Raw genomic sequence first — 72,089 nt, 5'->3', positions numbered from 1 at the left:
TCATTCAATAATTTTGAGTACAAATTTTTTGTTTTTAAAAGGGGACATATATAAAAAGGAGAAACAAATTACATACATACCATCAGGGAATTGTTAATGTTTGTGGCAGTGAGTTTGTGGATAAACAATGGTCCCAACCCGAGTGCCTCTCCTATTAACAATTGCTCTCCACTTAGCCAAAAGATTCATAGTCCAATCAAGTGGCCTTGTCATGACAACAACACTGTGTCTATCATACACTGATAAGAAAAAGAAAAACAAAAATGAAAAGAAAAGTATGAATAAGCTAATAATGTTTAAGGTGTATGCATTTTGCATCATAGCTAAGAACATATGAATAAAGTAAAAAATCATACAACCTTGATCTGGTTCTCCATCACTTGATTCACTTTGATCTGGTCCTCCCTCAAATGATTCAATATAAGAATCACTCGAAGTATCAGCTTGGACCTTACTGATCTGAGACATTGTTGCTGACTTGCAAGCTCCTACTTTAATTGGTGTTTCAAGGTTATTGGTCATTTGAAACATAATGAAATCACCAGGCTGGGAATTGGACATGTTTAGAAAATCCTTCCACCCCCAACCATAAAAACTTGTTACCGACTCATTCATCGCTACATTGAAAGTGTAATTGATTCCAAAATTATCAGAGACAGTGATGTCAGTTCCGCAAGACATATCATGTTTATCCGGTTTCTAACATAGCATGGAACATTCTCGCCAAAAAAATAAAGTATGGTGAAAACATGCAAAAACAAAAAATATGTAAAAAAAATGCATTACTGTAGTGATAAAAAGATATTATACCAGCCACTTATCAGAGTTAACCAATAGCTCTGATATGAAAAAAGAACAGTCCCTTGTTTTGGCCCTGCATGGTCCATCTGGATTACCACAAACATTGCAGACCATCTTGAAAAAGCAAAACACCTACAAAAATGAAAAAAAGGACATCTGTAAGTAAAAATAAAAGAAAAATAGAGGACGAGCTCGCATAGATTGGATAAAAAAACCAGATCTAGAAAACTATTACTCGTAGATCTGATCTATTAGGGTTAAATATTCAGAATCTGATTTCATATTTAAAAAGTTGTTGTCCATTGTACTTACTAGATTTAACAAAAAAGGCAAATCGACAGAGGGGACAGAAAAAGGAATGAAATGAGTTCGTACTGCAAAAACACATGGGGGATCCAGATTCAGAAACAGAAACCCTTACCGTCCTGATACAACTTTGGAGAAGATCCACCAAAAAAAAGATAGACAAAAAGAAAAAGAAGGATTTCTTTCGTCTGGTGTAAGGGAGTAGTAGCACTGACAGAAAGAAGCTCGATCTGGAAGTAGACCTAGAAAGAGGGAGAAACGGAAGAGCCAAGAGTGAGAAGAGCTGCAGAAGTAACAACGGGTATCTATTTATTGAGACTGAGCCGTCTCACCTTCCTCCTACCTGTAGCATTAAAATATTCGCAGCGAACAAAAGAATGTGACGGGTGCTTTCAGTAGAGCTGAAAAAAACTCCGGTAAGAAGCAACCACTATAAAAAAAGGTAGTGTACTATGCATAATTAACAAAGAAAAACAAAAAAGATATATATAAAAGAGTATACAGCAAAAAAATATATAAAAAAACCAATGAGATGTAAAAAGAAAAAGAAATATAACAAAGAAAAAATGCCATGGTAGTTTCGGTAAAACAAACATAAACGGCAAAAAGCATAACAATTAAATGGCATGAAATGTCAAAAAAAAAATATCTAAAAATGGAGAGATAGCACGACAAACACTTATGTACCTATTTGATGAATAGTGAAAGGGTGGGTTGATAAGTAGGAAAAGGTGCTGGTAAAACATTGAGGTACCTGTTGATGAATAGTGAATGTGTGGGTTGATAAGTAGGAAAAGGTGTTTGTAAACCATTGATTTACCTGTTGATGAATAGTGAACGGGTGGGTCGATAAGTAGGACAAACCATTGGTAAAAACATTGAGTTACCAGTTGACGAATAGTGAATGAGGGTTGATAAGTATGGAAAAGATGTTGGAAAAACATTGGGTTACTCGTTGATAAAATAGTGAAAGGGCAAGTCAATACGTAGGAAAAGGTGTTGGTAAAATATTTAGTTACTTGTTGATGAATAGTGAATCGGTGGGTTGATAAGTATGAAAAGGTGCTGGTATAAAATTTGAATTACCTGTTGATGAATATTGAATGGGTGGGTTCATAAGTAGGAAAAGGTGTTGGTAAAAACATTGAGGTACTTGATGATGAATAGCAAATGGGTGGGTATATAAGTAGAAAAATGTGTTGGTGAAACATCCAGTTACCTGTTGATGAAAAAAGTGAAAGGGTGGGTTGATAAGTAGGAAAAGGTGTTGGTAAAACATTGAGGTACCTGTTGATGAATAGTGAATGTGTGGGTTGAAAAGTATGGAAAAGGTGTTGGAAAAACATTGAGTTACCCGTTGATGAATAGTGAACGGGTGGGTCGATAAGTAAGACAAACCATTGGTAAAAAAAATTAGTTACCAGTTGACGAATAGTGAATGGGAGGGTTGATAAGTATGGAAAAGGTGTTGGAAAAAAATTGAGTTACCTGTTGATAAAAAAGTGAAAGGGCAGGTCGATAAATAGGAAAAGGTGTTGGTAAAAACATTGAGGTACTTGATGATGAATAGCAAATGGGTGGGTAGATAAGTAGAAAAATGTGTTGGTGAAACATTCAGTTACCTGTTGATGAAAAAAGTGAAAGGGTGGGTTGATAAGTAGGAAAAGGTGTTGGTAAAACATTGAGGTACCTGTTGATGAATAGTGAATGTGTGGGTTGAAAAGTATGGAAAAGGTGTTGGAAAAACATTGAGTTACCTGTTGATGAATAGTGAACGGGTGGGTCGATAAGTAAGACAAACCATTGGTAAAAAAACATTGAGTTACCAGTTGACGAATAGATGGGAGGGTTGATAAGTATGGAAAAGGTGTTGGAAAAACATTGAATTACCTGTTGATAAAAAAGTGAAAACGCAGGTCGATACATAGTAAAAGGTGTTGGTAAAATATTAAGTTACTTGTTGATGAATAATGAGTCGATGGCTTGATAAGTAATAAAAGGTGCTGGTAAAAAATTGAATTACATGTTGATGAAATAGTGAATGGGTGGGTTGATAAGTAGGAAAAGGTGTTGGTAAAAACATTGAGGTACTTGATGATGAATAGCAAAATGGGTGGGTCGATAAGTAGGAAAATGTGTTGATGAAACATTCAGTTACCTGTTGATGAAAAAAGTGAAAGGGTGGGTTGATAAGTAGGAAAAGGTGTTGGTAAAACATTGAGGTACCTGTTGATGAATAGTGGATGTGTGGGTTGAAAAGTATGGAAAAGGTGTTGGAAAACATTGAGTTACCTGTTGATGAATAGTGAACGGGTGGGTCGATAAGTAAGACAAACCATTGGTAAAAACATTAAGTTACCAGTTGACGAATAATGAATGGGATGGTTGATAAGTATGGAAAAGGTGTTGGAAAAACATTGAGTTACCTGTTGATAAAAAAGTGAAAGGGCATGTCGATACATAGGAAAAGGTGTTGGTAAAATATGAAGTTACTTGTTGATGAATAATGAGTCGATGGCTTGATAAGTAAGAAAGGGTGCTGGTAAAAAAATTGAATTACATGTTGATGAATAGTAAATGGGTGGGTTGATAAGTAGGAAAAGGTGTTGGTAACATATTTAGTTAGTCTGTTGATGAATAGTGAATGTGTGGGTTGATAAGTAGGAAAAGCTGTTGTAAAAAACATTGACGTACCTGTTGATGGATAGTGAATGTGTGGGTTGATAAGTCGAAAAAGGTGTTGGTAAACCATTGAGTTACAAGTTGATAGATAGTGAACAGCTGGCTCGATAAGTAGGAAAAACCATTGGTAAAACATTGAATTACCTTTTAAATGAATAATAAATGTGTGGGTCGATAAGTAGAAAAAGGTGTTGTTAAAAAAGTGAATAGTTACAAGGGAATTGGAAAAAACTTTGATAACTACAATATATTGACAAGTATATAAATTTTCGTTTACATAACACAATGGATAAATGATACAGATGGTTAGCATGTTTGTCAAATTTATACAAATCTTCAATGTTATCGGTCGCACAAATCTCGATAAAAAAAATACAAGACAAAAAAAACAGATTGACTAAACTACATCTTATCGGTCGCATCTTCTCTCTTCTTCATGAAAATCGGACACTCCAAAAATTCTGCAAAAAAACGATTAAACACACAAGAAAAGAAGGAGACATAAAATGAACAAGTGTATTTACAAAAAAAAAATTGAATAACTTTAAAAAGTCCATCATACCAAACAAAAAAGAACATGAACAAAAGATAAAAAAATACCTTCCATTCCATAGAACGAAATAGATCAAAAGATAAGCATTTCTTCAAGCGAATCAGTATCATCTGCATTAAAACAAAAAAATGAATTTAATAAAAGAGAAGCAACTAATAGGGTGAACAAAAAAATAGATTAAATGTTCAAAACGACTATGTGACATTCACCGTTGACAGGCTTGTTTTGCTCATGCATCCAGGGGTAGTAGCCTGGTGTCTGGGAAATAAACGAAATAGAATACAATTCATAAAAAAGATATAATAAAAAACCAAAAAACAAAAAATAATGTGGAAAAAGAAGACCATATAAAATAGATTTAAGAAGTACAAACCTGATAGTCAAATGGAACTCCCTGTGTCATAAAATTCATGCCAAAAAACAAAAAAGAAAGACAACTAATCATTATATGGAACAAAAAAGATTTACATATTCAGAAAAACAAAAAAAGGAAACAAAATGTGTAAAACGTACATGCTTCTTAAGGATTTCTTTTGTTTCAGGAGGAATCTTCTCATTAAAAGGATGGGCAACCATATAGTACGTCAGGCTCTCTCGCAGTGGTTTTGCATGGTTCTATAACAGAAAAAAAAAAGACGATATATATTAACTATACATTTTAAAAAGATATTTCATTCATCAGTAACAAAAACAAAAAAAGGAAGGAAATGAAAAACACATAACGTAACATAATTAATAAAAAAGATACATACTGGTTCGAAACAGAGTTTGTTTCCTCCCTTCTGATTCCTTATAAGTTCCATGACAAACACACCACTATCAGAACTGGGAAAAAACATAACAAAAAGGATAAAGTTACAATAGGAAAAAAGAAATTGAGTTTGTTTGGCATTAGTATATATAGGAAAAAGAAACAAAAGCCATGTTAACTACGTAAACATACTCTTTGTCTGAAGAACATACACTCCTGTAAATTGTTTGCATATCATCAACTTTGACCAACGAGTGCTTGTATGATAACTTGAATGCCATTTTGAAGTTCTTTATTGCAACTTCAGCATGATCAGACACAAACCTGAATTTTGTGTTAGGGTATAACACTTCAAACAGCTTTAACCGAAAGTTGACAAGAAAAAGGTAGTAGAATCCAGATGTATGCAATGGCATATGCACCTACAAAAATAAAAAGCATAACAAAAAATGTGGGATAAAAATGTGCGAGAACACAAAGACAACATCTGATAGAAACGTTTCAAGGCTAGTGAAAAAGCATAATACAAGAATAGAAAAATAAAAGAGGGTTAGAAAACCAATGATTCAAACATATAACTTTAAAAAAAACATACCAGATCCATTGAATCAATCTTAAACCCAATCATGTTATGGGATATAATTCTCGACAGAGTTCCAGGATTCTCATAAGGCTTTGCAAACAAAGCCTACATAGTAATAAAGAAACATTAATGCAGGTTTATCGAAAACACTTGAACCTATATGTATCAGCAGCATATAGAAAAAAAGAAATAGACAAGGTTGAAAAAAGAAAAGAAGCTTACAGCTTCATCACATTCGATAAAATATCTTTTCCAATGGCCTTCGGGCAAAAGATTAAGGTTTCTCTTCTCTGTGTCCTCAACAATGACAGCTTTGCCCAGCATATTGATGACATATTTGTTGACATTACCATATACTTGCATGCTAAGCGCAAAAACACGGTGCTCAGCCCAAGTACTGCCCATCCGCACAATATTGACACTGCCAAAAAACAACATCAATAAAAAAACAGGAAAAAAGAATTAAAACAGTGAACACAAACACAAAAAAAAAAAGTGTGTCATATGTCAAAAAGGTTCCCTTGTTGCTAAGACAAGTGTATTTATAAACCCCCTGACCATTTATGCATTTATCAACCCCCCTGAACTAAAATAAGGAATCAGAATTAAACAGTGAACACTTCCATCTTTTATAATTATCAAAAACCCAGTTGTGTATTTGAAAACAAGTGTATTTATCAACCATATAACCAGTTATGTATCAACAAACCGACCAGTTATGTATCAAGTGCAAACAACGTGAAGTTATCAACCCAGTCGTGTATGTAAAAACAAGGGTATTTATCAACCACATAACCAGTTATGTATCAACAAACCGACCAGTTATTTATCAAGTGCAACAACGTGAAGTTATGAACCCAGTCGTGTATGTAAAAACAAGTGTATTTATCAACCACATAACCAGTTATGTATCAAACAAACCGACCAGTTATTTATCAAGTGTAACAACGTGAATTTATCAACCCAGTCGCCTATCATAGCTGTAAGAAAACGTAAAACTTATCAACACCCTCCCAAAAAAAAACATCCCAAAAATAATACCACTGACCAGATCGAATTCTTGAAAAGTTATCAACCGCTATCCCAAAACATGTTTATCAGACTCTGTGCACATTTGTTTATCAGCCTTTTCATAATTTCACGAACAACAAAAATGTACTGCCGAGAAAATGAAAAAAAAATAGAGCAATGGCAGATCAACTTACGTCTTTGATTTTGCAGTTTTGGGGACCCTGTGCACAATATCCTTGAAAACATCTTGTTCAACCAGTGTAGAAGTGAATACTGAGATGACATTGTCAGGGCTTATCTCTGTTACATTAAATGCTTGGTTTCCATGAGTTGCAAACTGAGTCGATCGTTGCTTCGATTCATGCTCAGCCTCAGCTAGAAGCGTTGTCCTCAGTAACTCCCTGTCAAATTCAATTTCATCCCATGAATATGAGGTCTCAGAAGCTTCAGCATGAATGTGCGCCATGGTACTGTTGCTGGGAGACATAAAGGATGTATCTCCATCGTTAAAAGGAGTTTCCTTTGTATTATCTATACCATCAGCATCCAAGATCTGAACTGTAGGTTCTTTGTTAAGTTCAAACATCCTTGGCCTCTTTATCAAGCAAGAAGATTCGAAACAAAATCCTTGCTTGAAATGATTGCGGACCTTTTGTTGGAGGATAATATTTGCTTGCGAGGGGAACCTGAGGAATTGAATGTACTGAAACTGGTGACACTGTCCAGCTCAAGAGAGAAGTCAACTTTTTCAAACTGCCCAGGTGACTGAATTTCTCTTGCCGCCATAGCTTTCCTCTCTTCAGCAGCTTGATCTAAAATATACTGAAGCATATCGACGCCTGATGATATACACTCAGGCTTGTCCGGGGCCATCAGCTCCAATAAATCAATATTACAAGGAGGCAGACCTAGACTACTTGGACTATGAAGAGATTCCATAGCACAAATAATTGAGTTGATATCAGGAACCTGTCCATCTTTTATGACTTCTTCAGTCCATTTGTCAAGGATATCATCGCTAGGAACTGGTAACAGGCAACCATCATTGCAGACATGTTCATCCATTTCACAGTCAACATCAGGCATAGTAGGAACATCAGAAATCTTAACAGGTTGAGTTTGGCAAAAACTAGAACCATGAGAAGGTACTTTGAAAACAACAGATGCAGCCTGATCTTTAGACTTCTCATCAGTATACAACATGGATGAAGAACCTGAAGTCATACTAAGTAAACTAATCACATTTTGGACAAGAACAGGTTGTATGGAGTCCATTATGTCTTTCTGCATTTTGCTAATAATCAAAGGGATTTGTGCCTTAACCTTCATGAACAAAAAACAAAAATAAAAACAGACTTAGTAATCTATGGTGCTATAACAGATTTTTAAAATTTACATGTACAAAAAAAGGAGTCAGAACAATTTGTAATCATCTTAAAAAATACATACCACTTCATGCGACTCCAAGGGTGTTATTGACAAGACAAACTGAAGAAGGTCTTCATTTGAATTACGCTCAATGGTTTGACAATGATTAATTAAGTTTCCAAAAGGGGTCCTTGCAATTTCTTTCGTCTACATGAATAAGAGAAGAAAAACAACAATGGGTTAAAGGATGAGTGTGTGACATATATTGAATTGATATAAAACAAACTAAGTGTGAAGAAAAAAAGAAAACATACTGGCAAGCTGCCGAAGATTGCTCTGTCTTTGCAAACACAATCCAACATTTCGATTTCAGAAACCAAGGTTGAGGACCATATGGAAATTCTAGGTACATTGCACTTCAAATATGATGGAATCAGGTCAGTGTCAATGAACTCAAAGTACACAACCTATGACAAAAAAAGAAAACAAAGATCTTAATACAAAAAAAAACCGAATTCCAACACATGAAAAGTTAACATGGCATTGCAAACATACAATTAGCAAAAAAGAAAAGGCAACAAAGTTATCAAAAAAAAAAGGATGTGACGTACCATCAAGCAAAACAGGTTGCCCCCTAACACACTAGTTGTACCTGCATTAAACGCTTCAATGGAAGAAACTAGCTTGAGCGATGCTTGCAAGTAGAGAAGTCAAATGATCCTATCCGACAAGGATTCTCCACGATATGTAAGTAGTCGGGACAGACTGCGTCATGGCTTGTAGGACGAGAAAAAGCGGTCATCGCATACAAAGTGAACACTATCTTGAAATTGTCTCCATCCAAATCCCTTGTCAAGATTTTATCCAGCTCGGATATAGTAGGGTAATGGCCTTTACAGTGGGTCAAATCACCAATAGCCGCCCTTAAACGAGGATGGACTTTTTTACCAATCACCAAACCTCCAATAGGAGTACCTAGCACTTTGTTGATGCAATGGGCATTGAGATTGAGAGGGGGGCCATTAGGTAGACACAGCGACCTAGTCTGCGAATCGAAGTTAGCTACCAGGAAAGCAATCAGACTCCTAGGGAGATATTCACAATTCACGTAGAGCAGTTGCTCAAAACCAATATCAGCGACAAGCTTCTTCTGACTATCCGTCAAACGTTTAGTCACTGCAACAAACTTAGGAAGCGACGACTTTGTCCTAAAACCCCGATAATTCCAAGTAAAATGATTAAATAACAAATCGAATATTCGATACAGGTTGATGAACAGCAAGTATGTAGTGTTAACATACAAAAAAATAGTTCACAGAGCTATTAACGATGTAATCTGAACATATGGTATTCAAATGAGATGTGCTTACTTTTTTCTAGAAAAACGTAAATGAATAAACGAAATTCAGACATGAAAAGCATATACCCAGTGAGTAGTGAACAATCCCTATCAAGTAATCTTCCATACAAACCAAGAAATTGTGCATACAAAAAAAGCATATACGGTGAGAGAAGAGACAGTACAGTTAAATGTCGACACCTTCTCCCCCACATATAAACGCCGTATAATGAACACAGCAGTGAATCAATGACGACATTGACGCTACATTGTGCACATGCCATAGAATAGTCGATACAGGTTGATGAACATCAAGTATGTATTCTTAAAACATACAAAAATAGTTGACATAGCTATTAACGATGTGATCTGAAAAATATGGTATTCAATGACATGTGATTTCTTCTGTTGAAAAGGTAAAAGGAACAAAACAAAATTCAGACATGAAGGCATATACCCAAATGAGTAGTAAACAATTCCTATCAAGTAAACTTCCAATCGAACCATGAACCGTGCAGACAAAATTTAAAATATGATCAACCTAGAAAAAACATATATAAATTGGGACAGACACAAACAGATACACACAAACAAAAAGAGACTACACACAAATAATGTTATACCTTTGCTGCATCGTACCCATCCATTGCTGGCAGAGGGAAGAAAAATATGAAAAGGATTGCTAGGTTGAAACAAAAAAATCCATACCCCTGCAGAAAAATAAAGTTGATATACCTTGATTAACACAAGAGATATTTCAGTCATTTGAAAAAGGAACTACTGAGAGAAGAAGAGCAATATGGATAGAAAAAACCAAACAATTCCTCGAGGAAAACGAAATATCATCCAGGAAACGGACAGGGGGAGTATAGACGAATCATCATCAAAAAGGGGGGCAAAAAAACATTGGATCTGTAAGAGAAGAAAACCAAAGAAAAGAGGTACGAAAACATAGGGCAGCAGAAAAACAGATCTGAAAAAAGAAGACCTAGATGGATCTGTCCATGGTTTCTCCTCCGTACCCGCCTACAGCCTTCTTGGAGGAAATAGAGGAGATTGATGGAGAAGGATCGGGAGAAGAAAAGAAAACGAAAAAGGAAAAGGGAGCAGCTCCAACTCCACCCAAAACGAAACCGTCGCGTTAGGTAGGATCTACTTATTAACATAAAACCCCTCGAGATAAGTATAAACAAATAAAGACGGAACAGGTACACACACAGGGATAGAAATGAAAAATAGGGAAGAGGAACAAGGTCACATACAGAAAAATGAAAAACTGATCGGTAAAAACAGAAAAAATAAGGAGATAAAATCCTTCTTCCCCGAGGATGTGATCGGGGAAAGATCCATCTCCTCCGCCCCACCCATCGCCACCATCTCTCTTCCTCCAGAACAGAAAAGCTTCCGCCTGGTGCACATCAAATCAATGGAGCAAATGGACCAGACGGATGAAATCTAAAAATCCTCCTTTCCTTCAACCCAGCCACGAAGAACTTCTGCCCCCCACGATCGAAAAGTCGAAATTACAGGCAGAGGGAACTAGAGAGAGAGATATAGCGTGGTCAGCTTATAGACAAATCATCCGAGCTTGATCTGAGAGAGGGAATTCACCGACCAGTCTATCGTATAAAAGTAAAAGGTTAGTACTTACTTTAACGCACACATACATTTTCATCTAGAAACCACAAGAAAATCATCTTTTCATTCCCTTCGTTTACCATAATAGAAGATAAAAAAAGGTTCAACATAGTAGAAAAATATTACATGAAAAAAAAAATATGTGCATCACAAAAAGAAAATTACAGAAACATTCATCGCTTTGCACAGCTCTAAAAAAGAAAATACAAATAGAGACCGAAAAAAAGAAAAGCTCTGTTATCATCCTCCTGTGTACTAAATTTACACATAATACGAAGAATAAAATGGTGACACTGTGTATCATCTGTCCATAATTCTTTGTACATAGCTCCACATACTCCTATTGACTTCCACACACAAAATTTAATCCTCCATTATCTGAAAAAAGTAGATATGAAAAAAGAAACATTCGTTAAACCTCATATACATAAACATGTGACTGTGAAAAAAATGTAAAACAGAAAGAATAACTCTGATCTAACAAATAATTTTTCTTGCAGATGGATACAACAAATCCGAATGATTCAGGAAAAACACAACAGGAGGATGGAACAACTGCTGCAGAAAGTATATTTGGATCAATGACAGGGAAGACACCAATGCAGTGCCGAAGGATGGTAGATAAATTTGCACAGGTAATGAATCTCTACAAAACTATGGAGATGGGATTTGTTGATATACTGTTATCACCAAGATTTGACCGAGTCAGAGGTGGGCCGCAGTCAAGATGGGCTTAAGGAAATATACGTGGAGAATTATATGAATCGGCCTGTTGGGCTTAATTGCCCGTGTATCTGTAACATATTAGATCTATTTTAGTTTAGAGATAGAATATTAGTCGTGCACGGTTTAGTGCATGCCCACATTAGAAAGTCCCCTGGACTATAAATATGTATCTAGGGTTTATGGAATAAACAACAACTCACGTTCAACCCCAAAAACAAACCAATCTCGGCGCATCGCCAACTCCTTCGTCTCGAGGGTTTCTATCAGGTAAGCGACATGCTGCCTAGATCGCATCTTGCGATCTAGGCAGCACAAGCCCCACGTTGTTCATGCGTTGCTCGTATCGAAGCGTTTTTGATGGCGAGCAACGTAGTTATCATTAGATGTGTTAGGGTTAGCATTGTTCTTCGTTTAAGCATGCTTACGTAGTGCAACCCTTGCATATCTAGCCGCCCTCACGCCTATCTCAGGCGTGGGGGCGGCACCCCGCTGGATCATTATTTAGTAGATCTGATCCGTTACGATTGCTCCTTGTTCTACAAGGATTAGTTTAATATCTGCAATAGTTTGGCCTTACAATGGGGGGGAGGATCCAGTGGCACGTAGGGGTGGCGTTCGCAAGTCCTAAACGGGATGTTCCTAGGATCAACTTCATGTTGGTTTTTTGGCCTTGTTTAGGATCGGCTTACGAGCACCGTGCGTGGCCGCAAGGCCCAACCTGGAGTAGGATGATCCGGTTATGCGGTGAAAACCCTAAATCGTCGTAGATCTCATTAGCTTCATCTTGATCAAGCAGGACCACCAAGTATTCGTGCATCCCGTACGGATCATGGGTGGATCGGCTCTTCGAGCCGATTCACAGGGTAACCTGAGAGCCGATCGAGGCTCGTATTTAACGTTTACATGTATGCCCTCGCGGAAACTAAGCGAGGCAACCTCATCACCTTCCCGACCGGGTATAGGTCAGGTGGCACGCCCTTGCACTTCGCAACGCCGCGTGTGACCAGAAGAGCATTGCGGGCCGTCGCTCGGAGGGGTCTCGGCCAGCCGCAGCTCTAGGCTCCCCCGGCTCTACGGTGTTGACAAGGCCGCTGCCCGCCGGTGGGTTTTGGCAGTCCAACACATTCCGGCACGCCCGGTGGGACAATCGTCTACATCAACCACATCGCCATCTACATCCGAGATGGCGGACGGCACGCCGGTCACCTACGAGGATCCGCCCGACGACCTCAAGAAGCAATACAACGAGATCAAGGCTACCCTCGAAGCCGACCTCATCGGCTCTTTCGGAGAACCCGTTCCGGTGGCATCGGATGGAAGGGGTTCTCACCGGAAGGTGCACTCGATGGGATAGACCTCTCTACCTCGTCGGAGGAACGCACCGGGGTCTGCGGCAGGAGATCAACTACCCGGTGGCTCACTCGCTACACCGCCACTCGAGAACTTGGTCAACGTGCTTGGAGCGTGTCGCTCTGCGCGTGATCCAGGAGATCATGAGCCACCGATACTCGCCGTCGGGACCAGCTCTCGGGACTCATCAAGGAGAGTTGCCATTCCGAGTCCCGTCCACCGCTGCCATTTGCGTTGGCAGCACTCGCCGAAGTGCCGACTACACCGGCATTCCTCGTCTGCTGCACTGGTGGCGACCCCGGTGACTACCGGTTCTTAATGGAGGCGCCTAAGGAGACCCCGCATGGATACGCGTGCATGTATGTGCCGGATTGTGGTGACCGGGCACTCACAAACCAGGCCACAACATCGGGGACTCCGGCGAAGACGAGGAGGAACATCGGCGACGGAGCGGACGTGGCTAACTAAATACGCCACACCGACGAAACTCCCGAGCCCGGCTCCCGCAGTCGGCTCGTAGCCGGAAAAGCAAACATGGCAGGCCAAGTACGCCACCCCGGCGAGTCTTCGGAGCGCAACTCCTACGGCCAGCACGGCGGATCGGATCGAGCACCATACCGAGAGACCAGTTCGGCATGATGCCGAAAAGAAGGGCGATCGGCTATTCCAAGCCGTACCACGACGATTACGAGATGATCCCGCCGCCACCTAAATATCGGCTCCCCGACTTCTCCAAATTCAGTGGATCGGATGGCTCCAGACTCCATCGAGCACGTCGGCCGATATTTGGCTCAACTAGGACCGGCTTCGGTGTCGGATCAGCTACGCGTGAGGCTCTTTTCACAGTCCCTCACGGGATCGGCTTTGGATGGTACACTTCTCCGCCGGCGAACTCCATCCGAGTCTTGGAAGCAATTGGAAGAACAGTTCCATATGCAATACCATTCGGAAGCTTCCGAGTCCGGCATCGCCGATCTAGCACAACTACGTCGAAGCGCGGGGAAACGGTGACGAATACATCCAGCCGCTTCAGGAATCTTAGGAACCGATGTTATTCGGTTCGTATAACCGAAAAGGAAGCGATCGAGTTGGCGATAGCAGGCCTTGCAACGCAGCTCAAGGACATGGCCTCCCAAGCAGATTATCCTCGCTAGCGCACATGGTTCGAAACTATCGGCATATGAACGGCGCCACCCCGACCCGTACCAAGACAAGTTCAAGCGTGCAGTAGTTATGGTCGATACGGAGGAGGATGAAGTGCCGCGCGGAGGCCAAGAGATAGCAAGTGGCTGAGTGGACTCGGGGGGAACCCCGTGGCCCGCAAATGGGTAAAGCCACCGGGGCCGCCCGGGGGATTTGATTTTGACGTGACCAAGACCGAACAAATCTTCGACCTCCTGCTCAAGGAGAAACAGTTGACGGTTCTCGAAGGTCTCAAGTTCCCCACGGCGAAAGAGCTGAACGGAAAGCCGTACCGCAAGTTCCACAACTCGCTTTCCCATGCCACCAACGACCGCCGGGTGTGGCGTCGGCACATCCAAGCGGCGATAGAGAAGGGGCGGCTAATTTTCAACCAAGTACGCCATGAAGGTCGACACCCAACCCTTCCCCGCCGTTAACATGGTAGAAATCATCTACCCTGAAGGTTGCCAGCCGGGTCCCTCGTTCAGCATCAACATGGTAGGACCTGGAAACCACTCTGGCAAAGTTGGAGATGAGGGCAGCTGCTCTCATAGCAAGGACACCGAGGAGGCCGCTCCACGCGATCGGCTCCATCATGATGGCAAGCGCTATGTCACAGAGGGAGAGGTGAAGAATATAAGATATCAGCGACCCTCTCTCGATCACCTCCTCAACAAATATGTTAGTCAGTATGACCAACGCCGGCGACCCAATTACGATGATAGAGAAGATCGTTTGGCTAGAGAAGCCGGAAGACATCGTCGTGCGGAATCGCGATGAGGAGGAGCACGAGCGCTATGCCACGGAAGCATCAAGGGAGCAAGATGACAACGCCGGGCATTGGGACTGCCCCTTCTTCGGTACACTGCTGGGATTCGGGAATGAGCCGATTGCCCACAATCGGCAATTGCCCGAATGCAATCGGAAAAAGAAGGAGGCAGCCAACGTGTACCGTGTTCGAGCGCCTAGGGCCTCTCCCGCCACAAAGCAAACGCGCCGAGTCACCTCGTTGGGCGGATCTCGAAGATTCGGAAGACGAGGGAGAAGTGGAAGAAGATAGGTACCACCGGCCAAGGTGGTGCCCCGACGGACTCAGCCGTTCCCAAAAGCGCAGGGTTCGGCCGATTGCGCGGCCCGGAGGAAGCCGAAAGGTTGTACCCGCATACGCTAAGGAAGGCACGGCCTGATCCGGCCGCAAAGGTTCAGCGAACCCTGGATGAAGAGGGTCGTCCACGGAAAATGGAGTGGCGCCCCAAACAGAGGAAAGCCGATGATGAGACATCGGCCGGCACAAACATGGTACTCGTCTTGCCGACAGAGCTTAGCACTCCACGACTCTACGGAGCACTCAAGGTGGACGACAGCAAGCGCATCAAGTCAGAGGTTGGGTTGGTTTTATCCAGCCTGACCAAGTAGCAAGATCAAACCAATGAGCAAACCAGGGGAGGCTGATCCTTGTGATCGGCCCCAAAAAGTTCATGAAGGGACATTACAGGACCTTCAGCCAGCTCTCCAATGAATATGGAGGCCGATTTCAGCTATCGGCCAAAAGTTACTTTCACCATATGTTCTGCTTGCGTTCAGCACCGATTTATTGGGCAGTGACCACGTCGGCATACGAGAGTTAGCTCAGATTTTCGCAGAGCCAACGTACAAGTGCAGAGCCCTAGCTATCCATACAAGCCGATATCTGCAGTCATCCAGCAGGTATCGGCTCGGGGGGCATATAATCGGATAGAACATGTGAGAACATACGTGCAATGAAACATTGGGGGCCGATTAAGAAAAATCGGCCAAATAAAAAAAAATTTTGCTACAGCCGATGCGAGGGCATCGACTTTAGAATTGAGAGGCACCGATGCGCAGCCCATCGACTTTAATGGAATTATGCAGTGTTTATCGAGTCTCCACCAAATCTAGACCAATGGTGGTGCTTTCTGTTGCCTCGAGGGAGTAAAGCAATGGAAACTTCTCCAGCTGCTTCGAGCCGATCCGGGTTCCTGAACCTTTTCCGTCAAGAAGGAAACGGAGGATTATCGGCTGTCGGAGGAAGAAAGAGGATCGGCTGTGGCGCATTCTCTCTGACATTCTCGCCTTGAGTAAGGCTCGGGGGGCAGCAGGCCTAGTGGATACTCTGTTTAAAGAACCGATGAGGATACCATCGGCTGATCCTTCATTGCAACCTTCTTCACAATGATGGGTACCGAAAAGGATTATTTGGTTTGGTTGGAAAAGTTCGAAGGTTTTTCCGAAAGTCCAGGCACCTTCCACCAGATTTAGAAAATCATCGACCGAAGAAGAGAAGGGTGAATTTCAAAGGACCGATGCGGTGCGATCGGCTCATTACGCATTGGCAAAGGGGACGAATCGGCAAGGTCAGTAGAAGAGAGAATCGGCTCAATTAAAAGGGATCGGCAAAATCAAGATTGGGGAAAAGTTCTTCATTGATTAAGAGGAGATTTCTTACATAAGGAGCTAATTGCTCTCAAAAGGGGAATACTAGGGGATCCACTGCCCCATCTACTACTACTGGCCCTATTCTAGAGATCCTATCTATGGGCCATCACTGCCCTCGTCGTCGCCGTCGTCGCCACCGTCGGCGCTGCTCCCGGCGGGCTCGTCGTCGCTCCAATGGCCGCCGACCGGGCCCTCGTTGTCTTCATCTTCTTCGTCGCCGTCGTCCTCGTCGCCGTCGAAGTCGCTAAGATTGCCCGGCCAAGGGCAGAACCGCTTGGCCGGTGGCTCGTCGGAGGAGCCCTCGTCGTCGTCCTCCTCCTCCTTCCTCCGCTCCTCCTCCTCCCGGGAGAGGTGAAGTCGCAGGAGAAGCCGTCGTCGTCACTCCCCTCTTCCGTTTCCCCAACGGCGAGGAAGCGGAGGTCGCTCTCCCCGTCCGTCAAGGACTGGTCGTCCTCGGACCGGATGGAGAAGTCGTGGTCCGATTCCTCCCCGCCGCAATGGCGCGGCGGGTGTTGGCCGCGTGGACCGCCGCCGCGTCGTATTCCGGCGTCGGCTCACGGGACGTGGAGGATTGGCTAGCAAGATCCGATGGAGCGAGAGGAGGAGGAAGACATGGTGGCCGGGAGGGTTTTTGGAGTGCTAATGCGGAGGAGATACAAAGGAGAACTGCTCGGAGCGGTTAAATCAAAGGAGGATATAGTGGAAATTCAATGCCACGAGCAGTTCCGAGGAAGTGGTGCCTAAAAGAAAAAAAAACTGCCAGGTCACGCGGAGAAGTTGAGAAGGCAAGGCATCATCATGAGGGATACTCGCGACGGCTCCGCCACGACATGACCCGACGAAGGAAAGCGAGTGATTTTGGAATTACCAATTCCAAAACCAGGGGACATGTGTTATCACCAAGATTTGACCGAGTCGGAGGTGGGCCGCAGTCAAGATGGGCTTAAGGAAATATACGTGGAGAATTATATGAATCGGCCTGTTGGGCTTAATTGCCCGTGTATCTGTAACATATTAGATCTATTTTAGTTTAGAGATAGAATATTAGTCGTGCACGGTTTAGTGCATGCCCACATTAGAAAGTCCCCTGGACTATAAATATGTATCTAGGGTTTATGGAATAAACAACCACTCACGTTCAACCCCAAAAACAAACCAATCTCGGCGCATCGCCAACTCCTTCGTCTCGAGGGTTTCTATCAGGTAGCGACATGTCTGCCTAGATCGCATCTTGCGATCTAGGCAGCACAAGCCCCACGTTGTTCATGCGTTGCTCGTATCGAAGCGTTTTTGATGGCGAGCAACGTAGTTATCATTAGATGTGTTAGGGTTAGCATTGTTCTTCGTTTAAGCATGCTTACGTAGTGCAACCCTTGCATATCTAGCCGCCCTCACGCCTATCTCGGGCGTGGGGCGGCACCCCGCTGGATCATTATTTAGTAGATCTGATCCGTTACGATTGCTCCTTGTTCTACAAGGATTAGTTTAATATCCGCAATAGTTTGGCCTTACAATGGGGGGAGGATCCGAGTGGCACGTAGGGTGGCGTTCGCAAGTCCTAAACGGGATGTTCCTAGGATCAACTTCATGTTGGTTTTTTGGCCTTGTTTAGGATCGGCTTACGAGCACCGTGCGTGGCCGCAAGGCCCAACCCGGAGTAGGATGATCCGGTTATGCGGTGAAAACCCTAAATCGTCGTAGATCTCATTAGCTTCATCTTGATCAAGCAGGACCACCAAGTATTCGTGCACCCCGTACGGATCATGGGTGGATCGGCTCTTCGAGCCGATTCACAGTGGTAACCCGAGAGCCGATCGAGGCTCGTATTTAACGTTTACATGTATGCCCCGCGAGAAACTAAGCGAGGCAACCTCATCACCTTCCCGACCGGGTATAGGTCAGGTGGCACGCCCTTGCACTTCGCAACGCCGCGTGTGACCAGAAGAGCATTGCGGGCCGTCGCTCGGAGGGGTCTCAGCCAGCCGCAGCTCTAGGCTCCCCCCGGCTCTACAGTGTTGACAAGGCCGCTGCCCGCCGGTGGGTTTTGGTAGTCAACACATTCTCCGAAGAAAAAACTAATAAAAGACTTCATCACACATTACAGTCATTCCTGCAGAGAAGGAAAGAGAAAGCAGAGCTCGAAAGCTTGGCAGAGCTACAAGCAGTTGAAGCAAGTTTTTTCACACACAAGCAAAACTCCGATGCGGAAGGACATATGTCATCAAACATCACAAGGGCAAACAAACAAAAATGCAGGGACTTCGATTTAAATGAGGTAACATGTGAAAATGATTCATGGAACATAACTTACAAAAAAGTAAACATTGAGTTTGTTCTGGAAAAATTAACAAAAACACTATAGCTGATACCCCAAAAACCAAATGCATATATGTGAACCAGGTGCTCAAATTCGAGGACGAAGACAACGAAGGATACGCTGATAGCAACATCCCAGAAATGCATGCAGATGGTGCATCATTTGCTGGTGAGAATGCCTGCCCAGCTGACAATGCTGATTATTCGAATGCTAATGAGCATGGGAACAAAGAAGATGATAAATATGAAGAAATTATTGAGTCAGTGCTGAATCCAGAGGAACCGATCGCTCGAAGAGCTTGAAATGGACAGAATGTTTGCAAACAAGAAGTATCCAACAATGCAAGAAATATCAGAGGCATCTACTCCCACAGTTGGGATGGAATTCGATTCAAAAGAGGATGCATTCTTCTTCTTTGCAGTGTACGCAAGAAGGGTTGGATTTGCCATAAAGAAGGACACCTCCTACGAGTCTAGGAAAACCAATGAAATATCAAGACAGACATTCGCATGCAACAGGTGCCGTGATGATACATATGTTGACAGTGCACTCAGACAGAGACGGACTTCCAGGATTGTGCAGACAAAATGCAAAGTCAGAATGTTTGTCAAGGAATACAGAGGAAAGTGGTCAATAAGTAACATAAGACTAGAACATAACCACATCCTAGCTCCGTCAGAGTGGATAGTAAGGTTCATGAAGTGTCACAGATCAATGTCTGCCTCAGACAAGACTCTGATCCACATCCTACAAGAAACAAGAGTTCCACCCAGGAACATAATGAAAATATTCAGGAAAACAAGGGGAAGCTTCAGGGCAGTTCCATTTGATACAAAAAACCTAGAAAATGAGCTAGCAAAAGAAAGGAAGAAAATAAAGAACAGGGACATCGAAGAGTTGCTGCTACTATTCAAGGAAGCACGTGAAAAGATGCCTGGATTCAGACATTCAATTGATGTTGACAGCGATAATAGAGTGAAAAGTATATTTTGGACAGATCAAATAGGGAGGGCAAACTACTCAAAGTTTGGTCAATTTGTATCATTTGATACAACATTTTCAACCAACCAAGTATGGGATGCCATTTGCTCCAATATTAGGGGTTGATAACTATGGCAAAACAAGTCGTGTTTGGAGTTGGATTGTCGGAGGATGAGAGAGCGAGACACTTTCAAGTGGCCGTTTGAGGAATTCTTGTCCGCCATGGACAACAAGCACCCGAAACTATAATAACAGACCAAGACGTTGCAATGAGGATTGCAATATCTAAAGCATTACCTTACACGAGTGCACCGTTTCGCAACTTTCACATCAGCAAGAACTCTGGATGACAAGTTGTCCCTATTCTTCGCAAGAAGAGGGACTCGAAGGAAGAACTAAGAGCGGTTATAAGAAACTCATTTACTCCAGAGGAATTCGAAAACAGACTCGGCATGATCTACTCGGAGCGTCATAATGCTTTGGGAGAGCCACACCTGGACAGGATATATGACATCGTAGCTCGGTGGGTCCCAAAGCATATTTCAAAGAGAGATTCTTCCCATTCACTTCATCGACGGGGAGAAGTGAGAGCACAAACTCCTTATTCAAACACTATGTAAAAAGGAAGGACTCGATTGCAACATTCTTCAAGGAGTATATCATAATACAAGAAAAAAACGAGTCCGACCTAGATCGCCTAAGAGAGAAAAGTGAGTTCAAGGAGTCTCGTGAATTGGGGATTCAATCCTCTTGAAAGGGAAGCAATGAAAATCTACACGGACCCAATATACGGCAAGTTTGTCGAAGAGCTAAGGAAGTGTACTCGCTTACAACGTTGAAGTTGTGGAAGAGAAAAGATTATACGTAGTGATTAGGGTGGCTAACTATAGGAATGCAGAGTTCCCAGATTAACATATGTGGTTAGTGTTTCCTCCGATGACGATGTGTACAAGTGCTCGTGCTCTAAGATGGCTCGCGATGGAATACGAGTGCTGCCATGTCCCGAGGGTGGCTAGTCATATTGGTTTGACCGAGCTTCCGATCGCTTTCATCAACCCTAGATGGACTACTGCAGCTGGAATAGAGGTAGCGCGATTGACGGAGAGAAGAAGCAACACAGCATCAGAGGATACACACTTGGCTGTTAGACACGCAATTGAAATGAGCAAAATATCACACATACTATCTACTGTCTGCACGGATGATAGGTCATACGACTTGTTTGTTGAAGGAGTTGCTGAGCTGAAGAAAGCTATATGCAAAGATGCAATTGAACGCCTCCAGACAAAAGAAAAAGTAACACGAAAGAGAAAAAAGGTTGATGACCCAGTTCAACAAGATACTGACAATATGCGTCATGAAGATAGAGAAGACAACAATCATGGACACAACAATGAACGAGATACACCCCGAGGAGAAAAATTCAAGTGACCAAGAAAAAATGAAGATGAGCATCGCCCTTATAAGGATCCACCACGGTCGGGAAATCCAGGGTTCAACCTAGGTGAAAGACCTATGAATTTCCATGAGAAATCTGTCGCAAAACTAAAGAAAAAGGCTGCACCAAGATTGTGTGGACTTTGCAGGTTGCCCGGACACAAAAGACCAATGTGCCCGGACAGAGACAAGGTACTCGTACCGACTTACGTAAAATATACACGAAGTACGAAAAGAAACTATTAAAAAAGTTATTACCATTTACTAAATTTATCCCATGTAAAAAAAATACACAGAGTTGGCGAGAGCATACCAGGAATGGATTCCCAAAAAGAAGAAGGGAACCCATAACAAAGCAAGAAGGATGAGCGAAAAGAATGATGGAAGTATGCAATGACAGAAGGAGTACAATCATTTGTGTAATGGTCATGCTGTGTTTGTCGTTCGAACTTGTAATACTACAATTTGGATAATTATTTTTCCGTTCCATAAATTATGAAAACTATCCTTGATGATTATCAACCCAGTCGTCTATCAAAAAAGAAAAATGAACTTATCAACGCCCTGACCAGTTATGTATCAACCCTCGAGCGATTGTTTATCAAATGTAAAAACATGAAAAAATATCAACCCAGCCGCCCATCAAAACAGCTGCGAAAAAAAGAACATGAACTTATCAACACCATCCCCCCAAAAACACCCCTGACGAGGTCGAATTATAGAAAGTTATCAACCGCTCTTCCCTGTGTTTATCAACTTCTTAGCATATTGTTTACCAGCCTTTTGATAATTCCACGAACAGCAAATAAACTAAGTTACAAACAAAACAAAAAAAAGACAAAATGACATTTTAGCTCGTAACAAACTACCAACCTGCCCCCACCCCCCCAACCCCCCCTTACCAACCGCTAAAACATATATTTACCAACGGTTAGTGTTACAAATTACCAAGCCAAAAAAGAATAAGAAAAAATGCTAATTAAATCAGACTGCAAGTAAAAAAGAGAAGTAGATTATTTATGCTGTAAGTGGTAGTTTATTTGAGTTGCATCTGGTAGTTCATACCTCACAGAGCGTTGCTTTCCAACAGGTACCTCCAATTCTGCAACTTGTTCAGAGGGTGGTTTAACCAATTCCATGTTAGGACCTTCCTAAGTGCTGGTATCTGATCATAAGTGATAGCAGGTACAACACGGCCATTCCAAAGTTCAAGGAACTTGAGCATAAAATAACCACAATCAATGCTTCAAAAAAAAAAGATACAGAAAAAAGATATGTGAGCTATCAAATACAAAGAAATGTCCAACAGTGAACAAAGCATAAGTTAGATAGAAAAGAAGAGAACATACTTGTTATTTTGCTTAGGAGTTTCAATGAAAACCAACTCATAGTCATCAATCTGTTTTGATGAACTGGAGTAATTTATACGATACATGCACTTGATAGCATCGACTAGATCACTAGAATGATTAATGAGCGATTCATCATCAGGACCACGCGCAGAATCAAGAACTTCAAACCTTTTTTTCTCAAAATTCAAGAACAAGTGAATACCAATGACCACATGGCTTCTTTTCTGTTCCAAGATTCTGAAGGACACCAAAACACAACCGAAACAAAACAAAAAAAAGAAAAGATAAAAACAAAGGGTCGTAGAAACATTAAAAATAAAATGTTCACAAGTAACACAAATCGAAAAACATAAAAACACAGAAAAAGTTTACCAGATTTTGGTGACTAAGTTTATACTTATCATCCATCCTGAAATGTTTCTGCAGTATTCTTGAATTAAATCTTCTTTCAAGCAAATAAACAGTTACTATCCATGGGAAAATTATCTTCTTCTTCGGACAGTCAACCTGAAGAACAGCAATTCCAATTTCGGCAACCGTTGTTGACAGTTCTCCAGAAGGCATAACGCTACTAGCTAAGTCACCAGTGGAAACCCACATAGGGTCAATCATCAAAAACCTTGATCTGCCAGAAAAAGGAATACATGATCAAACTAAGTTGCTAAAAAGTAATGAATTATCTAAAAAGAACACCATTGCGTATACATGAGAAACCTGACATACTGTTTTATTTTAGAGTGTTTAGAGTCGCTGTTGTGCTTTATAACTTGCTGGTACAATAATTCTTGCTCATCGGTGCAAGTTACTCGATTGTATGGAGGTAGCATGAACTTCGAAGGAAGAACGACCATTTCCACGCGTAGCCTGGTCCTTGGAGTTCTACTGGCAACAGGTAAATTCTGAACAGGCACTGGCAGAGCTGGAGTAATATAAAGGACCTCCAAATCATCTGAGAAAAAAAAAACAAAAACAAAACAGGAATAAAAAACATAATTAGAAAGTGAACAAATTGTAAAAAAACAAGGACATGATATTCTATATGAAAAAACAAGAAAACAAAAAGATAACTTAACTACTAAGATATAGTAGGACATACCAGCTTCATTGTTACTGATTTCGGTGGCGATTACAGGATGCAATCCATCTACAGAGTCATCAAAACAATGTTCTTGAAAGTCAGTTGCACCTCCGTCTTCATTGACAAATATAAAACATCACCGCGCATGTAGCCACAAATAAAAAACAAAAATGAAGGTATAAAAAAGAAAAAAGAAAAAGGTCGAAAAAAAACAAAAGAGAGAGGAAAGAAAAACAAACAGTACTCACTCACACAGAGCGAAATTATTCATAACAAAAAGGTAAAATCATCCATTACATATAAAACAGGGATAAAATTACATAGCGTTCATACAGGATATTGTTCACCCATATAAAAAAAAAAGTTAATACATCGACCAACTCAACAGCACCATCACTTCGCCACACCCAAATGATCCATAAAAAAGCAGGTTTTGTAAAATAACAATTAATTCTTCTTCTTCCTCCCTCTCTTGTTCCTTGAAAACGTATTACGAATACGTGCATTTACTTGCCCTGATGGTACGCATTCTGCATATATAGATTACAATTGGGAGATAATACGCGGAACGGGCGTAGATGAATTGATGGAACATGACATGCACAGAAACATGTAATAAGTAAAAAAAAAAGGTTGAGTGAAAAAATACAAAGAAAATTAAATAAAAGAAAGTAAAAAACTGTAAAAATTAAACACAAAAAGATAGAAAAAGTGATCTAACCAGTAGGAGGGATAGATGACACATTTGCAGTTTCTGATTCTTTAACAACATCAGCAGAAATGGTAGCATCATGACCATCAGCATTTCCTAATGCCTCTGCGCAAAAACAATGATATTGTGAGCAGCAGCGTGACAAAACAAAAAATAAATTAAAAAATATAAATCAAAAAGAGCACAAAACACAAAAAATCATATTACCAGATGGAGAAGCGCTTTTATCAGACGCAGATGTATTTACAATGTACACATGATAAGCGGACAGCATCTATAGGGATGCCGGGAGTGAGACTCGCTTGCCATCGAGCAGCAACAAATTTAGCTCTCTTAACAACAAGTAACAATTTGATCTCGATAAAAAAATGTTTCATACTAAGTAAAACAAAACAATAAAAAAATGAAAAAACAAATGAATACAAAAGAACATAAACAGATACAACGAAAAAAATAGAGAGCAAATACCTTGTGGAGAAGCTCGTTGCATTTTGTTCAAGCATCATGAGCAACAACGACGATTGTTCCAAGTAGAAGCGGATGCATGATGGTCAACATCGCCAACAGGATCAGCCATCTGATTTGTAACACCGGTACCGTAATCTTGAGGTGCAAAGCTAACTTCAACTCGGTTCCTCATGTGCGATTCTTGTCCCGTTGGGACAATTTCAATTGTAGACTTAGAAGGAACAACCACATCGAACCACCCTCTCGCTGAAACCTCGGGTACCAGCTTGCAAAGCTAACTTCAAGTGGTTCCTCGTGTGCAGCATTCTTTTTCCGTTGGGACAATTTCACTTGTAGACTTAGAAGCGACAACCACATCGTAACCACCAACCGCTGAAATCTGCTACCAGCTTGCAAAGCTAACTTGAACTCGGATCCTCATGTGCAGTATTCTTTTCTCGTTGGGACAGACATTCACTTGTAGACTTGGAAGAGAAAACAAGCATCCTTATAAACAACCCCGTCGTAAACAACCTCCGCTGAAATCTGACTACCGCTTCAACTACGTAGATGTTCCAAAGCCTTGAATTTTTGTTGAGCCTTCAAGACGGTCTTTCAAAGTATACACTTTTGATTTAACTGCAACGTTATCAGCAACACCTGAAGAAGTACCTCTAGGAGGTCGTCGTGGTGAAGATCTTGTAGCAACCTGACTTTTATAAACAGCTTGCCTGTGAAAAAAGCAAAAAAACTTGAAATTATTAGAAAAAACTACAAAACAGTGAAGTATAAAAACATACTATATCATGCAAAAACAACCAGCGTTTGATAACTACCAGAAAAAGGCATTGGTAAGTTCATGAGATGGTATTTGGTAAAATTACACGAAAAACAAAAGGAGCAAAAAAAGAAAATAACATGAATACATTTACAAATGAAAAAATGTAAGAAAATGCAACGACAGAAAATGTTGATAGCTACACATGAAATACATTGGTGAGTAACTTCAAACGGGGTCGATCAAAAATACCTTCTGCCTCTCACATTGGGCTTCTTCTTAGGAGCAGATGATGGTTCATTCTGTACAGGATTAACAGAACAATCCTCGCGTACAACACAACTACGTTTCGCTTCAGAAGCATCGAGAGCAGACCTACTCCTTTTCAAATCATTCACAACGTCGTTGATTGTCTCACTGACAACATCATAACCATCGATAATCCTTTCCCATTGCCTTCATTCATTACAGCAACCTCAAGGCTAGAACTCAGAACTCCGCTCGACTTCGTACCGACAAAAATGACAAGCACCATCAAGCACCGGCATCTTTGGCACGAAGAAGATCAGCTTCATTTGTTTCGTATAAAACTTGCTTCCCAATATCTAAATCTCGCTTATCAACAACACCATCAATATGCATAGCAGCAGCTTCGCAAGATTTTCAAGACCCCGAAACACAATCCTATTATCTGCCGATGCAACAATGATATCAGCTTCCATAAAACGTACTAGAGCATCAGCATCGATGGTTCCGCAGCAAGCACAATCAATATCCATGGGTACACCGCTGGAAACCAGTTCAGGAGAAACACCGGGAACAACTGTCGCAACACCGTGAAAGAGTTGTCCGGCTTGGCACTCGCTGCACATTCCGACAACACAGCATCACCATGCTCACCTCCATCCACATGACGTCCGCTTTGAATAACAAAGCGATCAGCAACGGCTTCGTCAACATAATCACCGTCATTGCCGAATGGTAACTCTCGCCGTCGGACATATTGTCACCGAAGTTGACAACAGGTACCTTATCAGCTTGACATGGCGCTTTGGCACCGTAAGCTGCTTTTGCAGCAGACTCGGTTACACGAGTTTGCTCAACAACACGGGCCTCAGCCGTAACATTAGTTTGCTCAAAGACAGGTGATGAAACTGAATCAACAACATTCAATGGATCAGCAGTAATAGCCCCTCCGACATCCGTAGCATCAGCACTCGGTTGCAAAGGGCATCCCCTCCGACATCTGTAACATCACCAATCTGCTTGCAAGGCACATCCCCCCCAACATCTGTAGCATCAGCACTTTGGTTGCAAGGCACATTCTTCAGACGGCGTATTGGTGATTTCCCTACAATCTTAGCAGGACGATCATAAGTTGATTGCGCAATAGGAGAGGTTGTGTTTGCAGCACCTCCATCATGCGATGAACGAGAGGCAACGATTTGAGAGCGTAATGTCTTATCAAAATTTGCAGTATCCACAACTTCATCATCATCAACTTCAGTCAAACCTTGCACAAGCTTACTCATTAGACCAGTGAGACCAGAAGCAAACTCACCCATTAATCTAGCAACCTTGTCTTTACGCTACATCAAAAAACAGCACACAAAAAATGGAAAATATCATTTAAAAAAAGAGATACACTAAAAAAATGTAATGATACCATACAAAATTGAAAAACAAAAAGCTAAAATTAAAAACTTATCACTGTATCATACATTTTTCGGGCAGTTAGGTGCAGTATTGGTTTCAACCCATCTTTCAAAGCTAGCTGCACCTCCAAACAAGTTGAAATTTATAGCAAGGTGTGGCTTCAACTGATATATAGTGACAAAACAAAAACAAAAAATGCATCAGCTTGCACAAAAATCGACAACAAAAGTTCATGTCATAACATGAGAAACACAAACAGATTAACTAACCTCGAGATTCCCATAACCAGATCCATCCCTCTTCAAGTCAGCATCAAGCACAGTATCAACATCTTTCTTTGACCATATATTAGCAACAAATCTACCATCCGGAAGGTCAAGATTAAGAGAGCTAATATCCAAAGAGTCAACATACAAGAACTCGAATATGGAACAGCAGCCTCCGGAAGGCTTCCCAAGACAAAGCTCATCATGCAATCTGTCGCACACAAACTGACAAAGGTTCATGTTCCTGACATTGCTAATGTTGTCCTACAGAAAAAGAATGTAAACACCGCGTAAAAAATGATTGTTCACATATATTGATAAAAAAATTGAATGATTTTTTAAAAAACTATAGGATAACACATATACCAGTATAGGATAACATCTGTTGCTGACTTTGTTAGACGTTGTTGGTGCAAGAAAAGTACAAACAAGATACATCATCCAAACTTGCTTGAAAATGTCATCAGACTGAGTCATCTGTGATAGCAGTGTGAACACACCAGTAATCTTCGGCGTGCTGCTATGGCCAGGAAATAACAAAGGACCTAGACGAGCCTCTATGACAGAATCCATTGCATACACAACAGGAATATCCCCCCGCGGAAGACCGAGTGTGCGGTAAATGGAATCAGCATTGAGAGGAATTCTACCACGCCCTTGAATGACAAACTCTCGAGAATGACTATCATACAAAGGAGCGAGCCAGCTTATCAATGGATTGTGAAGAACATGGCACTTGATGTCAAGCATTGAACCAAGATCCATATCCCCAATCGAGTTCTTCCGATCGTAACTTAGATGTTCATATAACCTGACAACAGGAAAAGGGGAGGCCCGATTCCTAGCACGCTCACTAGCATTGGGCATTTTGCGAACACCTAGATGATCACCACCTTGTTTCTTGCTGCCCGCCATGGAAACAACAACGCTGCAATACAAAAACAGATGCCATGATAATGAGAAAAACTCTTAGTGTAATCAAAAATAACAAATGCCTAGGTTGATATATCAAGCCCAACCAAGAATCACCACTGTAAAAAGGAAGAAATCAGCATCAAAACAAAAAACATATGCAGGTGTACAAAAAATGAGTTCATCATTCCCTAAACACAAAAAAAAGAAAAAAGAGGTGGGTAACTTCAGAATGTATCTATTGGTTAAACGTTGAGATATGAAAACTGAATAAGTGGGTTGATAAAACAAACCCCATAACAGGGGATTTGTGAACCCCTATAAAACAAGTCCCATGATCTCTGCTTTCTCCTGCTACAATTACCATAGAAATTATGGACAAAAAGCAGTGCAACAGGCCAAAAATCATAACTACAATGAACAATGAAATAGTGAAAACGCAATTTACAGCCGATCCCATAACAGAGATTTGTGAAAAACGAGGTACGAAGCAGGAACCTAGACGAAGAACAAAATACAAACCAAAAAACAAACCCTAGCCGGACAAAAACAAAAATCCCATCAGAAAAAAAATCCAAGGTGGAACAATCCCTCGCCGCACAAAATAATACCGGCCGGCGAGACCCAGATAACAGAGGTTTGTGAACCGAGAGACGGATCAGGAACCTAGGCGGAGAACAAAAATCCACCCAAAAAGACAAACCCTCGCCGGAACAATCCATCGCCAGACGAACACAAAACCCATCAGAAAAAAAAATCCACGGTGGAAAACAAACCCTCGCCGGACAAACAAACCGGCCGGCGAGACCCAGATCTCCCCACTAGATCCAGTTGGAATACTAACCTTACAGCGCCGAAATCGACTGAACCTTGCTAGTGAACTGAGGGCAGGAGAAATCTAGGTCGCGCACTAGCCACGAGGAATCGGAGCGTCGACTCCGCCGTCGCCGTCGCCCTCTCCGTCAGGGCTGAATGGGACGAGAACAGGGGAGAGAGGATAACGGGCGGAAGGAGGGGAACACCAAATCGATTCGAAATAATTCGAAAACGACGGGCCGAAAAGGGAAAGTCGAACGGTTACCAAAAATAGAAAATAAGCGTGACACGCGTGACGCGGCGAAAAGAGAATTGCCTTCGCGCTGCCGCGGCGAGCGCTCCGCGCCGACAAGAATCACGCGCTCGAGCGATCGGTTGCCACGGAGGGAATTCGATCGCGCACAGCCCTTAACTGTCAGATGCGCGTGCACAGGCACAGAATACACAGTGCGCGCAACAAGCCAAGATGCATAGAAAGTTTCGAAAATAAATTAATGAACTGGGAGCATGTATTTTCCAAAATAAATAAAATGAAGGTACCTGAACAGAAAACCAATAAATCTACTTATACTTCAGTCAGAAAACCAATAGAGCTAGTTGGCCATCAGAAAGTGCATAATAAGTGCAAAACAGTGCTCGAACTTAAACAATGATCCACTGCGCAAGTATCTGCATTTTTTCTTGGATAGACTCTTATTCCTTCACTGGGATATTTTCTGTGTGAGTCTCTTGAACCCTGCATAACAGAATTAAATTGTACGAAAAAAATAAGTTGATGCTGGACACATCATTTTTGCAAGGACAGATTGTATCAATTTGAATTTGAGAACATAATGACCAAAGAATAGACGAACGGGCTCCAGTGTGCTTCACCTGTCCTATCGATCTTCGCATGACTGAATGGCACTCGGCAAACCAACACGAGCTTCGGCTTGTCGATGCCAACATAACGTGCCTCGTGCTGTGCTATCCTCTGCTCATGTTCTGAAAGCCAGGGAGCCGAAATTCAGTCTTACCACTACATTCGAAAATACTAACGCTGGTGTGCAAAAATGCAGTAATAGTAGGGTTACGCTCTGTTCGAACTGATCAAAACGGCACTAACTTTTTATTTTGAGAGAACTTCGGTATTTGATTGATCAAACAACATCATAACAAAGTACTTCCCGCAAGCAATCCGGGACAACATTTAAGGATAAGAGCATCTCCAGCCGCGTCTCCCAAACCGCGCCGGATTAAGCGTTTCGGGGACGTGTTTTGTTCGTGCCGCCTTTGGGGGACGTCGCTCCCCAGCTGCGTCCCCCAAACGCCTCCCCCAAACATTTAAAATACTTTTTTTGATATTTTTATTTCAATTTCTGCCGCGGCCACAACCACGACCACGGCCGCGAGGTCGGCCTCCGCCTCTACCAGACATAGCGTCGAGTCTTCCTGAGATGGTGGCGGCTAGGGTTTGGGAGAGAGGCGCTAGGGTTTGTGTGAGAGGGATGATGAGAGGCGGCCCTTTTATAGGCCGGAGGGAGGCGGAGGAGCGGTGACGCTCATTAACGCTGACACGCAGAGGGAGGCGGAGGAGCGGTGACGCTCATTAACGCCGACACGCAGAGCTAGGCGCGACGGGACGCGTCGCTGCGGGAACTGCACCGTCGCTGCGAGAACTGCACCGTCGCTGCGCGCCAATAACTTCCGTCGCGAGGTAAGCGACGGTTAAGTTAAAATTTATTGTGCCGCTGACGAGTTGGCCCCGCCACTCCCCGCCTCGCTTTTCGGTGTGTCCGGCGTCCCCGGTGCGTTCCCTGTGAGACGGGGACGGGCTCGGGGCGCCGGACACCGTATGGGGGTGCGCCGGACAAAAATAGGTTTTGGGGAACGCGGCTGGAATGGTATTTTGGTCCGGCGCGCCCCAAATCTCTTTGGGGGACGTTTTGGAAACGCAGCTGGAGATGAAGTTACAAACCGAAACGTCATAATTATGAGCTAAAACATGAGCAGCAACGTTGAACTTGCTCCCATATATAGTGCTTGAAGATACAGACCCGAAAGCCTGTCGCCAGCTTCTTGATGTCAGACACAACCGCGCCAACACCACCATCCACCGTCAGGGACCAGATGTGCTGTAGTACGGACAGGCAGTCGGACGCCAAGATCATCTCTGAACCCATTGTCTGCCGTTAGTTACTTCAAGCGCTCTTCGAATGGCCATCGCTTCATCCACTTCTGTTCTTCTGGAGATGCGATGCCGTTGATACCCCCAGAACGAGAAAGCTTAAAAACACCAATATTATCACGTACCACAGTCCACAGTGTAATCGTAATAGGGAAAGAAGAATTGTGCTGACCCGACGTGTCTCGTCGGGTAGGGATCATTTTATTATATGAGGTACAAGTACAAAGTCCTATACCTATACATATACAAGTTATATGTATATTCTAACACCCTCCCTCAATCTCAACTAGTGAAAGATTGAGATTATGTTTATAATGGTCAAATAACGGTAACGAGAGAGGTTTAGTAAAAATATCTGCAACTTGATCCTTTTAAGAGATGAACCGAATCTGAAGTTGCTTCCGAGAGACACGCTCACGGACAAAGTGAAAATCCACTTCAATATGCTTCGTCCGAGCATGCAAGACTAGATTGGATGACAAATATGTAGCACCAATATTGTCACACCACAAAACTGGAGGTCGAGCTTGAACAACACCAAGTTCACGAAGCAATGACTGTACCCAGACAAGCTCAGCACTAGCATTAGCAAGGGCCTTGTACTCGAACTCAGTGCTCGACCTGGAGACTTTAGATTGCTTACGATCACTCCAAGCAATGAGATTTCCTTCATAAAAGATGGCATGGCCCCCCGTGGATCGCCGATCATCTATACTGCCAGCCCAGTCAGCATCAGAAAAGGTTGAAAGTAGAGTAGAAGAGGATGATCGGAGATGCAAACCAGTATCCATAGTATACCGCACATAACGCAAAACACGCTTGACTGCAGACCAGTGAGGTGTACGAGGCTCATGAAGATACTGACACACGTTGTTCACCACAAACGACAGATCAGGACGTGTGATTGTAAGATACTGTAGTCCTCCAACAATACTACGGTACTGAGTAGCCTCCTCCGACGAGAGCGGATCACCATCAGTGCTACAGAGGCGCTCAGAGGACGCCATGGGAGTAACCAGCACGTGCAAGAAGATCAAGAGCATACTTGCGCTGTCGAAGAACCAGACTACCGAAGATACCTCAATCCCAAGAAAATAATGCAGAACACCAAGATCCTTAACAGAGAACTCAGACCGAAGTTGAGTGATCAAGCGAGGAATAGCAGCCGATGTAGAGCTTAGAACAATGATGTCATCGACATAGACCAAGAGATAGATAGTAACATCCTTGCGGCACAGAGCAAACAAAGATGTATTAGTCACTGAAGGAGAGAATCCCAGGAAGCCTAATACAGAACTGAGACGAGCATGCCAAGCACGAGCAGTCTGCTTCAGTCCATATAAGGATCAAACAAGTTTGCAGTAGTGACCAGGTTTATCAGAGTCAACAAAGCCACGAGGTTGCCGAGAAAGAGCCATCGAAATCAATAGGCGAATAGTAGCAGGCTTGACAATAGGACTTGACAATAGGACTGAATGTCTCATCATAATCCAGACCATGACGTTGTTTAAAGCCTTTAGCAACTAGGCGCACCTTGTATCTCTCAACAGAACCATCCGCATGAAGTTTCACCTTGAAAACCCAGCGTGAGTCAATCAAGTTAACACCAGCAACAGGAGGTACAAGATTCCATGTACCATCAGCCTGTAATGCAGAAAACTCAACTTCCATAGCCTCGCGCCAATGAGGAGTACGCAGAGTTTCCTTGTAGTCACGAGGTTCATGTGTGTGCTTAAGGGCAGCATGAGCAGCTAGCACACAAGACCACGCCACTGTACCGTCAGTACGCTGTTTAGGTTGTGTAATACCACGACGCAGTCGAGTAATAGGACCAGCCGAAGGAGCTGGTGGAGGTGCGGGTGAAGATGCGCCAGGTGCGGACGTTGTTGGAGCAGGCGAAGCTGGTGGTGTCGGGACAGGGGAGACTGGCTGCTCCCTATCGAAGCAGCAGGCGACAACACATGCCCGCTGTCTGTCGAAGCAGTAGGAAGCAGCGGGGGCCGGTCCGTGCATGCAGGGGCGGGAGCAGCATCACCCGCAGCAACCACAGGCGAGCGTGGCGATGGCGGGTTGGCAGGACCAGAGCCCGAGGCAGCTGAGCCACCCGGTGGCTCAGGGAGCGGTGGGAAGAGCCGCACGGAGCCCGGAGCAGCGATAGCAGGGGCTCTCCAAGCCGGCTCGCTGCATGGCTGCTCGTAGCCTGAGGCGGAGCCATGCATGGCTGGCACTAGATCGACGTAATCTGGTGGAACTAGAACCTCTAGACGTCTGCCGCGTCCGATACATGCACCATGGTCGGCAAGCAAATGCGAGGAATTTGCAATATCCATAAACTGGTTAGCTAAAAGTAAGGATGACTCCGAAACAGGTGGTAGATTATGAGAGTTTGGCATATTAACGAAAGGAAACACATGTTCATCAAAGACAACATCCCTAGAGATATAAACTCGATTAGACGGAACATGTAGACACTTGTATCCCTTGTGAAGGGAGCTATAGCCCAGAAACACACACTTCTTCGACCGAAAATCAAGTTTATGGTTGTTGTAGGGTCGAAGGTGTGGCCAGCAAGCGCACCCAAAGACCTTAAAAAAGGTATAATCAGGTGTTTCATGAAGAAGCCGTTGAAGAGGAGTGTCCATATCAATGGTGCGACTAGGAAGCTTGTTAATGAGAAAACAAGCTGTAGCAAAGGCGTCATTCCAGTAACAGAGTAACAGACGCATGAGCAAGCAAAGTAAGACCAGTTTCAACAATATGCCGGTGCTTACGTTTTACAGTGCCATTCTGTTGATGTGTATGAGGACAGGACACACGGTGAGAGACACCTAATTTGTGAAAGAAGGGATGAAGTTTTTCATATTCTCCACCCCAATCAGTTTGGACATGAATAATCTTACGATTTAAGAGACGTTCAACATGTTTCTGAAACTGGAGAAAAATATCATAGACATCAGATTTATGCTTGAGTAAGTAGAGCCAAATAAAACGACTATAAGCATCAACAAAACTGACATAAAAATGATGTCCACTAACAGAGGTTTGTGCAGGACCCCACACATCAGAATAAATGATCTCTAGTGGAAATTTGGTTACACGAGTAGACAAGGAAAAGGGTAGCTGATGACTCTTCCCTTGCTGACAAGCATCACAAACTGACTCAATTTTATTGGACTCATGTGTAGATGGTAACTCATGACTACGTAGAACATGCTGAACGACTTGTAATGCTTGATGTCCTAGACGACGATGCCACATATCACGAGACACCTTGACACTGGAAAGGGCTTGCTTCATGATAGGTGCTAAATCTCATAGAAACCTCCGCTGCAATGTCCTCTAAGGATGGGTGCTCTGGTGTCCAGGTCCTTAACAAAAAGATCATGAGGATGAAGTTCAATAAAGACATTATTGTCATGGGAAAGTTTACTCATAGACAACAAATTACGAGTGGCTTTAGGAACATGAAGAACATTTTTAAGAGCTAGAGACCTTGAAGACGGAGTAGCAAGAGTAGCTTGACCAATATTATGAATGTGCATACCTGATCCACTAGCTGTGTGAACCTGATCGGTGCCGTGATAGGGCTCACGAGTAGTGAGCTTGTCCAGCTCATGAGTGATATGATGTGTAGCTCCAGAGTCCGCATACCATGCTGGATCAACAGCCGTCGAGGTGGTGCCCTGAGGACCATGAGAGTCAGACATCGCCATGGCTAACTGTTTCTCCGTGTTGCTCCCATCATTGCCAAGGCCAAGAAATTCACGGTTGAACTTTTTGTAGCACATGGACGCCACATGCCGCGGGATGCCACAGAGCTGGCAAACAACGGGACCACGGCCACTCTTGGACGAGGTAGAGGGAGGCGCCTGTTTGGCGGACGACGTGAAGGGCGGAGTCGGCGCCCGTGACGGGGGCTGGGGTCCACCTCGCGTGGCGCCAAATACGACAGGTGGTGCAGCGGCATGGGCAACATGGTAGTGTGTCGAGCTGCCAGAGTGACGTTGGGCCAATTTCTGTTGTCCCGTTGCTTGAAGTTGAGAGAACAAGTCACGGATTTGTATTGGCGTGGTGCGATTTGTCACCACCTGGTACAAGGCATCATATTCCTCATCGAGTCCAGCAAGAATGTATGAGACAAACTCCGCATCGCGCAGAGGCTCGCCAATGCTAGTGAGAGAATCCGAGAGCGCCTTCATCTGGTGGAAGTATGTGTTGACGGTCTTGGTTCCCTTCTTGAGCTCAGCCATCTCCTGTCGAATAGCAGAGGATCTGGCGATGGAAGTAGAGGCAAAAGCTCCACTCAACGCCTCCCAAGCTTCACGAGAGGTGCTAGAGAACATAATCATCCCGAGAACACCTTCAGTCATGGAGGAGACAAACCCTGACAGAATAGCTTGATCCTGTTGTACCCAATGTTGGTGCGCCGGATTTAGAGCATGATGAACACCACCGGCATGAGGCACAACAACATGAGGATTAGGGCACGCAATGGTACCATCCACGTATCCCATCAGAAGATGACTGCGGAGTAGAGGTCCAACTTGCGCACGCCAGAACAAGTAGTTGTCACTCGTCAAGCGTATAGTAATGGATGAGGCAATGTTCACCACCGGTGGTACCGCATGACCCGGAAAGAGTCCTGGCTGGGTCGCCGGCATCGGTGTAGACAGCTGCACAGGTCCAGATGATGGCGGTGCTGATGAAGAGCCATTGACATCCGCAGGAGGAGCACCGAACCCTGGCATGAGAGGTGCCATAGGGTCGCCCGGATAACCCGGATAGTGAGGGTAGCCATAGGGCGGCGGCAAGCCCCATGCAGCAGCACCGTAACCACCAAATCCACCGTAGCCAAGGTAACCTGGGAAGCCATACGGTGGTGGAGGAAGACCTCCTGTAGCAGCACCGTGGCCTGCGCTAGGAAGGGGCGACACCATGGTCGCATCCACACTTATACAAACCCAGCTAACAGGCGGTGGAATCCACTGTGAGACCGAAGGGGAACACACCTGTTTGTATAAGAACTCGGCGAACGCCTTAACTTTCCTAGACACACACTCAGGGTGCAGAAGACCCTTGTCATTTCTAGCATCATCGTGCCTCCCAGATACACCAGCACGTCACGGCAAATACTGTTTTTGACGGTCGTCCGCCCTATTCAGAAACTCAAATAGCCGGAAATGCTCATCAGTGTCTTTCGTTCGAGCTTTACATGGTAGTGTACTTTTACTGAATCCAACACAGCTCTAGCGAAGGGGCAGAAGAGAAAGAGATGCTCAACCCGTAGTCCCAATCTCTCCCAATAAAACCAACTGGTATATCTTTTTGACCGGACCTTTTCTATATTTACAAAAAAATGCCACCCTACAAGTATTGCAACAAAATATCTCACTCCGTTTACAAACAATATATACTATTACGCATTGTTCAAAAACTAGGCCGAATCAGCGATTAATAGGCCGATTAATCGCTACTAGGGGCATGACTGTGTCGATTATCTTTAATCACTTGTGTTAATCATTTAGCCCGATTAATTTCTTGGGCAGCCCGAGTATTAGGAATGTTCCCGATTAATAAGTTCCCTTTGATCAATAAAGTTGCAAAATTTTCAACGTAGATCGACCGTCCAGCCGCTACCCGTCTAAATCAAGTAAGTTGGCAAAGTTTCAACTTGATTCTCTCCTCCAGGAGCTCGATTCCCGTTGTTGCTGAATAATTGCTCACCATTGCCGACTAGACCTTGGATATAGGATCTCAACCGCATCGAGGAGCTTGTCGAAGAGCTCCACGACGCTTTCAAATAAGGTAGGTGGTTGAGGTGCTAGAGGGTCAGTACCCTAGGCAGGTGGTGGGAGAAGAGAAACTTCGAAGGGCAAACGAGGAGAACCAAAATGAAGAAACATGGTAGCGTGTCTTCTTTGTCGCTCATGACCTAGAAGCTTACATCATAGAGGAGAAATGTACCTGTTTTAATGTGATTTTGGGCTCTAGAGAAGTAGGGCATGCATATAGAGACCCATATAGTGTTTGTTTCTTTCTTATATCGATGTGTTTTGGGTGCTAATTTGTGTAGATTGCATCGATTAATAGTCGACCGATTAAATCAGTTAATCGTCTGAATTTCGATTATTCACTATTCCTTGCTATTACAAAAAAATCTCTGTTACAAAATTTTAAAAAGTAATGCTATGAACAAAGTTGTTAAACAATAACTATTTTGCTACGATTTTGTTTACACTAAAAACTGCTATAAATCCCAACAAAAATGGTAAACCACTACAACAAAAAATCATATGTTTTGTAGCGATGGAAAAATGGTTAGCAATATTTTATTTTGGTACAAATTAATTGACAATAAAAATCACCATCTATTTCAACGAAAAAACACAAACAAATACAACAAAAACCTCATCGCCCTGCGTTCCCGTCGACGGTCTCACACTGTCTCCTCCGCTCAGCGAACAGAAGCACGCCACTCTTCTCTCACCGCGATCCAGATCGACCGCCATGGCTCCCAGCTCCCCTGCTCCTCGCTGCCGGCAGGCGTCCCTCTTCCGCCTTAAACTCCCGTACCAGCGGCTCCCCGGTGCCCCTCACATCGGACCCAGCCCACCCCCTCTCTCGCCCGCGCAGCACCAGCAGCAGCCATGGATCTGCTGCCGCAGGCGTCGGAGGCGCAGGCCGATGGTAGCGCGGTGGCAGGGCGGGGATGCGTGCAGCCCTCTCCCTCGCCTTCAAGGTCGGGTCAGTATTCAATACTCACCCCTCTCTCGCCTACCTCTCATTAAGCTGCTCCCCCGTTCCCTTCGCTCCTTAGTTCTCTGTCTAGTCTGTAGGTACTGTAAAGCAAATACTCTGCGAGTGGTCTTGTTTGCAAATAATTAATCCAATCGATACAATAAAGTCCTACCTCAACAGACACGATAGGTTGCACTCTGGGATGACAAAGAGGCGTGGAGAAATTATTTTGTCTCAAGTAGTCACTCATGCAGATTGTGATTTCAATATGTGCTGTATCTATATGCTGCTTGAGTGCCATTGATATGTCTTCTTCATCATGTTTTACTGCAGAACATTGTATCACTGACTATTGTTTCTACACTGTCCCTATCTGGTGTTATCTCAACTGAACCATTAACATGGAAGTCAATTAAAGTTTGGTTTCCTGTGACCGGAATGCTAAATAAAAACATATACTTGCAAAGCATGAGCATATCAACTGATTGTAGGAGGGTGAGGTTTTGAAACACAAATTGGAGTATAAATTTTGGCATGCATTTTAAGCACATGCTTTTACTCCAAGCACATGATTATAGATACAAACACTCAACAAACACAATTAATCGCTTGTTGTTCGGTAACAATCTTATTTTTCCTCTTCTCATTTTTCCTTTTGCTTGCTGAATAATTATGAAAATAATTCTGTAGTGCTTGCCATGGAGTAGTGTCATGTTTTCAGCATCACAAATAAAGAATACATTGGGGTAGTGTCATGTTTGTCCATCTTAGATCATATACTCAAGTCAATCAATACTTGGTCTGACTTTTTTCCTTATGTGCTGCTGCCTTAGAGAGTTTTTTCCTTCCTTGTCTGTTAATTTCCATGTGCTCTTATAATGCCATTAAGGTGTGCTGCCTAAGGCTCTCTACTTCTGTTAGGGCTCTGTCTCATATCGACACTGATGCTGATTCAATCTGCCTTGTTTTCTGACATGATTTTAGGTGCCAATTTATAGCATGTTCAGATGACAGTGCCAACTTGACAAATAAAATCAATATTTTTCTGAGTGTGTTTAAAATGCCTAGACAATGCTGCAACCGTGGGACATATACAAACAGACATGCTCGGCTTCTGTACACAACTCCACTGTACATGCTGGCCTTCTGTATACAAATGCACTGTCAATATTTTCTGGTTCCATTTGTTATCGTCATTTTCTGTATTCCCTCATGATTTCTTTCTATGCAGAATTTATTTTTGTTCATGCCATTACTTGTTTCATCCTTGCTTTTGTACTTCTGGTTATCTCTGTGGGAGGAAATAAACACACAACATACACTAATAAACACACAGCAATATACGCCTAGAGTATGGAGTAGCAACAAACACACAACAAACACAATAATTTGTATCAACAAATACACACAACAACAAACACAATAATCATCTCGATGGACATCTGTAAGCCAATGCCTTTGCCTCGGCAATTGCTTCCACCTACAGTAGCAAATACAACAAGTTAAATTTTGCTTGCAGTTGATAAATTTTGCCTGGAATACAATAAGAAAATTCCAAATGTTGCGTAAATGGTTGTGTTTCTTGACACACTTTCTTTTCACTTGATGCAGAGAAAGTAAAGGATATGCACTTGATGGAGAAGGTAGCAGGGTTATTAGCAGAATCAAATGGTAGAAAGAAAAATATGGTATGCACTTTCTACTTTGTCAGTACTGCCACACTGTGTGTATATATTGTTGGACAGTGTGTGTCTGTGCGTGCGTTGTCTGACCCAATTCCAGCACTGTTTGCCTGCTGATATGACGGTTTTATTTTTAACCCTGTTTAATTTTACTCTTTTATTCATCAGATAAGCCTAGATATGTACGCCCAGCAGTGTATTAATGCTTGAGTAGTTGATATGAAAGTAGGATAGATTTTCTTACAGAAAACTGATGGAAAGAACCAAAGGCTACTAAATTATGCCCCTGTAGCATTCCATGGTTACCTTTGATTTGCTCTTATAAATGACAAGGTGTAGCTTCGATTTGCTTTCTAAGTTACAGAGTGCTTTTCGTCTCAATTGTCTCTGCAATTATAAACTAGCTTCAAAGCTCTGAAAACAATAAATCCTGATGAAATATGCAGAGCCATGAACTGTCCTAGGCTAACTTTGACCATTAAATTTACCAACAAAATGTGACTTATATGCAACAAAAATTATGTCGCATGAAAATGGTGTGGGGTAGATTATCTCCTCGGAATATATCCTTGCAAGAGGGAACAACTAAGATGTATGTGTGAGTTCCAGGCATGAACTCAATATGCAAATCTTTGCGTCAAGAGGATGGTCAGATAAGAATGTAGCATCACAAAAGATTTCTGGGCTGACTAGAAAACCACCACCTCTTGGTTTGTTCATTTCCACTGTCTTCTTCATAATATGCAGTAGTTACTTTCACTTGGCAAGTTTCGTGTCTTTTTCGAGAAGAGTTTGGCATGCCTGAACCGAGTAAAAAATCGAACATTACTACTCCTAAGTTGCCTGAAACGAGTAGTAGCATAGCTGCTTAAAGCCTCAAACAGGAAAATCTCTGTTACCAGACAGGAACGCCATATGACATCATGAACTACGTAGAAAAAACTCTGTAGCTGCCAGAATAGTTGCCTCGCGTACTTTACTCTAAAATATTTCTGATAAGCCTGTGAACCTATTTTAAATCCACTAGCTTACTGTTGTACAACGAACATAGAGCCATAATTCTGCTCACAATTTTATTCATGTAGCAGTTCAGTAACAACTGACAGTATATGGTGACAAATTTAAGAAGTTCAACAACTGACAGTACCCTAGAATCAATGGAATGTACTCCTTAGCATTCACACTCTAGAAATGGAGTACTGAATTTACATGGGTACTGAATTCAATGTGCATGAACTTGAATTTCTTGATCTGCATTGTTTGCTTAACCGCTGCTGCACTTGTTCTTCAGGGAGCATGCCAAGACGGCAGGGAGGATGTCGAGGACAGCAGCGAGCTTGGAGTCAAGGTCGCGAAAGGAGGCGGTGAGGTGGGCGCACCAGAGCAGCGCCCACGGGCGGGTGCAACATATAGATCACGGAAGTAGAGGAGCAGGGGAGCAGTGCACAGCAGAGCGGCTGGATCCATAGATCCGGCTGGAACTTACTGGCTTTTAGTATACACAATTTTCCTTTCTTCAAAGGATATCACATAGTTGTAAGAAACTGTAAAAAATATTATGACGGAACAACTTGTTTCCTTTAACTTCATTCGCGTCAGCAAAATTGTCACTTATCTCAGTCTCACAAACATGGAGCTGACAGTAACAAGTGTCAAACGGTCAGCAAAATTGTCACTTATCTCAGTCTCACAAACATGGAGCTGACAGTAACAAGTGTCAAACGGTCAGCAAAATTGTCACTTATCTCAGTCTCACAAACATGGAGCTGACAGTAACAAGTGTCAAACGATCGTATGCACAGAGGTGTAACTAAAACACAGAACAGTATAGCTGACATACATCTACTTGTTACGGTTGAGATGAAGTCTGCTGAATCGTAGTTACAAGTGTAGGCTCCTTATTCTTGCATGTGATCTGCCAATTTTGAATCTCTTTTTTGACAAGCCTTTGGATGGTAATATGTCCTACCGAGCTGGGCCCCAGCTTTGGTAATGCACTTCGGTAATCTCGCCATCTGCAAAAAATATGGCCAGCAAACGGAGGCTCAAATATGTTGTAATTTCAAACACTCTACAGATTATGATTGTCTAACTGTGGCAATTTTATAAATAGCAGTTTAGGTTCTCACCAATATAAGTCAAGCCAACAGTATCATCAAAGCTGTCCTCCTGAGGTGCATCACAACTCCTTCTTACGGCTGCGAAATTTTCCATTCTTTATCTCCCTATCATCGTATCAATATTAAAGCTAATAGCTATGCACACAAATCAGAAAATACTCACCAAATGTCCCTATGTCAATGAAAGCTTTGATGACGAGCGCTCCAATGATGAGAATGACCGTGCCGCCGCACTTGACGGACAATCTGAAAACAGCTCGCAATCCCTCCTCAACAGGACAATCATCTACCTCGAGAGCCCTGATTCCCAAGAAGGGACACACCACTTCCGGAGCCGAGGAGATAACGTCCTTGTAATAGGCTCGGATTGGCGCGAGTAGAACGGCGAGGAGCATGCCAACTTCTATGGGAACAATCTCGTTCAAAAGCTCTAGAAAGTTGTCTACACGTGAGACCAACTCCCCTATGTCGTTGACACGGTCAGCCAACTGCGCTAGCAGCTGAAGTATCTCGAGCGGCGATGGCGTCTACATGTACAATAGACCTCAATCGATTATAGTTTTGACCAAATTAGAGCAGCGAAGTATACAAGATTGTTCACACATTAGTTCTGCACCACATTAGTTCAAGTGCATTGTGCAGAATCATACCAATAACTATCGAGAAAACCGAATGGTCAACTCAGAACAACAGGAATAAAAGAAGAGCAAGAACCAAGAAAGAGCAAGAAACGGGCAAGAAAGAGAAAAGAACGCACCCTCGGTGCAGACTCGCCGTACATGGCTCGGAGGAAGGCGGTGACCGCCGTGTGGGTCGCCTGCCTGAGGTGGTGACGAGCGGCAGCCGACGCCGCGCCTGCCTGCAGCAGACGGCCGAGGATGTACGCGTGCGCGGAGCGGGCACGCGCCTCGGCGCACGCAAGAACGGCGGCGGAGGCGGCCTCGCCCTCCGCGCGGATGGCGCGGAAGCGCGCGACGGCGGATGCCGCCCCTGCCTGCTGGAGACGGCGAAGGAAGAAGGCGTGCGCGGCGCGGGCACGCGCCTCGGCGCACGCAAGGGCGGCGGCGGAGGCGGCCTCGCCCTCCGCGCGGATGGCGCGGAAGCGCGCGACGGCGCGAGCGCGGGCGTGCGCACCCCGGGCTGCCGTGGCCGCCATGGCGCGTCGGCCATGAGCGGACGCGTGGGTCCGCAGGAGGTTTAGGAAGCGGCGAAGGGCCATGATTGGTTGTGGAAGTTTGATCGGGGGATAGCTGTTGGCCGGCGGCGGTGGTCGGTGGAAGGGGTTTTATAAGGAGGACAGAAATGGGGGAAGAGTCGGTTCGATTCGACGCCGCCTGGCATAACCGCCTAACGGCCGCTCTTCCAGCTCAGCACTGCCGCAGCCGCAGACGCTTCGAAGGGCGACGTGCCGTCGAACGACGCCGGGCGCTCGGGAGTGTGACTCCGTGTTCTGCACCTTGCCAGCCGCATCGGTCACGCTCGCCATGCTTACCGTGCGCCCAACCTTGTACGCCATGGTGGCGACTCTCTTCTGTTCCTCCCTGGGTTCCGGTTCGGCGTGGTCCGTGGTGCACTCGTACAATGGTACAAGCACGTCGACTCGTGGTCACTGCAACAAGGCGAAGTCCAGCTTCACGCTCACCGTCAACGTGCTCTGCGGCCTCTGCCGCGTTCGCCCTCGACGGCATTGTCCCGCACAACACCGCGCCATCGGCATTGTTCCGGCAGCCGGTCATGAAGGCGTCCGTCCACGACCAGCCGTGGCAGCGTGCCGTCTGAAGCCGCCGACAGCGTCGGCGCGTCTCGGTCGTCATGCTTCAGACCGCATGACATCACATCGTCCTGCCTAAGTTGACCTTCAGTTGCAGCAGTGAGCGCGGCGGCGGTTCGCGGAATAGAGTGACACGAAGAACGCCGGACAGGTGAAAGCCGAAAGGTCAAGCGAGGAGAGCGCCGGCCCAAGATCATGGAGAGATGGGCAGCGGCGACCAGCCGGCTCGATCGGCGCCGCTCGGCCAAGAGCGCGACGGCCGATGACCACTTCTGCTCCGTCGAGTACCAACACCACGGCGGCCGGTGCTCGCCGGCCATGACCGAGCTGTCGGCGTCGGTCGTGCCGTTCCTGAGCTACAAGGGAAACAACGAGTCGTCCACCGCCGCGCTCTACTCGATCAGGTAGCATCGTGCTGGAGTCTGTCTGTACGGTCTTTACTTGGCAACTGTCCAAAGCAACATACAAATGGCACAATCTTCTCACTGGTACAGTATTTTTCTTTTCAGAAGACATCATGTCGAAATAGTCCATGTAGCCACCTAATCCGCCCGCCAGGGAGCTCGTATATAATGTGATGTTCACGACACTCTATAGATGCCAGGATGCTCTGTAAGCTTTCGTGCAGGCAACGAATGCGGCAGCGGCAAATCCCACGGACCAGCATTGCAGCGGTGCACCGATGAGGCTAAGGCGACGCACGCGCTCCACCATGCGTACCTCGACGGGTTTAACATCCAGCACGGCTTCGTGCAACCGCCGAAATGCCGCTCCAACTAAGATCCAAAAATAGAACAATAGATTTTCTACTTTATTAGTGCACAAACCCGTCAGGATGGCTATCTCGTAGGCTTCAAGATTTATGTTGATTTGTTGTATATCTTATTTAGGGATTCTTTGATTCATAGGAATTGTGTTGGCAGTATGTAGGATTTAGATCCTATGGGGTTTATTTCTACACTACTTATTTGATTCGTAGGAACATATTATATATGAATCAAAGGAGCCTAGCGTGGCCATGCATCTTGTAGGTTTGGGGATTTATGTCGTAAATTCTTGCAGAAAATATTTGTACGTGTCCTATTTTCTATATTTTTTTTGTGCCCTATATATTCACAAAAAGGACAACTTCTGACTACCCTAAACCTTAAACTCTAAACTGGTGAAAGAAAGCGAGCTACCATTCTTTTGTTGCACCACTGTAGAGAATCAAACGTTCCATGCAGAGATTCCACGAGATAAAGGTCTAATGAACGACAGATAGCAGTTTTAACATGCAATTCAACGGCTTGGACTATTCTAATTAAAGATCTTTTCATGGGAAGATTGTTTAACTTGGTGGTGAATCCAAATTCAAAAAATCACCTGTATACTATAGATAATTAAGGGATGGATATGTGTATGTGTATATACATCTATTTCAAAATTATGTTTTTACACAAATATTTGCGTTCTTACTGTCTCACAACAACAAAAAGCTACATCTAAAAGTCAATGCATGTATGAGTCATTATATTGTAAAAATCACCAAAAAATACGTATTTTATGTCATATTTTTGTACGTCACGTAAACAAAAAGAATTCCACGTATATTTTTTTCTTATGCTCTACTCAACTTTTGAAGTAAGAAAAAATTTGCATTAAGTAAAGTTATTTACAGTTGCAAAGATACATGCATGATGTGGGTGTAGAATAATTGATTATATATTCCCTTTTGGGTGGCAAAATAGCGCGCGATCTATCCATATATAACTGGCACATGCTTTTACATCTTGGCGCTAATTTAGAATTTCAATTGCCATCCACGTGCCTAGCACCACACTCCTCCTTACGACAACTGAACAAATAAAAAATAAACTTAAAATAAACCAGCAGCAAAAGTGGGAGCTTTGCGAGAAGGTGATGATCGAGACCCGGCGACAGGGGCATGCAGCGGCATGCGAGGAGATGATAGGGGCGACGGCATGTGAGGAGGCAATGCGACCCGACGACAAGGGTACGTGGATCCCTAGCTAGGTAGTTACGAGGGCGACTGGCGCCCTAGCTAACATATATGCAGTTTGTACAGGATATTAGATCACCGTGTTGGTAGTAGTACTTACGTGATGTTAGTTCCTCATGCAAGGTTAAAGTTTGAATATTCAGTTGTTTTGTCTTTCATATGAATGCAATGTGTTTTTTTTTTTGAGAATCATATGGATGTAAAGTTACTGGTGCACTATTGTTAGACCATGTTTAAACACCTTATATAAAACTATTGATACTCGTGCATTAAATATAAGGTGCCCATGATTAATACAACTACAAAGATCAACTGATTTGTTTTTAACTACTTTCAGTACCTTTCTCTACCCTTGTACTTTGCAAACAAATGTTCCCCTTTCAGGGTATGTAATATGTGCTTCTAAATTATAATGAATGCGAAATATTTGATTGTGTGCTCAATAAAATCAATATACAGAATAATTTACTTGTTCTGATAGATAGGTCAATTGAACGTAAATAATTTTCACTAACATTCCGCTCATTTCTACCCTATTTGGTAAAATAAGGCGATATTTTAGACATGGACATGCATGGTCTCTAAATATGCAACTTTAACTATTAATTTTTTATATGGATATGTTGCTTAAAATTTTAGACGAAATATTATCAACAAAATTGTGAGCCATCGGACCGATCGGTTTGTGGTATTATAATAGTCGAGCATACCTATGAGTAACCTGCAGTTGCAATGTGCGTAAAACCCACTGATTGATCCAACCAGTTTCATCTGCATCATCAGCGCCGCCTGGTCATAGTCTCGGTCTCTCAGCAACGTCTATAGAGATGTCAAGCCAGTCTGGTGGCCCCTGCTACGATTTTTCTAGATTGTAGACCAGCTGGAGTATCGGGCTCTTGGCGACGTAAACAACGGCGACCATTCAGCCTTCCGAATCAGAGTTGGCCTGGTTGACTTGGCCGGTTGCTGCAACCATGCATGTATTTTTCTTATACATGTGATCCATCAATGCACGAAAAATGAATGGATTGATCGAACCACTTTCATCTGCATTGTCGCACCGTCCCACCGAGTCTTGGGCACACGGCAGCTAGATTACAACATGAAACCTAAAGTGACGGGAGTCTAAGTCTATCGATCCTGCGGCGAGCAATCTATTCGATTAAAGCTACCTTCTATATGTAGCATGCACTCTTCTAAGGAATTTTCCAATTAAATCCGGCAAAAAAATGCTTATCACGTTTGAATAATTTGGTGAGACCACATGGTTTAAATCAAAACTATGGGCATGTCTCTTTTACGTATAAATTGTGTCAAACAGACCTATAAAGTTACATAATTAATAATATTTTATTAAATCATATCTAACTGCTAAAATAATTTAGATGATGTGCTTTAATCGTGATGATTCTATTAAATATATGTATATTTCTTTTAATATATAAAGATCAATAATTAATATTTGAAATCGCATGATTTTCCGTTGTATATGCGCACTGCACATAATGTCTCGGAGCTCATGTCCCCAGTTTTCATGCTCGAGTGATCCCATCGCCATGTTCTGCTCCGAGTTATTAATGTTTGATTTGCGCGGAAGAACACACATACAACAACGGCTGAAGCTAGCAAATGCAAAACAATGAAAAAAACAAGGCAAATCTAGAGAGTCTAGTGATGCACGTGTAGGCAGACTTATCATTTTAGTTTAGGACTCTTTCATTTTCTTTTTCGCATTTGACGTGATTTACCTTCCATATTTGGGTACAAATGGTTCTTATTGACCGTGTCAAACGTACTTAAGTTAGTTACGTGAATATTAATCTTTTGTTAAATCATAGTCGTAAATTATAGATCTAACAGTTCAAATAATTTTGATGATGTCGATTAACGTGGTGTCTCTATTTTAGATCCTCGTATTATGCTTTTAGTATATAAAATAGATAGATAGATGTCATTCAAGGGAAACTTCATCCTATCTGTTTTTATCACAGGTGCCTTGCCGGAGGAGCAGTTGTGCCATAGTAGCTGGGCGAAGGCGGAGGTGTTGCATGGGGCTGAGGTGTTGGCTAGGGGCGGAGGTGCTGGCTTAGGGTGGAGGTGCTAGACGGGGCCGGTTCTGCATGGGTGGAGGTGCTGGCTTAGGGCGGAGGTGCCAGACATGGCAGAGGTGCTGGGGTGGAGGTGCTGGACGGGCCGGAGGTGCTGGATGGGGACGGAGGAGTCGCTGGGAACGGAGCGCCATCGAGGACGATGATGGTAGGAAGGGGATCTTGACTCAGATTTAGAAGGGTAGAGTTTTTCACCTGGTCGGAAAAGTCCAAAACATCTTACATTCCAAAACGGAGGGAGTAGTAAATATGATGAACTACTGGGGCCATTTTCTTCTTTTGCTAGCCACAAGCATGGAAGAATCCCGGGAGGTGAGTGCTCCGGTGTCCCCCCCCCCCCTCCCTCGGCTCCATGTTTCTGAAAAGTTGGAGCTGCTTCAGTTTTTTTTATCTATGAAGTTGCTCCAGCTTGTGATAAAAAAATGTAGAGTTGGTTGTGTGAAACAGAAAAAACATGGAGCGGCTATTTATTTACGTCCTACTGCCACCGACAAGTGACTCTTAATTTACATCTGACTGCTACTGATAAATGACCGAAACGTTACACACGTGTTATCTCTCTCGTCTCTCCTCCCGCGCCCAGGCTCTTTTTCGATTTGCCTTCGATCACTGCAAAATGATTTACATTTGTCGCCACTAGATCATGGCCTCCGGCAAACGAGTCTACGTACCTTCCACTGGAGTTGAACTTCTCCGATTCGTTCTCGTCACCCGCAAATTGAGTTATAGCTCACTGCCGCCAGGAGCTTGCTGTCGCTGCCACTACGTCTCACGCCGCCTCACCCAGGACAAAGTTGGTTGAGGCGGCCACAATAAGCTTTTGGCGGCGACAACAAGCGACAAGTCGATTTGCATGGCAACAAGAACGAATCAGACAAGTTTGACGATTTATTTGCCGGAGGCCAGTGGCAGCAGGCGTGAATCACGCTGCAGTGAAGTCAAATCGGGAGAGAGTCTGGATGAGGAGGGGCAGAAAGATAAGACTTACGTAACGTTTTGGTCACTTATCAGTGGCAGTAGGGCGTAAATAAAGTGTCACTCCATATTTTTCAGTTTCACGAAACCAACTCTACATTTTTGTATCAAAAATTGAAGCAACTCCACAGATAAAAAAAAGAAAACTGAAGCAGCTCCAATTTTTCAGAAGCAAGGAGCCGAGGGGGACACCGGAGCACTCCTCCGGGAAGCAGGTCGCGAGGTGCTTTCGCCTGCTTTCAACCCAACAATCGCTTCCCGCCAGCGTTTTTTCTTTTCGCTTCTCGCCAGCTCTTTCGTATAAAGTGCTGTTTGTTTGCGCTGCTACGTTTGGACACTAAAAGCAGAAGTTGAAGCTAAAACAAATAGAGTCATAGATAATAAATTATAGATTATAGATGGTCAAGCGCATTTTTTTCTCGGTTACCACCTACTCCTTCTGTATCAGTTTACCACGTATTACTTATTTCGAGGAGAAAGTTTGACTATAAATTTGGTCAACAAAATATGAGACAAATGCAATAAAAATATATCATTGGATTCATATTCAGAAGAAGTTTTTGATAGTATAATTTTTGTGATATATATCTTATATTTTGTTGACTAAATTAGTAGTTAAAATTTTATATTGAAATGCGTAATACCCCTGTAAACCGGTATGAAGGGAGTATTTGCAATCAAAAAAAACTCAGCTGTCAATCCACTTGCAACTCACATGAAGCACAAATTACAATGCAAATTGAACGGTTTTTGAGCTGACCGAACTCTAAGCTAATTCTTAGTTTACCGAACAAGTGCAAAACTAAAAGGTAACAAAAACAAATCAACATGATCCTTGCAACTACAAATACTCCCTCCGTCCATGAAAGGATGTCCTAGATTTATCTAAATTTAGATATATATCTATACACTAAAAAGTGGCTAGGTACATCTAAATATAGACAAATTTGTGAAAAAAATTTATTGACGGAGGTATTACAACCCTTCTTTTCTTTAATTAGCACATAAAGTGTATGCTACCTCACTCTTTCTTTAGTAAATTGCCACATCAAGGATCCACATAATCAACTATGAAACAATAGAAATCTAGTCATTTGAGTTGTAGGAAACACGGATTTGCAGCATTTGGCACATGTACTTTGAAATGTGTCGTGTACTTAATGTGTTATTATACTTAGACATCATGCATTCACATATTTGAAATTTGCGTACAGTTTCGTTATCTACATAGTAGGTCGTGTTTCATTGTACGTGCTCGCTCTCGCTTTGTCACTCGAGCCTATCAATGGAGACTCCGCCGCAGAAGACGTCCGTGAGCGCCGTGGTGGACTCCAGCGCCGCCTTAAGCAGCAGCACGGCCTCCTTGTGGCCGAGGTCGACGGTGAGCTCCTCCAAGGCAGAGCAGTCTGCTACCTTGAATTTCTTGAGCAGCATGATGGCGGAGATGGTGGACATGGGCTCGACGGTGAGGTCGTCCATCACCAGGTAGCTCACCACCTCCTTCACGTACCCTACGCCGACATCCGTCGTGGCCTCCTTCGCCATCGCCGCTGCCTCCTGCGCCGCCGCCTGCGCCAGCTTGCCGTGCGCGTCGCCAGGGCTCCACCGCATCTCCACGGTCATCGGCTGCCGGCACACCGGGCACGGCAGGCCGGCCACGTCCGTCACGCTCGTGGGGTTCCCGCGGCACGACGTCCCGTACGGGCCGGCGCAGCGGAAGAACCGCTTCGGCGGCGGCGGCGGGGGAGGCGGAGGAGGAGGGGACGGCGCCGGCGCAAGAAGCGCGGAAGCGTCCCCGCCGAGCAGTAGCTTGAGCGCGGCGGAAGGGAGGGCCGGGCAGAGGATCGCGTCGCGGCCGGGGGTGGCGGAGACGAAGAAGGCGTCGTCGAGGGCCCGCGCGCCGGCGTAGAGCGTGCCGAGGGAGCCCGGCACGGCGAGCGCGTCGTCCGCGTTCTCGGCAGCGGCGTGCGCGATGACGCGCGCGGCGAGGCCCGCGGGCACGCGGAGCAGGCCGATGAGGAAGTCGACGGCGTCCTTGCGCGCCTCCGCGTACAGCACCCGCCGCGACCGCTTGTCCACCAGCAGCTTCATCTGCGGCACCGCCGCCGCCGTCCCCTCCTTCGCCACCTCCTTCGCCGGCGTGCCCATGCCGCTCCGGCCGCTCACGACAGGCAAATTGCTTCTCTCTTCTTAGCTCAATCACTTCTGTAACTTGCGATCTTGCAGCACCACCGCGTTGCATCGCCTCTACTTATACCGTGGCATTTTTGATTGTGGGATTGCAAGATTAACCGGAGACTTGCGTTGCAGGGACAAGTTACCGAGCAAGATGCTGCCTTGAACCAGATGAACGACGAGATCAGGGAGGAGAGTGAGGGCAAAAGGATTGGTATATAAGTATATTTGCAGTGCAAGTATACTGTTTTTTCACCTGACGATGCCGTGTGAGAAGATACAAAGTGAGGTGAGCTCTGCTTCATCCGTGGAGAAGATAAGCAGCTAACTTCACAGACCAGAGTATGAAGTTTCTGGTTAAGCTAATTTGCACAGAATGGCAGCAGTGCACAAGTAAGCTTCAGCGTGCACTTACTTCAGAAAGGAACGAAGTAGCCGTTGACGATCGACACACTTAATAGTACGCGAGAAAAGACGAAGAACTAGATTAGATCAGTTCATTAGTTCAATTCATGTACAGGCATACATCAGATATCAGAATACATGACATGGTGAGAACGGCAAAGTATTCAACTGCAGCTGCAGTTAATCGTTACAGCACTGATTGCTTCAGAGACACAAAAAAAACAGCAGCAGCATGCCAGCATCCGGAGTTCGATCACCTGGCGGCTTGCTGCAGAACTCAACCTGCTAGCTAGTAGTATAGACAAGACAAAGGAAGCTACACAGCTGACAGAGGCAGCCTCACGGAACTAGACGCCATCAAGATTACCACATTACTTGTGAGCAGAGGTACACAGTCCACGGATCGCGCTAAGAAAGCACAAAAAAAATGATGTTGCATCTGTACAGAATGAAACCTAGCTCTACCGACCGGATCAGGACCGTTGATACCTGTCGACCTTCCTGATGAGGCATGCCTAGAGTCAGACCTTGCTTGCTTCAGCACCCTCCATTCAATCCCTCTCAGGGGCATCTCCTGCCTCTTTCCGAGCGCTCAGGTTCCCGGCGTACGTCCAGACCTTCTCTAGATCGCCGGAAAAGAGCTTCTCAACTTTAATCTCGTGCTTGCCTTGCAAGTTGTTTTTGCTCAGTGGAGGCTGCGCTCTTCCGGGGCTGTTGCCTGCGACCGGTGTGGAGGAGCAGAAGGTGGGAGTGGCGAAGGGAGAGGCGTACGGTGTGTGCTGAACCGAGAACGGGCTCGGGGAGATCTTCTTCTGGACTGGAATGCCTGAGCCACGGTTGAAGATCGAAACGGTCTCAGCAGCAGCAGACTTCTTTGTGGCGTCGTCCACGTAAATCACGTCGTCGATTCTCGCGATGGTGTTGAAAGCCAAGCTCTCCAGGACCCTCGAGTAACTTTCAAGTATCGACTGGCCAACATCCTAAGCAAATAAGAAACAGGGTGAATATTTGTGTTTATTCGAGTCATGTAGAAATTCAGTTGTGTTAACAGAGCAACGTTCTAAGTATAACATTGCTTGCATGCTCCAGGTCTGATTAGAATCGATTGAGTAAATAGAAGTGCAAAAGAACCATGACCATCACTTAAAGACCATTGTGCTCAAGTGAGTAGAAGTGAAGAATTACCTTGTTATACTGGATCTTGTTCATGTCAAGGGAAGTTTGTGGCAGACCAGGGTGTCGTAACCGTAAGCTCTGCAATAGGCCGTCAGCTCTTTGGGACAGAACATTACTCTTTGAATCTCCAACTAGACCCTTCACTTTTCCACCCCAGGATTTCTTTGATTTGGTTTGAGGCGACGATTTCTTCTGGCCCTTTAGTCGCCAAACATGGATGGCAGCCTCTATTCTGTTTGCTACTTCAAGTGTATGATGCTCAGATGACAGATCTAAGCAGTCGAGGAGGCATTCAGGTGAGAACTGCTCAGCTGTTATGTATCGATAAATTATCTCACCCAAGCAAGATCGACCACTCTGCAGAAGAAAGCAGGACATTATTATGAATGAAACTGATATTTGTTTTTGCAATGCTAAATTAATTACTTGTGTCACTGCATTACATGCTTGAACAGAAAAGTATTGCAGCCTTAACAATAGCTTTGCACAATATGGTTAACAGATTTGAGCTTAGCCCGGTATATGCGCCCAAAAGGCTATCAAGAGTAAAGTATCTATGCATTGAAGTTCTTCAGCTGCTAAGAGCCATGACATTTGAACTTAATAGTCAGCAATGTGTTCGCCCAAACTTCTGCAATTCTATAGACTGTTTAAACTTATTTTCAATCGTCTACTAGACAATACATCTGCTGATCAAAGGTATACTAGATGCAAGCTACGATACTAAAAACACCTAAGAAGAAAGGCAAAAAACAGTCTGTGAGTGTAATAGTCAGAGAACTCCTAACACAAAGTTGCATGTAATAAACTTATCGCAATACAAATAAGAAAGTGATTGCATTACAACTTTCAAGCCTCCAAAGGGAGGAATATTGGTACACCTCAGAGTAAGGCATGTTTACTCGATGAGAGCTGAAGTATGATGACAGTGGCTGTGGCAGATTCAGTTCTTCACCATCAAATTATACTAGACATGGGATAAATTGACTCACAACAAACAGAAGGGGTTGCTACAAACTTTTTCTTGGAAAAAACTTGCACCGAGAATGAAGACAGCTAGAGCAACAAGACAAGCGGGCGCCCGGCACTTATAGCGCACACCATTTGCACTGAGTAGTACTAGACACGTTAATGGAGCTGCTACATTTACAAGCATGTAGTAGGAGGCACAGTGGTCCCGTTCAAACAATTCCACGCAATTGGTATTGTACTGAAGTTGCAAGTATCCATCCAAAGAGCATCTAATAAACTTGTCACAATACAAATAACAAAGTGATTGCATTACAAATTTGAAGACTCCAAAGAGAGTAATATTGATACACCTCAGAGTCAAGGCATGGTTACTAGATGAGAACTGAAGTATGGTGGCAGTGGCAGATTCAGTTCTTCACTATCAAATTACACTAGACGTGAAATAAATTGACTCCTCACAACAAACAGAAGGGGTTGCTACAAACTTTTTTCTTGGAAAAAACTTGCACTGAGAATGAAGACAGCTAGAGCAACAAGACTAGCTCATGAAATCGACAAACCGCCGCCCGGCACTTATAGTGCACACCATTTGTACTGAGGAGTACTAGACACGTTAATGGAGCTGCTACATTTACAAGCATGTAGGAGGCAAAGTGGTCCCGGTCAAACAATTCCACGCAATTGGTATTCTCCTACCAGCAACTGAAGTAGTATGCTACTGCTACTGAATAATTATAACTCTAGCATGAAGAAGCGCATTTGATAGATAGCACAGCAGTGAATGCTGCTTCCAAGTGAAGAGAAGTGGCGTTACCTTTGGCAAGGTCTCCAAGTAGACTTCGGGGATCTCCATCTCGGCAAGCACATCGCTGTTGATGGCCATGGCGGCCTTGAGTATCTGGTTGGCGCAGTCCCTGCTCTGCTGCAGCTTCCTCCTGGCGTCCTCGGGGAGCCCCTTGGGCGGCACCCGGGGGCACGGCAGCCACCACTTGTCCTCCTGCCGCACCGACGACGGCCGCCCGCCGCAGGACGAAGCCGCGGACGAGGACGACGTGTCGTCGACGACGATGCCCCTGTCGACGTACCAGAACTGGGTGTCGGTGAACTCGTCGATCATGGCGAGGAGCATGGCGTCGAGCTTCTTGAGAGCGGGCAGGTTCATGTAGAGGTCGCTGCGGGGCCGCGGCACCATGACCTCGAACTGCCCCCCGCCGTCGGGGAGGTCCTGGAGCGACGGGGTGAGCTCGACGATGGAGTCGGCGACGGAGAGCAGCCACTCCATCTCCCGCGTCCACATCGCCTTCCTCGGCGCCGCCAGCGGCTCCAGCCTCCACAGCTCGCCGAACACGGTCGCTGGATTAATTTGGAAGGAAACGAACGCAATGTATTTTTGGTAAGAAAATCACGGCCCGCCGGGGATAATGCGGGTGAATTGGTTGACGGGGAGGGTTACCGGAGAGGTTGGTGATGGCGTTGGAGATGGCGAGCGCGGTGCAGACGCCCTTGCCGCTGCCGGACATGTCCTCGCCGAGGAGGAGCTTGGCGAAGCGCTCCTTCATCATGTCGATCTCTGGCGAACAAAAGCACCGACAGACACAGCGAAGCTGAGCTAGCGTTCGGAAAAGCGGTGGTAGCAGAGGATTTGCGGGGTGGAGTGAGATCTAAGCAAGGGGGACGTACCGGAGAGGTCGGCGGCGGGCTTGGAGAGGAAGAAGGCGGCGTTGGCGGCGGAGGAGGGGGTGGGGAGGTGGGAGGAGGAGGAGGAGGCGAGGCCGCGGGAGGCGGAGGCGGAGGAGGAGGAGAAGGGGAAGCGGCGGGCGTTGGCGGCGGAGCAGTCGCTGGAGGTCTCGGAGCCGCTCACGTCGGCGCTGGGGCTGTAGCTGCCGCAGCACCGCTCCGAGCCGGCCTCGTCCTCCGACACGCTCGCCATTGGCGACGGCTCGAGCTAGGTGCGGCGGGGATGGCGGCGGGAGTGGTGGCGGAGGCGCATCTGGAGGCGATGTGGATGCGGTGCGGAGGAGGAGGAGGAGGGGAAAGCGACGGGAGCGCAAGCAGAGGACTGATGTGGCCGCCCGCGCTTCCTCTTTTCAACTTTTTCTATGCGCGTGTCACGGTGACCAAAAAAGCCGCAGAGATTATTAACCAAATCTTGGCAAAGTAAATTTTTCTTAGTAGATCCTTAGCAAAGCAAATATAGGTGTAAATATAGATAACTTTGATCACCCTCCCATAAAGATTATATAATCTACTTATATACTTTTGCATGAATTTAGTTATGTCACCAGAATAACACCATTCACAATTAAAAGATGTTCTAAAAAATATGCTTTTGGTTACATATAACTCACATTTTATAGGGGTAAATTATTAGTCAAACTTTCATGTAGAAATACATTCACCTTATATGTAAAAACGAAGAGAGTAGTAGGTGTTTTGCCAAACAGGGTGCTACGGTAGGTGGCAGGCGTGAAGATGAAACGAAAACCTAGTTCCCTTTTAGCAAAAACCAAAACGGAAAGGCACAGCGGAGACAATATATTATCTTTGGAGCGATTGCGGAAACCACGAGCGATTCGGGTGGAAATACATGCCGAAATGGAATTCTCATGCGCATAACAATAAAAGATTTCCATTTTCTTGCAAGGCTACCAAACCAAACAGCTGGCCTAAGATCAACTTTTAGTATCTCTTCATTCCCTTCCTTCTTAGAGCATTGTGGGCGCCAGCGTATCCTCTCACATGAATCAACAAGTTGGTATATAGGTATGTTGTTGTGCCAAAGCAAATGTCGCCCGCCTCGTTCGTGCTCCCAAGCCTCGTTGGCCCGCGGCCTTCCTCAGCTTGGCAAAATAAACCTAGCCTTATTATTACCTTATTGCTTTTCTTCACCTTTTAGAAGGTTTTCAATGTGCCACCCTCCGATACGCATATCTTCCGTGCTGGTTCTTTTATTTTCAGGATTATTTTCTTCCATATTTGTTTCACAGGTACCCTATATTTTGTTATAATACTACAAATAGTATTTTATCTTATATTAGGTAACCGGAGGGACTACATATTTGCCTGATTTACCTCTTAATCCATTTCCACCTCTAGATAATATATCGCATCACGTTTGCCTAATTTTGGTTTTGCGGGACACGATGGAGACGTCGCTTGCACCGCTACATATAGCCAACACTGTCAATAGATAATCAAACCACGAAAACACATGTAAATATGAGCTTCCATTACTGTACACAAACCTTACGTGGACGCTCTTAGCCATATGGACTCGTCGAATTTCACAATCTAAACACATTCATATGCTGAAAGAACATTTCCCGCCCTTTTGGGTTTTGTGTGTTTGATGTCAACACTAGGTATATTTTTATGTGTGTTGATGTAGACAGGTACAAGTGTTCGCGATATATTTTTGTTCAGCAAGATGGTCTGCCAGTTCTGATGATCTGCAGGTTTTTTCTCCCTGGCGGAAGTTCCGGCCCCAGCTGGCGGAACTTCTGCCCTGGTATGTTCCTCAGAAGCCCTGTCAGTACAGTTTTTGTTTGCTGTTTTTGTTCCCTGGCCAGAAGTTCCGGCGCGAGTGGCCGGAAGTTCCGGTCAGCGGAACTTCCGCCCAACTTCCGGGCAAGTTCCGGAAATGCGGTATTGTGGCTCAGTATAGTCCAGTAAGGTTTTCGGGCAATTCCGGAACTTGGCGGAACTTGGCGCGAACTTCCGGTCACCGGAAGTTCCGCCCTAGTTCCGCCCTATCTTTTGTTGACCAGGTCATCTGACGAAGATTCTTCCTGGCGGAAGTTCCGGCTCGCCTGGCCGGTACTTCCGGTGCCAGCCGGAACTTCCGGCCATCCTGGCCGGAACTTCCGGTGTTAGTGGATTTCGCCACAACGGTCAGATCTGAGAGCTCCAATCATATAAATAGCTCTCTTCTTCAACGGGACAAGTTGCTCAATCATTGCACAAGAAATCTGCCAAGTTTCACCTCCATTAGAGCCACCTCAAGAAACACAAGATTTGCAAGATCTCCTTCCCCCCCAACCAAATCTCTTGATCTTTGGAGATTCGAAGGAGAAGACACCGATCTACATCCTCACCGAAGCGTTTTTCATTTCCCCCTCATTTGTTTGAGGGATCTCATGCTAGTGTTCCTATTTGGTTCCCTAGTTGATTTGTTGTTGATGTGTTGTTGTTGATTGTTGTATTGTTACAGATTTGGGAGCCTCCAATTCAGTTGTGGATGTGTGCCCCAAGAACCTTGTAAAGGCCCGGTTTCCGCCTCGAGGAAATCCCTTAGTGGAAGTGGGCTAGGCCTTCGTGGCGTTGCTCACAGGAGATCCGAGTGAAGCCTTCGTGGCTGTTGGTTTGGCTTGCGTAGCAACCACACTCCTCCAAACGTAGACGTACCTTCTTGCAAAGGAAGGGAACTACGGGAATCATCTCCGTGTCATCGCGTGCTCCACTCTCGGTTACCTCTATCCCATTCTATCTCCTATATATTGCGTAGTTATATCTTGTTTAGTTGATAACCTTGTCATATAGGTAAATTCACTTAGTTGCATATCTAGAGAATTTACCATTGTGTCAAGCCTAAATTGAAAAAGAACTAAAAATTGGTTAGCACCTATTCACCCCCCCCCCCTCTAGGTGCGGCATACGATCCTTTCATATGCAACACAATACAATATGTCTGTTGAGAAACACATAGTTACAAGGACTGATCCATAAAAAGTAACACTTGGTACAATGAAATCACGGGGATGATAGCAACATGCAAATCTAAAATTAATATGATCATTCTTCAAGCAACTTTAAGTTTTTAAAGTAAACTTTCATAAAAGCGAATTATTTTGCCTCGGAGAGGCTCAAGACAAGGCAACCCACCACGCCAAATTTGTTGGTTGTGGTCATAGTAGTTTCCTATCATATATTTAGGCATCAAATTTTTTTTAGAGATTGTCAAATGTTGAATTGATACATGTCGATGAGAGGCTAAAAAAATACTAAGTAATTGGAAAGAAAAATTACTATCCTTTCATGGAATATCAGTTCTCATTAATTCAGTACTAAGAAATGGTACGTATTGTATATGATTTCTTTCTTCAAGCATCTGAAAGGATTTTTGTAGAGATTGGATTGTTTCCGGTCAAGATTCTTTTGCCAATGTGATAGTGAAGAAGAAAAAATCTACCGGATAAATAGAATGTAGATTGACATCCTAAAGATCAAGAAGGATTTTGTATTGATGAACTTGAGGTAAAAAAATTGAGCTCTTCTAGGTAAAAAAATTTATTTTTAAGCTTCTCACCGAAGAAGGTGTGCGGCAGACTCTTCTAAAAAGAAAATACATAGTCTCACATGTTCTATCCAAGTTTATTGGAAACATAGGAACTTGCATTTCTAGACTGGCCTTATGGCAACAAAGAATAATTCTTTCCATATGATTTGTTCATAATTAAAGATGGCTCAGTCATGAGATTTTGGAGGATAAGTGGCTAGGCAACACTACACTATGAGAAAAATATCCAGCTATGTACAACATTGCTCCTCATACGAACTATATGATCACTAAGGTGTTGGAGTCTTTCCCACAAGATGTACTTAGAAGAAATTTACTCGGTTCTAGGCTTGCATCATGCAATGCTTTGTTGCATCGTTTGGTTTTGGTCCAATTGACTCAAGGAACTGACAAAGTTCAATGGAACCAATATGAGAGTGGTAAAATTCTATATAAAATCTATGTATAGTGCCTTAATTCAACCAGAGGTGCCAGTGGATAATAACCAAAAAATATTGGAAGATGAAGATTCCACTAAGAACTAAGTTTTGCATGGTATGTTCGTAGGGGTAATTGATACGTCTCCGACGTATCGATAATTTCTTATGTTCCATGCCACATTATTGATGATTTCTACATGTTATATGCACACTTTATGTTATATTCGTGCATTTTCTGGAACTAACCTATTAACAAGATGCCGAAGTGCCAGTTGCTGTTTTCTGCTGTTTTTGGTTTCAGAAATCCTAGTAACGAAATATTCTCGGAATCGGACGAAATCAAGACCCAGGCTCCTATTTTCACCGGAAGCATCCAGAACACCCGAGAGCCGCCAGAGGGGGGCCCTGTGGGCCCCAGATGATAGGGTGGCGCGGACTGGGCCCTGGCCGCGCCAGCCTATGGTGCCGCCGCCTCTTCGACCCTCTGACGCTGCCCTTCCGCCTATTTAAAGCCTCCGTCGCGAAAACCCTATTGCGAAGAACCACGATACGGAAAACCTTCCAGAGCCACCGCCATCGCGAAGCCAAGATCTGGGGGACAGGAGTCTCTGTTCCGGCACCCTGCCGGAGCGGGGAAGTGCCCCCGGAAGGCTTCTCCATCGACACCGCTGCCATCTCCACCGCCATCTCCATCACCGCTGCTGCTCCCATGAGGAGGAGTAGTTCTCCATCGAGGCTCGGGGCTGTACCGGTAGCTATGTGGTTCATCTCTCTCCTATGTACTTCAATACAATAATCTCATGAGCTGCCTTACATGATTGAGATTCATATGATGATGCTTGTAATCTAGATGTCACTATGCTAGTCAAGTGAGTTCTACTTATGTGATCTCCGGAGACTCCTTGTCCCACGTGTGTAAAGGTGACGAGTGTGTGCACCGTGTGGGTCTCTTAGGCTATATTTCACGGAATACTTACTCACTGTTATGAATGGCGTAGTGAAGTGCTTATTTATATCTCTTTATGATTGCAATGTGTTTTGTATCACAATTTATCTATGTGCTACTCTAGCAATGTTATTAAAGTAGTTTTATTCCTCCTGCACGGTGTAATGGTGACAGTGTGTGCATCCGTGTTAGTACTTGGTGTATGCTATGATCATGATCTCTTGTAGATTGTGAAGTTAACTATTGCTATGATAGTATTGATGTGATCTATTCCTCCTACATAGTGTGAAGGTGACAGTGTGCATGTCTGTGTTAGTACTTGGTTTAGTCGTGTTGATCTTTCTTGCACTCTAAGGTTATTTAAATATGAACATTGAATTGTGGAGCTTGTTAACTCCGGCATTGAGGGTTCGTGTAATCCTACGCAATGTGTTCATCATCCAACAAGAGTGTAGAGTATGCATTTATCTATTCCGATATGTGATCAAAGTTGAGAGTGTCCACTAGTGAAAGTCTATTCCCTAGGCCTTGTTCCTAAATATCGCTATCGTCGCTTGTTTACTTGTTTCATTGCGTTACTATCTGCTGCGTTACTATCGCTACCATATTACCACCATCAACTACACGCCGTTACTACTGCTCATATTCATTCATACCACCCGTATTTCACTATCTCTTCGCCGAACTAGTGCACCTATTAGGTGTGTTGGGGACACAAGAGACTTCTTGCTTTGTGGTTGCGGGGTTGCATGAGAGGGATATCTTTGACCTCTTCCTCCTCGAGTTCGATAAACCTTGGGTGATCCACTTAAGGGAAACTTGCTGCTGTTCTACAAACCTCTGCTCTTGGAGGCCCAACACTGTCTACAAGAATACAAGCACCCGTAGACATCAAGCACTTTTCTGGCGCCGTTGCCGGGGAGGAAAGGTAAAAGGCACTCATACTCTTGTTCCAGGTAACAGTACTTTTCTGGCGCCATTGTGTTTGTGCTCGAAGATATTTCCTTTAGATCCTGCAATTGCATCTTTTTGTTTCTTGTTTACACTAGTTTGGCATAATGGACAACAATGAGCTTCTTATTCTATTTCCTGATTTAAGACATGGATGGTTTGATGCGAAAATTAAAAAACCTATGGAATCTTATTTGCATGCTGGTAGTAATATTAGTATGAACGCTTTGAACACCATTGTTGATAATAATGTAGAAAGTTCTAAGCTTAGGGAAGCTGGTTTTCATGATCTCTTTAGTCCCCCAAGCATTGAGGAGAAAAATTTCTTTGATGATACTTTGCCTCCTATTTATGATGATTATAATAGTGGTCTTTTGGTACAACCTACTATGGAGAGTAAATTTTGTTGTGATTATACTATGCCTCCTACACTTGATGAGAATAATAATGATAGCTACTTTGTTGAATTTGCTCCCACTATTACTAATAAAATTGACTATGCCTATGTGGAGAGTAATTATTTTATGCATGAGACTCATGATAAGAATGCTTTATGTGATAGTTATATTGTTGAGTTTGCTCATGATGCTACTGAAAGTTATTATGAGAGAGGAAAATATGGTTGTAGAAATTTTCATGTTACTAAAATGCCTCTCTATGTGCTGAAATTTTTGAAGCTACACTTGTTTTATCTTCCTATGCTTGTTACTTTGCTCTTCATGAACTTGTTTATTTACAAGATTCCTATGCATAGGAAGCATGTTAGACTTAAATTTGTTTTGAATTTGCCTTTTGATGCTCTCTTTTGCTTCAACTACTATTTCTTGCGAGTGCATCATTAAAACTGCCGAGCCCATCTTAATGGCTATAAAGAAAGAACTTCTTGGGAGATAACCCATGTGTTATTTTGCTACAGTACTTTGTTTTATATTTGTGTCTTGGAAGTTGTTTACTACTGTAGCAACCTCTCCTTATCTTAGTTTTTGAGTTTTGTTGTGCCAAGTAAAGTCTTTGATAGAAAAGTAAGTACTAGATTTGGATTACTTGCGCAGTTCCGGATTTCTTTCTTGTCACGAATCCGGGTCTATCTCCCCGTAGGTAGCTCAGAAAATTAAGCAATTTACATGCATGATCCTCGGATATGTACGCAACTTTCATTCAATTTGGGCATTTTCATTTGAGCAAGTCTGGTGGCCTAATAAAATCCATCTTTACGGATCTGTTCTGTTTTGACAGATTCTGTCTTTTATTTCGCATTGCCTCTTTTGCTATGTTGGATGAATTTCTTTGATCCATTAATGTCCAGTAGCTTTATGCAATGTCCGAAGTGTTAAGAATGATTGTGTCACCTCTGAACATGTGAATTTTTATTATGCACTAACCCTCTAATGAGTTGTTTCGAGTTTGGTGTGGAGGAAGTTTTCAAGGATCAAGAGAGGAGTATGATGCAATATGATCAAGGAGAGTGAAAGCTCTAAGCTTGGGGATGCCCCGGTGGTTCACCCCTGCATATTCTAAGAAGACTCAAGCGTCTAAGCTTGGGGATGCCCAAGGCATCCCCTTCTTCATCGACAACATTATCAGGTTCCTCCCCTGAAACTATATTTTTATTCCGTCACATCTTATGCACTTTGCTTGAAGCGTCGGTTTGTTTTTGTTTTTTGTTTTGTTTGAATAAAATGGATCCTAGTATTCACTTTATGGGAGAGAGACACGCTCCGCTGTAGCATATGGACAAGTATGTCCTTAGGCTCTACTCATAGTATTCATGGCGAAGTTTCTTCTTCGTTAAATTGTTATATGGTTGGAATTGGAAAATGCTACATGTAGTAACTCTAAAATGTCTTGGATAATTTGATACTTGGCAATTGTTGTGCTCATGTTTAAGCTCTTGCATCATAATACTTTGCACCCATTAATGAAGAAATACTTAGAGCTTGCTAATTTGGTTTGCATATTTGGTTTCTCTAGAGTCTAGATAATATCTAGTATCGAGTTTTGAACAACAAGAAAGACGGTGTGGAGTCTTATAATGTTTACAATATGTCTTTTATGTGAGTTTTGCTGCACCGTTCATCCTTGTGTTTGTTTCAAATAACCTTGCTAGCCTAAACCTTGTATCGAGAGGGAATACTTCTCATGCATCCAAAATCCTTGAGCCAACCACTATGCCATTTGTGTCCACCGTACCTACCCACTACATGGTATTTATCCGCCATTCCAAAGTAAATTGCTTGAGTGCTACCTTTAAAATTCCATCATTCACCTTTGCAATATATAGCTCATGGGACAAATAGCTTAAAAACTATTGTGGTATTGAATATGTACTTATGCACTTTATCTCTTATTAAGTTGCTTGTTGTGCGATAACCATGCTTCGGGGACGCCATCAACTATTCTTTGTTGAATATCATGTGAGTTGATATGCATGTCCGTCTTGTCCGAAGTAAGAGAGATCTACCACCTTAATGGTTGGAGCATACATATTGTTAGAGAAGAACATTGGGCCGCTAACTAAAGCCATGATTCATGGTGGAAGTTTCAGTTTTGGACATATATCCTCAATCTCATATGAGAATAATAATTGTTGCCACATGCTTATGCATTAAAGAGGAGTCCATTATCTGTTGTCCATGTTGTCCCGGTATGGATGTCTAAGTTGAGAATAATCAAAAGCGAGAAATCCAAAATGCGAGCTTTCTCCTTAGACCTTTGTACAGGCGGCATGGAGGTACCCCATTGTGACACTTGGTTAAAACATGTGTATTGCGAAGATCCGGTAGTCCAAGCTAATTAGGACAAGGTGCGGGCACTATTAGTATACTATGCATGAGGCTTGCAACTTGTAAGATATAACTTTCATAACTCATATGCTTTATTACTACCGTTGACAAAATTGTTTCATGTTTTCAAAATAAAAGCTCTAGCACAAATATAGCAACCGATGCTTTCCTCTTTGAAGGACCATTCTTTTTACTTTTATGTTGAGTTAGTTCACCTATCTCTCTCCACCTCAAGAAGCAAACACTTGTGTGAACTATGCATTGATTCTTACATACTTGCATATTGCACTTGTTATATTACTCTATGTTGACAATTATCCATGAGATATACATGTTATAAGTTGAAAGCAACCGCTGAAACTTAATCTTCATTTGTGTTGCTTCAATGTCTTTACTTTAAATTATTGCTTTATGAGTTAACTCTTATGCAAGACTTATTGATGCTTGTCTTGAAAGTGCTATTCATGAAAAGTCATTGCTTTATGATTCAGTTGTTTACTCATGTCATTACCATTGTTTTGATCGCTGCATTCATTACATATGTTTACAATATGATCAAGTTTATGATGGCATGTCACTTCGAAATTATCTTTGTTATCGTTTTACCTGCTCGGGACGAGCGAGAACTAAGCTTGGGGATGCCGATACGTCTCCGACGTATCGATAATTTCTTATGTTCCATGCCACATTATTGATGATTTCTACATGTTATATGCACACTTTATGTCATATTCGTGCATTTTCTGGAACTAACCTATTAACAAGATGCCGAAGTGCCAGTTCCTGTTTTCTGCTGTTTTCGGTTTCAGAAATCCTAGTAACGAAATATTCTCGGAATCGGACGAAATCAAGACCTAGGCTCCTATTTTCACCGGAAGCATCCAGAACACCCGAGAGCCGCCAGAGGGGGGCCCTGTGGGCCCCAGATGATAGGGTGGCGCGGCCTGGGCCCTGGCCGCGCCAGCCTATGGTGCCGCCGCCTCTTTGACCCCCTGACGCTGCCCTTCCGCCTATTTAAAGCCTCCGTCGCGAAAACCCTATTGCGAAGAACCACGATACGGAAAACCTTCCAGAGCCGCCGCCATCGCGAAGCCAAGATCTGGGGGACAGGAGTCTCTGTTCCGGCACCTCGCCGGAGCGGGGAAGTGCCCCGGAAGGCTTCTCCATCGACACCGCTGCCATCTCCACCGCCATCTTCATCACCGCTGCTCGCTCCCATGAGGAGGGAGTAGTTCTCCATCGAGGCTCGGGGCTGTACCGGTAGCTATGTGGTTCATCTCTCTCCTATGTACTTCAATACAATAATCTCATGAGCTGCCTTACATGATTGAGATTCATATGATGATGCTTGTAATCTAGATGTCACTATGCTAGTCAAGTGAGTTTTACTTATGTGATCTCCGGAGACTCCTTGTCCCACGTGTGTAAAGGTGACGAGTGTGTGCACCGTGTGGGTCTCTTAGGCTATATTTCACAGAATACTTACTCACTCGTTATGAATGGCGTAGTGAAGTGCTTATTTATATCTCTTTATGATTGCAATGTGTTTTGTATCACAATTTATCTATGTGCTACTCTAGCAATGTTATTAAAGTAGTTTTATTCCTCCTCGCACGGTGTAATGGTGACGAGTGTGTGCATCCGTGTTAGTACTTGGCGTATGCTATGATCATGATCTCTTGTAGATTGTGAAGTTAACTATTGCTATGATAGTATTGATGTGATCTATTCCTCCTACATAGTGTGAAGGTGACGAGTGTGCATGCTTGTGTTAGTACTTGGTTTAGTCGTGTTGATCTTTCTTGCACTCTAAGGTTATTTAAATATGAACATTGAATTGTGGAGCTTGTTAACTCCGGCATTGAGGGTTCGTGTAATCCTACGCAATGTGTTCATCATCCAACAAGAGTGTAGAGTATGCATTTATCTATTCTGATATGTGATCAAAGTTGAGAGTGTCCACTAGTGAAAGTCTATTCCCTATGCCTTGTTCCTAAATACTGCTATCGCTGCTTGTTTACTGTTTTACTGCGTTACTACTGCTGCGTTACTACTGCTACCATATTACCACCATCAACTACACGCCGTTACTACTGCTCATATTCATTCATACCACCTTTATTTCACTATCTCTTCGCCGAACTAGTGCACCTATTAGGTGTGTTGGGGACACAAGAGACTTCTTGCTTTGTGGTTGCAGGGTTGCATGAGAGGGATATCTTTGACCTCTTCCTCCCTGAGTTCGATAAACCTTGGGTGATCCACTTAAGGGAAACTTGCTGCTGTTCTACAAACCTCTGCTCTTGGAGGCCCAACACTGTCTACAAGAATACAAGCACCCGTAGACATCAAGCACTTTTCTGGCGCTGTTGCCGGGGAGGAAAGGTAAAAGGCACTCATACTCTTGTTCCAGGTAATAGTACTTTTCTGGCGCCATTGTGTTTGTGCTCGAAGATATTTCCTTTAGATCCTGCAATTGCATCTTTTTGTTTCTTGTTTACACTAGTTTGGCATAATGGACAACAATGAGCTTCTTATTCTATTTCCTGATTTAAGACATGGATGGTTTGATGCGAAAATTAAAAAACCTATGGAATCTTATTTGCATGCTGGTAGTAATATTAGTATGAACGCTTTGAACACCATTATTGATAATAATGTAGAAAGTTCTAAGCTTGGGGAAGCTGGTTTTCATGATCTCTTTAGTCCCCCAAGCATTGAGGAGAAAATTTTCTTTGATGATACTTTGCCTCCTATTTATGATGATTATAATAGTGGTCTTTTGGTACAGCCTACTATGGAGAGTAAATTTTGTTGTGATTATACTATGCCTCCTACACTTGATGAGAATAATAATGATAGCTACTTTGTTGAATTTGCTCCCACTATTACTAATAAAATTGACTATGCCTATGTGGAGAGTAATTATTTTATGCATGAGACTCATGATAAGAATGCTTTATGTGATAGTTATATTGTTGAGTTTGCTCATGATGCTACTGAAAGTTATTATGAGAGAGGAAAATATGGTTGTAGAAATTTTCATGTTACTAAAATGCCTCTCTATGTGCTGAAATTTTTGAAGCTACACTTGTTTTATCTTCCTATGCTTGTTACTTTGCTCTTCATGAACTTGTTTATTTACAAGATTCCTATGCATAGGAAGCATGTTAGACTTAAATTTGTTTTGAATTTGCCTTTTGATGCTCTCTTTTGCTTCAACTACTATTTCTTGCGAGTGCATCATTAAAACTGCTGAGCCCATCTTAATGGCTATAAAGAAAGAACTTCTTGGGAAATAACCCATGTGTTATTTTGCTACAGTACTTTGTTTTATATTTGTGTCTTGGAAGTTGTTTACTACTGTAGCAACCTCTCCTTATCTTAGTTTTTGAGTTTTGTTGTGCCAAGTAAAGTCTTTAATAGAAAAGTAAGTACTAGATTTGGATTACTGCGCAGTTCCAGATTTCTTTGCTGTCACGAATCTGGGTCTATCTCCCTGTAGGTAGCTCAGAAAATTAAGCCAATTTACGTGCATGATCCTCAGATATGTACGCAACTTTCATTAAATTTGGGCATTTTCATTTGAGCAAGTCTGGTGGCCTAATAAAATCCATCTTTACGGACTGTTCTGTTTTGACAGATTCTGTCTTTTATTTCGCATTGCCTCTTTTGCTATGTTGGATGAATTTCTTTGATCCATTAACAAACCTGGGTTTTGACACATGTGTTTGTTAGCCTGGGCCAACTCATGTCAGCTATGCCCACTTCATACAGAAAAGCCTCCTCAGCCAGGCCCGGTTGTGAAGCTCAAATCGAGCTTCACAACCCAGCCTGGGCGAGCTCATCCCGCAAAAATTGCCACGCACCTGGGCTCGCGCACCCCCGAACCCTCACCCGCACACTTTTCTCTGCTCATTCTTTTCTTCATCCCCAAAGACACGGCCGCCTCCTCCTTCTCAGCCCCGAGCACCGCGCTGCCAGGTTCCGACCACCGCGCCCCCAGGCCCCGAAGACCGCGCTGCCACCAGGGACGAGGCGCGCCGCCACCAGGGACGACTCGCGTGGCCGCCAGGGACAAGTCGCGCCGCCGCCAGGCCGTCCTCCCGTCGCGGCCAGGCCGTCCTCCCGTCGCGCCTAGAGCGCCCCCGCTACGCTCCGACCACCGAGCCGCCAGGCCCCGAAGACCGCGCCGCCGCCAGGGCGAAGTCGCGCCGCCGGCAGGCGGCCCTCCCGTCGCGGCCAGAGCACCCCGGCCAGGCCCCGACCACAGCGCCTCCAGGCCACGAATGCTCGCGCCGCCGCCAGGCCATCTCCCGCCGCCGCCAGGGCATCCTCCCGTTGCGGCCAGAACGCCGGCAAGGTCCGGCAAGGTCTCCACCGGCACTCCGGCTGGGTCTCCTCATGAGCGGACCCGATTGCTTTTTTTCATTCTTTTGAAGGTCCTTTCTGTAAAAAACTGGCCCTGTTTGTAAAACATGCCCTAATTAAATTATTGTGTATTTTGTAAAGTGTGTATTTTATATTTAGATATAGTCTCAACTTCGTTTGAATATTAAATTAGTGCTGTAATCAATTATGGTGGTATTCTAACCATCTCATCTCATACAAGTGCTACCAAATAACATCTCATCTCATCTCTTCTCTTCTCATACATGTGCCACCAAACAACATCTCATCTCAGTTTAGCTTGGTTAGGTTCATCATGTATGAGAGGAGATAATTATTCTCGGTTAGCCCGGGCTACCAAACACACCCTTAGTAGGGTGGAAGCGTTTGCCATTATATGATCGTTATGGCTACGGATGACAATATTTTTAATGATAAAATTATTCTCTCTTCCACGTTATTTACCCATGCACAACTTTACTCTGTTCATGGTCGTTGAAATAGTGTGTTGAAAATCGTGACATGTTTATGAATGTATGTACATGGTCGAAGGACACATCACGGGATGTTTTTATCCAACATGGATTCCAGGGTAATCTTCGGATTTGACCTCCATCCTCTTAGGTGCATACGCAGTTTCTTGTAGGATTACTTGTACTGCACCTTTTATTTTTATCTTTTGTTCTTTAAGATTTGATCGGCTATATGTATCCTATTTTTGCACAGGCAGGGTGTAATGCTTAAGGCATCATTTAGCATCAAAGTATTTTTTAAGTACTTAGAGAATAGTTTGGTTTCTAAAAATACCTAAGTATCGAATACTTTATGATGTCGGGATCCAATGAATATCGTGGTTTCAAAAACTTGAAGTATTCATAAAATTGCACTTTTTTCCTATTCTGAAAACTTTTGACCTAACATATTTTCTTTCTCTAAACTGAAATATTCTTTAAAACTGCAGTATTCCTTTGTGATACACTTATATTCTTCGGTTTTGAAATACTATGTAATAAGATGGAGCTCCCAAAAGTTGCCTGGACCTTTTAACTACTAATCCACCTTTATGTAAAAAAAAAGAATAGCAAAACAATATGATATTCCCTCCATCCACGAATAAGTGTACATTTCCCTTTTTTGGAAGCTAAATATTTTAAAATTTAACCAAATTTTTACACAAACATAGTAACTTATGTGTCATCAAATTACTATATTATTAAACTACGTGTCAAAATGAATCTAGCGATATTAATTTAGTGTCATAAATGCTACTCCCTCCACTCAGCTTTACAAGGCAATTACATATTTCGAGAAAAACTTTAACTACTAACTTGGTTAACAAAATATAAGATATATATCACAAAAATATACTATTGGAAACTTCTTTTGAATCTAAATTCAATGGTATAATTTTTGTGACATATATTTTATATTTTGTTGATCAAATTTATAGTTAAATTTTTTTAAAGTGCGTAATTGTTGTAAAGTAGTACTACTTTTTTAGAGAGTTAATTGAAATTAATAAAGTTGACATAAAACATGTCTAACTGTACACTTATTTAAAGACGGAGGGAGTACTCACTTCGCCTCATACTAATTGGCACAACTTCGCCTGAGTACACAGCTTATTATTACTCCCTCCGTCTCATACTAATTGACACAGCTTTACCTAAAGTTGAGTTAATTAATTTAGAACTGGATATCAGTATAGTTCGTGTTCAATAGGAGTAAAGAAAACGTGCCGAAGGTTAACGTTAACCACGCAGCCAGCATCATTAACTGATGCAAAGCCTCGCACGGAGAGTAAAGAAGTCAGAAGAAGCGGATTTTATTATGTGAAGTGAAGACAAGGAGGAGGACCACCACGTCAGCATTAGTTATTGCCACTTGGATTTTGCGGTTGGTCGCGGGATCCCCTAGAAACTGTCTCCGTTGAGTCCGTTGCCGCAGGAAGGTTGGCAGGTGGGGTCCACCCCAAGCGTGACTAAGATGCTATGGGCCCGCATGTCGGCTTCAGTGATTGCTGTCCGTGTAAAACTTGAGTAGTTGACCGGCGTCTCTTCTTTTTTTGCTGTTGTATAAATTGATTACAGGCCCGATAGGCACAAGTAGCCCACATGATATTCTGAAATTTACTCTTTCTATACTTTGAGCTTCCATCGATTTTCATAAGGTTGTATAGAGCTAAGCTACATGGAGCCCTTCTTTCAAAGTTCGGAAAACTCATTTCATTCATTGTTTGAAAAAGGATTGAAAAGAAACACAAGATGTAGATAATGATGTCCTCTACAAACATACAAAATCTTAATCCGAAATACCTTATATTCTTGGCCTATCAAAAATGACAACATTACGAGTATTTCGAGTTGAGATTTTTTTTTTTGATTGTAGAGTAAATCATTTTTACATCTAGATTTTTTTCTCCAAATCTTTTTAAACTCCGAAATATTGTTTTTTAATAGTTCAAAAAATAGGTTATGTGGAACTCATGCTATAAACATACACACTAGTTATAGTGGGTAGTATCATATAATCCATCCAATGATGTAGCGCTTCTCCATCTTGATCTGGAGGTCATGTGTGTATCCCTAGGTTATCAATTTTACAACTAAAATATAAATTGCACAGCAAAAAATCATAGCACTAAAAATATAACATTTGAATTTATATTGAGATACATTTAGAATACATACTTTAGGTTATGTTAGTCAAATTGATGATTTAAAGGTATGCACATGACCTATACACTAGGACGGATGGAGTATCTATGTATCCTACTCCGTCCGTGCCGATTTGTTAGACCACTAAGAACTTCTAAAAAAATAATTAATTTAGTTAAAAAATATGAAACATTTATGCGACAAAAGTTACATTGTCAAAAACTTCTTTCGAAAAGAATCCATTGATATTTTCAATGCATGTGACATATCCATACATGAAATGCATGATACTTCGACTTTGACTGAGGGAAGGCTAATTGTCGAATACTACCTCTTTTCCAATTAATAAGGCATATACTCCCTCCGTCACGAAAGTTGTCATAGATTTGTCAAAAATGAGATGCATCTAGACATATTATAGTATGTAGATACATCTAAATTCAAGCAAGTCTAAGACAAGTTTCACAGGATGGGAGGAAGTATTGTTTTTGAAAAGTCAAACCATGTGACGTTTGATCAAGTTTTTTTACTAAAAATCATTAACACGCGATACATCATGAAATATATTCTGATATCTATAAAATAGCATAGTTGTCAAAAGATTGTCCTAAAAATTCAGTTAGATTTTACTTGGCTTAATTTTTGAAAAAAAAAGCGTACTATTGTTTGGACTGACTCCCACGATGAACCGGTGCCCACTGATGACACGCAGGGTTAGCTTGCGCCACGCAATGATGATGGGATTTGGATCATAGGTTAGCTTAGTACGTACGCCGTGGGGACATGCATCATTGCGACAGCCGCGCGCGCCCATTGCTTTGCCACATTCACGTGTGTGCATGCGCAACTACTTCCATG

At 43.4% G+C, this 72,089-nt stretch overlaps 3 protein-coding genes across 5 annotated transcripts; 1 reads left to right on the top strand and 2 right to left on the bottom strand.

The window, feature by feature from the left end:
* The first annotated feature begins 38,111 nt into the window (after positions 1-38,111).
* On the top strand, positions 38,112-41,700 carry LOC124657897. 3 transcript variants are annotated; one of them, XM_047196371.1, is made up of 3 exons: positions 38,112-38,405; positions 40,016-40,092; positions 41,378-41,700. In XM_047196371.1, exons 1-3 carry the CDS (start codon positions 38,174-38,176, stop codon positions 41,510-41,512), a joined length of 444 nt encoding a protein of 147 aa, XP_047052327.1. In that variant the 5' UTR covers positions 38,112-38,173; the 3' UTR covers positions 41,513-41,700. The 3 variants fall into 3 exon arrangements, with proteins under 3 accessions (XP_047052327.1, XP_047052328.1, XP_047052329.1); XM_047196372.1 differs by having other exon boundaries at positions 40,696-41,700; XM_047196373.1 differs by having other exon boundaries at positions 38,112-38,410.
* An 8,609-nt stretch (positions 41,701-50,309) lies between these two features.
* On the bottom strand, positions 50,310-51,210 carry LOC124657507. Its single transcript, XM_047196050.1, has one exon. The coding sequence runs from the start codon at positions 51,208-51,210 to the stop codon at positions 50,332-50,334; it is 879 nt and encodes a 292-aa protein (XP_047052006.1). The 3' UTR covers positions 50,310-50,331.
* A 749-nt stretch (positions 51,211-51,959) lies between these two features.
* Positions 51,960-55,720, bottom strand: LOC124653876 (rop guanine nucleotide exchange factor 1-like). The gene is made up of 5 exons (XM_047192937.1): positions 55,471-55,720; positions 55,244-55,360; positions 54,605-55,143; positions 52,828-53,175; positions 51,960-52,622 (listed from the first exon to the last, which is right to left on the bottom strand). The coding sequence occupies exons 1-5, from the start codon at positions 55,718-55,720 to the stop codon at positions 52,194-52,196; spliced, it is 1,683 nt and encodes a 560-aa protein (XP_047048893.1). The 3' UTR covers positions 51,960-52,193.
* Positions 55,721-72,089: the final 16,369 nt, after the last annotated feature.

Source organism: Lolium rigidum, chromosome 5 (assembly GCF_022539505.1).
Source record: "Lolium rigidum isolate FL_2022 chromosome 5, APGP_CSIRO_Lrig_0.1, whole genome shotgun sequence".
In the NCBI taxonomy this organism is placed as follows: Eukaryota; Viridiplantae; Streptophyta; class Magnoliopsida; order Poales; family Poaceae; genus Lolium; species Lolium rigidum.
The sequence above is the reverse complement of the archived record's forward strand: the minus strand, read 5'-3'. Positions and strand labels throughout refer to the sequence as shown.

Excerpts from the sequence above, each read along its gene's own strand:
- LOC124657897 (XM_047196371.1), top strand. The coding sequence starts at position 38,174 with ATGGCTCCCAGCTCCCCTGCTCCTCGCTGCCGGCAGGCGTCCCTCTTC. Across the intron at positions 38,406-40,015 it reads CCCTCTCCCTCGCCTTCAAG|AGAAAGTAAAGGATATGCAC; the intron begins GTCGGGTCAGTA and ends CACTTGATGCAG. Across the intron at positions 40,093-41,377 it reads ATGGTAGAAAGAAAAATATG|GGAGCATGCCAAGACGGCAG; the intron begins GTATGCACTTTC and ends CTTGTTCTTCAG.
- LOC124657507 (XM_047196050.1), bottom strand. The coding sequence starts at position 51,210 with ATGGGCACGCCGGCGAAGGAGGTGGCGAAGGAGGGGACGGCGGCGGCG.
- LOC124653876 (XM_047192937.1), bottom strand. The coding sequence starts at position 55,720 with ATGGCGAGCGTGTCGGAGGACGAGGCCGGCTCGGAGCGGTGCTGCGGC. Across the intron at positions 55,361-55,470 it reads GCCCGCCGCCGACCTCTCCG|AGATCGACATGATGAAGGAG; the intron begins GTACGTCCCCCT and ends TTTGTTCGCCAG. Across the intron at positions 53,176-54,604 it reads ACTTGGAGACCTTGCCAAAG|AGTGGTCGATCTTGCTTGGG; the intron begins GTAACGCCACTT and ends TTTCTTCTGCAG.